We start from the raw sequence: 68,992 nt of genomic DNA on the forward strand, positions 1-68,992 counted from the left end.
AATCCTGGCAACAATAACAACACACATTGTTTGGGGCTTCCTTTTATCCTGTCCTCGTCCTCACACACACACACACACACACACACAGCAGCAGCCCCATATGAACTGGCGAGCATTTTCCTCCTTTCTGCCCTTCCCCCTGGCATCAACACCATATCACTTTGATTACTTTATTATTGGTGGGCATGCACACCTTGCCAACCAGCCCCCTCCCTCCTCCCCCTTCATCATTTTATTTATTTTCCCCGATTTTTCCTTACTGATTATGGTGCTTCCCCTTCGACGCCGCCTTCAGCAATGCCCGGCATTATCCCACTTTACTTATTAGAAGCAATCATACAACGGGTCCAACCCCGTCGCAAAAAATATATATATATACGAGCATATTGTGGAGTTGGGGGTATTTTTGGTGGAGTGTAGGAAGACGCAGCAGCTGAAGAAGCAGCCAAGAAAAATAAATCATTTTTTCTGTTTTTGTTGTTGATTTATGCGTTTATTCGATGGCCCTCCCCCCGAAATCGCCTTTCTCCTTTTGTCTATAAATGTATCTCTGGTTTTTCGTACACTTAAATATATTGTTTTAAATGTGTAATAGCAATATTTGTTATACATCCTCTATTAGCTATTGGTTTTTAGTAAATAATAATATTTTTAATGTTTGTTTTGGTTCTTAAAGTAATGTACTTCTTTATAGTTAGTTTCGAATTGGCAGATATATTTTTTTCGGTGTACTAGCTGCACTTTAGCTCCTGTTGATAATGAGCCAAATCATTTTTCGTGAGATAAATTTCGCCTCGACTATGGCGGCATATAAGTAGCTGGCAAACTTATGTTCTGACCTGGCCCCAAACTCCGGTTCCTAAGCTAGTTACTATGCCTTTGTCTGGCAAGTCATTCAGTGGCCCGCCCCCCCCATCCCTTTGGCCGCCACTCGCTCACCTTGGGGGAAAATGGTTGGGGGGAAAATGGTGGGGGAAAATCGGGTGGAAGTTGGCGTCGACAAGTTCGAGTTTTGGTGCGCTCCTTGAAAGCGTTATAAATCATTGACATGATTAAGCGACGCGGCACGACACGACATCCTTTTGTTGTAGTTGTAGTGGTAGTGGTGGAATATATACACACATACATACATCCATATTAAATGTGAGTGTATATGTGTGTGTGTGGAAGGAGTTAGTGGTAAGGAGAAAGTTTTTCCACCATCCAGCGAGATGATGGGGAAAATGATAATTTAATATCGAAAATTGTTTTTATTGAGTTAATTTGTAAGTCGTTTTGGAATTCGGCGTGAGTTTCCAAAAGTACCTCCAAATCCGTGGGTATTTTGGCATTTAAAAAGTTGAATCTATAGGATATAGTAATAAAGTGTTTATAAATAATTGCATTTTTTTAGCAGCATTGACAACTTTAAAGCTTAAATAATGCGTATTTTTTGCAGTGCACATCAATTCAATTTCGCGTGTCATTTAAAGTTATTTTCAATATCCCAAGCTGCCTGGTAAAATCGCATGAAAATTGTGGAAAATCGTATGAGAATTGTGGAAAATCCGCGCTTTTCAATGCAACTGCACTCATCGTTGTCGTCGTTTTATTTTTTATATATTTTTCCAACCAGCGGCAGAGGCACTTGGAAATGCGATACTCATCCGCCACTTTGGCCCCTGCATCTTACATCATATTCCGTTTGCCTTTGCACTTGTGTCTCCCGCCACTTTCCATACTCACACCCAGGATTGTGAGGATTTTTCCGTAGGTTTTCCCATACCAATTTTCCCCCGTTTCCTTGGCGCTCGCGCGCACATCAAACATATTTATGTGTACTTTAAGAAACTTTGCTAATATGTTAAAACTGTTCATTGACACCAAAAAATGAGCAAAAAGCGTGCCAGCGTGAAAAAGGCCAAGGAAGAAAATGAGGGAATGAGGTGGTTCAAGTGCTTTACAGAACCCCTAGAACACCCACCACCCCCCACCATTTTCCTAACCCCTCTATTTGAGTTTCGCTTGCATGGCAGAGATTTTGCTCATATGTATGTGTTTGCAGTGTTGGAAAACACAAACACAAACTGTGAGCTTATTAAACGCCAGACGCCCCCACCCCATTTTTCAAAGGGGGCGTGGTGCGAAGGGAGTTCTAGTCAAATAGCAGAAATAGAAACAACCGGAACAAACTTTGTTTGCCGCTTCTGCAATATTAACTGTTAATTATGGCAGCCATTTTTACCCATAGCCACGCCCCCGCCCCCAATTTTCATTCATTTTTCGTCTGTCAATATTTGTTGAAACACTTTCTGATAGGCGAAAATGGTTTTTGAATATGCCCCACAAAGTTGTGCAATTGCAGAAATTCACAATTGCAATTGCTACACCACCGCGCTCACTATTTTATTAGAAAAGTTTCCATCAACGATCCCCCCCATAAAATGTTTGACTTTATGCGCTATTTTTTAATATTTATTATGGCTGATTGCGATTCCTCGGAAAAGCCAGTGGCAGTCAGACAAAAAGGGTGCCCCCCCCCCCACCCCCCTTTGCTGTTTGCTTTGCGGCGGGCAAAAATGCTCGAAGAAGTGGAAAGAAGTGGAGAATGGATGGAAAAAAGGAAAAAAAACGAAAATATTGTAAAAGTTTAGACAGAGGGATGACTGCATTCACGCATTATAATTTAAGTGAAACATAAATATTGATGTAATAAATTAATTTCTGTTAAATGGAAAAATGGCAACCGTAGACGGGCGAGGAAAATGCCAGTTACAGTCCATGTGCAGATGCCCTTCTAAAATAAAGATTATTAAATGCTATTGTTAGATAAATGTTATAGTTTTGCCTTACTATATGTTGTAATATGTTGTCCTGCAAATAAGCAGTAATTTGCCACAATTAATAGCATTTCTCTGTAATATTTCCATTAAATTCCCCTTCATTTACTCTAGCATTCACTCAGATCTTTTATTCCACAGCTAAATCAATATGCTGGCAAGGATTTCTTTTTGAAATATCCGCGGGATGTCTGTGTTGTTTAAAGTTCTCGCAATGAACTTGAGCTGCTTGTCCACTGGGAATAATAATTCTATTTTTCGACAAAACAACAAATGACGACCATGGCATTTTGCCTGCAAAATTTGCCAGCCCATTGTCTTTAAATGGAAAACTCAATTTGGCAATTCGCGAGGCGAAGTACAGAGAGTGAGTAGCTGCGTTGTAGACGACATTTGATGCCGTTGCATTTGGATAAGTAATACAAAATACAACCCCCATTGTAATGTCGCAAATCTTAGGCTGGTCCTTCTTCTCCAGGAGTCGAGTGGTGACCCCGATCTCCTGCCGCTATTTCTCGTTAATTTGAAATTCAAATTGATTCTGTCGCTGCCCATTTTCCAATTTTTGTTTGTTTTTCATTGGCTTCTTGGCGTGTTTTTTCTTTATTTTTTCTTTGCTTTTCAGGACGGGAGCTGAATGAAATTAATTGGTGTGAAATGCAATTATCTTCTTACAAGTGATTTCCTTCATACTTCAACCCCATATTATCATATTCTCAAGCGCTCCCCTTTGGTTTCAGCATAGTTTATAAACTATTTATGGACCGTACAACAAAAAACCAAAAAAAAGGTCAACTCAACTATGCAACCTCTTTTTCTGGGCACATAACTTCGATGATGTCTTCGACGTTCTACGTTCAACGTGCACCGTTCAGTTTCCGAGACAACAAAGAGTGCAGGAGAAAGGTAGGAGAAAGGCAGGAGAAAGCATCTTGGCTGGCCTGTGCAAAGTTTGCAATTCTTGTGGGAACACTTGATCATAAGTTGCACATTTTTCACTGATTTATTCTGGCCTTCCCTTGGTTTTTCTTATATTTTTTTGTATATTTTTTGTTTCTCTGTTTTCTGCGTGGCATCATCATCTTTTGCATACTCTCTACTCCACTGCCAGGTAGATGGCAAAAATTTATAGAGTCCGCCGGAAGCGGAAACCTTGTTTCAGCTCCTTGTTTCAGCAGCTCCTTGTGCTCCTTGTGATTCCTGTCCTTCCTGCGCCGTGCATTTCTTCATTCCCTTCACTTGCCCTTCATGTTGCTGATGCCCATGTCCTCCTGGCACTTGACTCTGGCCAACGAGAAGCTCTTTTGGGCCATGAGCGATACGCCTGTTAAGCGAGTGGCCAAAGTTGCCAACTTTCGCCGGCTAGATAAAGCCAGCCGTGGAATGCCAGGCATGGCATGGCATGGCCTGGCATGGCCTGGCATGGGGTTAACTCGTATGTCACATCCTCTGCGGTCTCAGAGGGTTAATCCATCGATTGCTCGCTCGGAGGGATGTGGGGTTAGCCAGTGGAATGTCCGTTGACGACACGAAAGGTCAGCGGCAGGGAAAAAGAGTGCCGGGAAAAATGCATGTTGCCGGGTGCACAGAGTGGATTAGATGAAAGGTTAAGCAGCTGAAATGTGGCTGATGAACCCAGCAAAGTTCCTTTGGGTTATCAAATTCACCTGGTTAAGCTATCTATCTATTTGCTGAAAGGCCAAACATTGTAGAGTAGCTGCGAAATATTCCTACATAAATTTCGGCTAAGCTTGCGCTGCAAACTTATGGCAGACACTGTCAACTTATTATGCAATCTTTAGCCAAGTCCTGGGCAAATCAATTCCCTTTAGTGGCATTTTCCACATACACTTAACTATGCACTTGCACCGCCGTCTTAACCCACTAGTGCCCCAACCACTTGCTGTACGGACACAACAACCCACACGACACACCGCTGATATGCCACAAATTTGTCGTTGTCTTTGTTGTTGTTGCCTTGCTGTTTGCTGCCAAGACAAACACACCTTCGGGTGTTCTTCCCAGTGGGTGGTGGCAGGTGATTTTGGGTGTCTTTTAGAGGGTTCTGGATTCTGGTTGCTGGTTTCTGGATGCTGAAGCGATACAAAGTTGAGACGAGCGGTAGATAAAAGTTAGTTTTTTGTTGACTTCAAATGCACAGCAATTCTCTGCAGCCACGCTCCGCCCCCTCTTTTTCTGAGGCTGTCATGTGTCTTCTACACACACACACACACATACGCACACACACTTGAATCGTGTGAATTATTAAAATCTAATAAACCACAAGATTTTATGTTACACGAAACTCGTTCATCGTCGTCGTCGTCGCCTTTGCAGCCAAAGTTCGTGTGGTTTTCTTTGGTTACGCTATTGAACCTTAAATTAAGTTTGAACATAACTTCCGCCTCAGCCGCACACACACCCGCACACACACACTCACACACACTCACACGCACTCTCATACTCACAGGATACCTTTTCTTGGGCTTGTTTACATAGGTAAGTTTAATTTTCCTGTAGCACACTTTTCGGCGCCCAACATGAAACATGTGCGTCCCAGCGATGCCACAATTTGACCGCCAAAAATCCAAACCAAATTCTTCCACTATCTTTTGTAACTAGTTTTACTAGTTAGTGAATTAATTGTAGAATTTTCGGTTAGCATATATGTTTTTTTTTAGTTTTAATAGCATATGCATAGACCCATTTACATCGCAGCGTTATAGAAGTTTTTACTCGTATCGCTAAACATTTCCACCGAGAATGTGTGGAAAAGTGGCCAAATCGAACATCACTGGCGTGTGTATGTGTGTTCATAAATTTCCTTAATGTCTAAGTGTGAAAATCTTTGCGTTCGATGGTGCTTTTCACACTTTCCGGACCTTAGCCTTAGCCCCATTGGCCCAGTGAAATCAAGCAGCAATGTGTAAACTTTCAATAGGTTCGTTAAAATTTTATGATTTTCCTGCCTGCTGGCTGTTGGCTGGTGGGGAAAACGTGTTGAAAATTGTTGAGCCACTTCCGACCCAAGTTGTTGCTTTTACACTCTGCTGTCGATGAGATTTTTAAGTATTTTCCTGCTCCTTATTTTTTTTTTGGTTTTGCGGCTAACGAAAGTTTTTGTTTTATTCTTGTTCTCATGGTTTTTTTTCTCAACTTTTGCCAGCACTTTTATTGGTATTTATAGAATATTTATACGTTATGGAAACGAAGCGGAAAGTTTGAAAAGTTCCTTTGGACGCCCAGCGCAGGATTAAGTCCTCTTGATTGGATCTCAAGTTGCTGGTCATTTTTTGAGTGCTCGTTGATTGCCCTAACATCAACTGAGTTGCAGATCGAAACAGATTTTAAGATAGCAATAAGGAAAATAAATAAAATAAATAAAATAAACATTATGAGCTTTATAATTTCGCTGCATTTAGTTTTACATCTTGAGCAAGTGGCATTTTGCACCCATTCCATTTGCAGTACTTCTGCCAGTTCTTTCGAAAGTTGTGAAACTTGGTGGCTGGGCTTTGACAGCTGCATGCACATATGTACATATGTATGTACGAGTATGTATGTCCTGTGGTGGTGTTCTTCCTTCTTTTTCTGTGTGGGAAACAGCTGATTTGGCAGTGCTTCGTCCTGCAGATCCTGCAGCTTGTCTGGCGCAAAAAGGTTAAGCGTAGAAAAAAATAAAGTTGAGAACAAGAACTTGCACTGCTTGCAGGTTACAGGTTACAGGTCACAGTTTCCAGTTACCAGTTTCCAGTTTCCAGTTTACAGCTAAAAAGTAACATCGCAAGCTGAAGCAGCTGTCAAAATGACAGTTGAAAAAACATGGGAATGGGTGTACTGCTATATGTGCATAAGTTTTGCCGAGAAACTCAGGTGAGACTTTTGCTGCGCCTCCTTGAATGCAACATATTTCTGGACTTGGCAAAGCGCTGTGGCACGGGTAAGGGTTAAGGGTTGGGGGTGAAAACAGCAGGGAAAACACAAGGCAGCCAGCCGTCAGTTGGTTTCAACTTTTGACTAAACTAATTATATGCGAAAAGAAATCAAAGCCCGTGTGCACTTGAGCACTTCTGCCCGTACACGCCCACAAGTGGACTCAATGTCTTTGTGCTCGCCACCATTTCCCCCACCCCATTTCCCTCACCCAACTGCCACCCAACTGCCACCCAACTGCCACCCACTGCACAACCTTTGTGCAACACCCAGTTTCGTTTGATGTGCGGCCCACAAAAGGCGATCGGCAGTTAGAGAACAACAATCGAACAAAACAAAAAAAAAACTCCTCTCCCCCACTTGACTTTTCCACAACAACAATAATAGGCGAAAAGGGGAAAAAAACGCTAAGCAAAATACAAAATGTAAAGGAGAGAAATCCAAAATACAAAAAGTAAAGGAGAGAAATCCATAATACAAAATCTAAAGGAGAGAAATCTAAAGTACAAAATATAATGGAGAGAAATACAAAATATAAAGAAGAGAAATACAAATTGTAAAGGAGAAAAATCCAAAATATAAAGGAAAAAAAATCCAAAATGTAAAGGAGAAAAATCCAAAACTCAAGTGCAAAAGCCACGCATTTTCAATAAATTTCTCAAGTGTTTGACTGTTGTTGTTTCTGATTTGTTCGGATTTTCGGCACTTTGCTTGTTATTTCTTTGGTTCTGAAATTATTTACTTAAGCGCAAACTTTCAAGAGTGGTTTAGGTTCGACTTCTGGTATTTCCATTGTTCGCAGTTAGCTTTAATTGCGTGCAATATTCATAAATCGATTTAAGCCATAATAATAATAATAATATCGCGCGTTTTATATACATTTTAATACTCAGCAATAATTAGGTGTTAATGTGCTTTAGCAATTGTTCTTATTCATTCATTCGTCGTTTTTGATACACACCCCTTTTGCTTGTAACTAGTAACCTGTTGCCCAGCCAGCGATTTTTGACCCGCGGCTTCTGGGGAGGCGCCTCCCCATTCCGTTGCCCCGGAAAATCCGCTTCAGCTCCATTTTCTCGAGTTGAACAGCAAATCAACCATGCAAATTTCTTAAGCTCACCGCAAGACGGCGCCGCCCCCTCGGAAAAGCGGGAAAACAACCCACTAGCCACCCACTAGACAAAAAAGTCCGCGAGGCATGAAACAGGAAAAGCGGGAAAGTGGGAAAAGCTGAGCCAGCGAGGCGGCAAATGCGTCAACTTAATTAGCAGCGTCACGTTTTGCGGTGCAGGGGGAGGGGTTGGGGGAAGCTAAAGATTGGGCAAGCATATTGTTGAATATTGTATTTTCTTTTTTTTTTTGGCATTTGGGTGATGCTCCCCATTTCCCGAAAAGAACACCCAAAACACCTAAACCACCACCCCAAAGATTCGGTTTCGTGCTAATTGTTGCGCCTCGCACAAAATTAATGAACTCAAGTTGTTTGCCGTTGTTTTTGGGAGGGTTTCCCTTGTTTTCCTTCTTTTTTTTCGCTCTCTCCTTGTTATTTTCGGGGAAAATTCCTTAACGGAAATTGATACGTTTAATGTGGCCAGCGATGGTGGTGGTGGCTGGCACTTGAATGACATAATCTAATTGAAAAGCCATTTAAGCGTGCTGCATGATAATTTTTTTTCCCTCACTTCGCCTAACGTGCTTTGAATTGATAATTTGAAAACAATTAGCTGCAAGTTTGATACCAAAGCCAGCAAGTCCAACACGTTGTAAAACCTTGTAAAAAAAACGAGAAATTGGCTAATGAAATTGGATTCATTTATGATTTGCCACAAGTGCTCATTCAGACAATCAAACATGCTCCTAATTTTGATATCATTAATGCATTCTGAACTAAAACTATTTATGAAGTTATAAGTTTAGCTAGACTTTTAGTTATGAAATAACCACTTTTAAATCAATAAAAATGAATAAAAATAATGCAAATTCCGTAGAAAGTGCGAGTTGTAATGCATTTTTTGGTTGCACCCTTTTTCCTGCAGCTGCCACCCCCATAGGAAAATCCCCGGCAATTTTGCAACTTGGGCGCATTTTTTTCGTTGTGTCATCGGTTTAATTGAAAAGCGTTGTCCCTGCTGCGTGTCAACATTTTGATTTCCAATATGTCGTCGTCCTTGCTGACCATTTGCTGTTTTGCCTGTCGCTTTCGGTTGCCCTTTTAATGAATGGCCAGCATGTATGCTATATGGTATGGGATATGGTATGCTATATGGTATGGGATATGGTATGCTATATGGTATGGGATATGGTATGCTATATGGCATATGGTATGTGGTGGAGTGTGAATATTTTTGGCTAAAAATTTCACACGTCGCCCGCGACATATGTTGCCGCCTCCATTTTTGGTCACTGCGCCGCCCCTTTGGTTTTAACCACTTCCGCACAGCCGTCAAGTGCAGAGGTTGTCCTGTGTGGAAAAACCCCACCCCCACCCCCCTGAAAACTCACCACCCCCACCACCCAAGCGGCAATTTTATGGGCCGCATTTACCGTTAGCATATCAATAACACACACAGCGGCGTTGAACTTGCGCCGGCAGGGGCATGGAAAGGGGGAGGGGAAGGGGATTTAAATTCGGATTCAGATTCAGATTCGGATTCGGATTTGGATGCGGATACGAATCCAGACGGGGGACCCATAAAATATGGCAACGGGCGTCCGTCAACCTGCACGTGAATGGGAACGTGACACCAGCGACGCCTGCTAGTGAGCCCCCTCCTTGGCCACGCCCCCTTACGCTGGCACTGAGAAAAAAATGGGTATTTAATCAATACATCATCTGCCTTGATAAGCAGCCATACTATTGCAAGTTTGTTAGTTTGTTTGGTAAAATGTCTAATAATTGACTTATATTTCCAGTAGCTATTCGCATCATTTTCTCGCCGTGTAGTCTTTGCTAGTTTGTTAGTTTGGTAAAATGCTATAATTAACTAATATTTCCTATTCGCATTATTTTCTCGCCGTGTAGCCTCTGTTACTGTTTCATTTTGTTTGCAGCGAGTCCGCGAGCCGTTTGATTTCACATTTCATGCAAATTTTTGTTGGGCAGACGACAGGCCAGGTTCAGGGGGCGGGGGGCGGGGCAGAGGCGAGCGGCAAGGACGCAGGACACAGGACACAGGACACAGGACGCAGGTCGCTGTCGCATCATCGGAAATGAATCATTTGCTTCGTTTGTTGGCATCCGCTTGGCGCTTATTTCCGTTGCGTCTTTCCCCAACCTCGACGTTTTGCCAATTTTCCACCATTTTCCCCAGCGAATTTTCCGGGCCTAAAACCTGGCCTGTTCCCCGGTTTTGCCGGCGTTTTTTGGAGGACATGTGTGCACGGCACGCTTCCGTGGCAAAACACGAACCAAAATCCAGGATCAGGTGTGAAGGTTTTAGGTTTTGTGTATTATTTTTTTGTTTTTATTTTTTTGGGAAAATCTTTGCGAATTTCTGGCAGCCAACACCTGTCCGTGAATGTGGGTAATATATATCCACAGTGGGCGATCGGAAGTGTTGGATAGGATAGTGGCAATCCCCAAAAAAAAAAAAGAAAAGGGGGGCCCGCATGTGTTGCAACTGGAAGCAAATGGAAACCCATTACATTAACCCCCAGCTATGGCCGAGTTAACCCCCGCTTTTTGGCGCCCTTAACCCCTTTGGCCCCCTTAACCCCTTTGGCACCCTTATCCCCTTTGGCCCTCTGCGTACACTTTTATGTGTCTGTCCCATCCATCCATTCATCCATCCATCCATCCATCCATCTATCCATTTGTGTCCGCACTCATTTGAGTCCCGCATAAATCAATTGCACTTGTCATCAACTCAATTAATTTTTGGCAAACAAAGTGCAGTAAATCAATTGCTTTGGCAGCTGGGCCAACGGGTCATGGCATGGCCAACAGAGCTGCCCTTTCACGCCGCTCCAACAGGGCTTAACCCATTAGGACCTAGCAGGGAAATAATGTTAACTGTATACTATATTCCATATTGAATTGAATAATCTTAGTTAGTTTCATATGCTTTCAATATCATTCGATTAGTTTAGTGGTGTTCTGCACATAGAACCTCTAAACTTTAAACTGTAATGGGTTAGAAAAAAGTAGTTTTAAATAATTTCAAAACTTTTTAATAGCATTACGAAAATTTGTAATGGGTTAGGAAAAAGTAGTTTCAAAAATTTTAAAAGGCTATTAAAAAGCCTTACAAAAATTTATAATGGGTTAGAAAAAAGTAGTTTTAAATAATTTCAAAACTTTTTAATAGCATTTAAATAATTTGTAATGGGTTAGGAAAAAGTAGTTTCAAAATATTTCAAAACATTTTAAAAGCATTACAAAATATTTACATATTATTTAATATTTAATATTTCTGAAATTAAATACACACATTCATTTAACACAACTTTATAAATATTTCTGAGAATTTGATCATTTTTTGACCCCCGTTTATTAATGGGTTAATGCGCTTTGACTGGACACACGTCTTTTTTTTTTGTTTTTTTTTTGACCCATTGCTGTTTGCTTTAGTAGGTTTTGCTTTCTTTCTGCGTTTGTCATTGGCATTTTTTCGCCATTCTGGCTGCTATATATCCCCACGCCGCGCAAATCGCAAGGATACTTCTGTTTGACTTCTTTTTTTTTCTTTTTTTTTGGCGATGAGGGGGAGAGTGGAGAGGGGGGGCTGTGTCCATTTTATGAGCCGCCGCGCCGTGCATGTTGACACTGTATCAAATGGGGTTAAAAAGTGATTAAAGTAGGTTTGGCAAATGTCAACAATGTTTATACCATTGGCAGGGTCCTCGGACCTCGGACCTTGGTCCTTGCGCTCTTCGTCCTGTCGAGGGCTTAGGCGTGTAACTGTCGTCGGAGTGCTCTTGACGTTTCGGTATGTAGTTCCCATTCCCAGTTCCCATTTCCCTTTCCCTTTCTTTTTTTTTGATGGCACCCTGCTCGTTTGGCCAGCAATTCGATTTGCAATTTTTTACACAATACGCCCATTCCACTGACCGCCATCGAAATGCACACACAGATATGCGGCAGTGTCCTTTGGGGAATTCCAGGGAGTGTCAGCGGTAAATTATGCAATTTTTTGTTGGCCTTCGCCAAATTGAATTTATGCATTTGCTCTGCAGGTTTGCCAGGGTGCGGTGCCAGAGTATTAAAACGACCAAAAAGAGTATCGATTCAATGGTATTACTCCACCTTCGATGGCTTTAATTGATAACCAATCTGGTTGGTTGGTCCTTGAAAGCTTGAAAGCAAAGGATAACGCTGGCGAAAGGATAACGCCCAGAGATGCCATGCGAAAGTATTTACTTAGGACATCTCACAGGACATCCCCGCACTTTTCTCACAGCTCCTCAGCATGCAACTTGCAACTCGAAAGCCTTTCGGTCATATGTCATGCTTGGGCAGGCGATTTATTCTCAACGAAATACTCTTAAAAATGTTGCGTACATAAAATGCAAAATGCAGAATGCAAAATGCAATGCAAAATGGGTCCAAAGTGATGGGAGTTTGTGAGTATGTGTGAGTGCAACCCGAAAGCCAAACAGACAGCAGGGCAAACAGCTTGGATTTTGGATTTCGTTGCCTTTGCCGGCTAGTTGCATATATAAATTACACACCCACATATATAAATTACCTTTTGATAAATCTCAGTCGTCGGGGGGGTGGATGAAAAACTAGAAAACCCCCAGAAAACATATAGAAAAAGCAAGGGGGTAAGTGGCGCCCAAGTTGAGTTTTGCACAGTTGAGAAATCTTTTCGAACGTAAATCAATCCGTGCAGCTACATCATCGTCCGACTGACGACGCATTTCCGGCTCTGTTCAGGTCCGCTCTTAACCCTTGGCCCCCTATAACCCCCTAACCCTTAACCCCCTTAACCCCCTTGGCCCCGTTGCTAACCCCTAACGAAAACGGAGTGCACCAATTGCTTTTCTTGATTGTTTTGTGGGCTGAAGCATGGCTGTGCATAGCTAGTGCCACTGCCACTTCTGGCTGGACCAGTGCCACATATCGAAATGCAAATTCAACTTGCAGTTAGAATATCCTAGGGGCTGTGGGGGGTTAAGGCGGCGACTGCTGCTGCGTGGGTGGGTGGGTGTTTGGGTTAAGGGTCGACACAAAACAAAACTCCGCAAAACGATAACGACACTCATCATCAACCAAAGTCGGATTTCGGTATGCCTGCAACTCCGCCACCTTAACCCACTCTTGACCCACACTTGCACCACCATCTTTTCACATGCATTTCAGAAACGCAACAGTAAACGCAATTTTTGGCCATGGCCACAATTCGTTTACTTTCCACTGCTGCCTGCACTGGATGCCTTCTTCTCTTTGGCTTTTGCAGCACCCGAAAACACCGAACTCCCCACATACAACTGGTAGGGCTACTTTTCCTCCTGGTTTTTCCTCCTGCTGGCATCCCTTCTGGGGGCTTTTCCTCGGCACAATCATCCTCCTCAGACGCTGCTGGGTTGCATTTTCCGTTTTCGTTTACGCATCGTTTGAAATTTCTATGAATTGTAGATGCAATCGTCGCAGGCCATGGGTGCTGCCTAAGACTCATGTGTTACATGTGTGCCTGAAGCCCCTTGGTCCATGCCCCCCTTTCCCCCTTTGGAAAACTCACACCCTCCGCCCCCTCCGGCCACTGATGGGTTATGGTTCACGAACCCAACCGACCCCAAAAGTCAGTCGAGTGCATTTCACTTGCAGTGCATTTGGTAAGCTCACGACGAAGGCAAAGTTGACGATTCTCCTCCAGCTCTGGTTGTGTCGCCAGGCTTGGCTCCTCCGTCCTCCCTCCTCCGTCCTCCATCCTCCGCCAGGCAATGCAAATTGAAAACACCATTTCCCACACCCATTTGCCACCCATTTTGGGTGCAAACGTGGAAATGCCACCCCACCACACACCAGCCAACTGAAGAAGATGAAAGCCGGGGAAAGAAATGTACAGTTGGCCCCGTTGGTTGGCCAAAAGGATTAGAGTGAGAGGAAATGGAAACTGGTACTGGTAGTGGGTACTGGGTACTGGTACCGGTGGCGGGGCCAATCTTTCATGACGGAACAAATATCCTCATAATTCAACAGGAAAATTGCCCCGCAGTTGGCAGACCCTGAAGGCTGCACTCAGCGAAAAACCATTGCTACTCAACTAAAATGTAAAAATACATTTAAGCCAAGTTGTATATAAAACAAGTGCATTGTAATTGGTGTAATTGATTAGTGCCATGTGTGAATTGACTAAAATTGCGGCACATTTTCGCGCAGTGCCTGCACAGGAGTGCTAGAAGTTTTAGGCGCCTGAAACTGAGCCCGGGCCTATGAGGTTTTTCTGCGGCATCGTTTGTTACGCCTCCGGTTTTGTGGGCCAAGAGAGGTGAGGGGCTGAGAGGTGAGAGGCTGAGAGGCTGAGTGGTCAGAGATTGGGGCACCACACAGAGCAAAGGAGGTGGACCCGTGGCCCTTTGTTGGTTTCTGGTGATTTGCTTTGTCAGTGACAAAAATAATAACAGCCAGCCGCAGGCGAAGCCAAAGAGCTCCGCTTCTGCCCCTGCCACATCACCGGCTTGCTAGTCCTACTTGGTTTTCTGCTACTGCTACTGCTGCTGCTACTGATTCGGATGAGGATTCTGATTCTGTTTCTGTTTCAGGCTTTGGCTTTGGCTTTGGCTATGGCTATGGCTACCCATATGTCAAGTGCTAGGGCCAGCATGTGTGGTGACCATTTTTAATTACCACAATTTGAATTTCTTGAATAACTATTTGGATAAGAATCACAGGCAGCTGAAGAAGAGGCCTAATGGATGGGGGTGCACACATCACAGTCACAATCACATTCACAGTCACAAACACAATCACAGTCACAAACACAGTCGCAAACACAGTCACAATCACAATCACAATCACAGTCACAGTCACAATCACAGTCACAATCACAGTCACAGTCACACTCACAGTCACAATCACAGTCACAATCACAATCACAGTCACAATCACTCCAGCAAATCCTGTTGCGTTTTGTACCTCTGCGCAGAGACAAACGCTTTCAAACTTGCCTTCTGTCCGTCCGTTTGTCCGTCTGTCCGTCCGTCTGTCTGGCCAAAGTTGTCGCTCATAAATAATCAAGCAATTATTTTCCTGTCAATTTCAACACGGCCGCCGAAAACGCAATGCCAACGCCTAAAATGGCCAAAAAGGACGATGAACGACGAGCGACGAACGACGAGCTCTCTGTTCGCAGGACATGCAACCCGCTGAGTCCTTCGGACACGCAACACGGCCTCAAGGAGCAATAAATTCTTTCTGGCTGCGTCGGCCAAGAAATCCAGGCACTGCTCCAAAAACTCCACCGAAAACAAAGCGCTTCAAACTGAACAATAAAAGTAAAGTTTACAAGTGAAATATAAACATATTTGTATGGCCCAAGCATAAAGTGCAGTTTCAGTTTTTTGTTCACGGTGCATTGAATGCACAAAGGCATCAAGACGATGCCAAATTGCGAAGCCTTCGAGTCTGGCGGTCCGTGGCCATAGTCTGTTGATTTTGTCGAGCGGCCCGAGGAGTCCTCGAAGTCCTGGCAGTCCTGGGAGTCCTGCAAGTCCTGGCTGTGAAACTTAAAGCCTTTTGTGCAGTGGTCCCCTCATCCGGTTGCGATTCGATTTCACGGCCGTATATCATTGCGATTTCAGTTGCCAGTTGCTTCGCATAATATATATGTGCGAGTATCTAGATTTCTTTGCCGTTTCTTTGCTTTTCCACGCACCGGTCGGAAGTCCTTTAGCAGATTATCTGGGCAGGCGAGTCCTGCGAATATCCCGTGAATATCCCGTGATTTGTAATTGAAGGGCGTGTTCGCTGTTCCCCGGCAAAAAAGGAAAAGCACTCGCCGCCGAATGGGGAGTTTTAGAGTGGAAATGGAAATGGAACTGGGGAGCCTGTCTAGCTGATTGCATTGCTCGAGAGGAAGTCGGAAGGGGCCATTAAGTGATGCCAATGATTAACAACGGAAGTATAGATTTGGCCCATGAAAATGCTTATAACGATGAAGGCACAACGAATCGATGGCCTTGGCTGGGCACTTAATGGCATTTCGCCATAAATCAAATCGCCGACTAATTGTGCAGCAGTAAAGAAACGTTTGCTTAGGCAAAATCTGTTAAGGAACTGAACAATTTTTGTTTCGTAGACTTTAGGATAAAGGATATTTTTTGTAATTAGTTGAAAAAAGGTTACCCAATCGATAAGAACTTTAATTAATTGCGTGCACATTTCCGGACTGACAAACAAAACGGCTGAAATAAAACAATAAACGTAAATAACTTTCAATTGAATAGTTTTGTGGCGGCAAATTCACGTTGTCCTCGTGGAACGGGTGCGAAATTCTGTGGCCATTAAAACCCAGGATTAAGAGGAGTGAGAGGAGTGAGGGGAGTGAGAGGACAACTGGCATTTCCGCTCGACAATGGTCCGCCATTAGCAGCATTATTCTTGCAGGGCGCCCAGTGCCATTTGAAGGCCCCTTTTGGATCGCTGGTGGTCCATAAAGTCCTCTATAAAACCCCTTCTCTGTGGAACACTTTTGCAAGTGTCCCTCTCATATGGGTTACGCTTTTCCGTCCCTCCATGTTTGATTGTAATTTTGTAATTTTCTCAGTTTATTATCTGTCAACATTATCGCACACACACCACACACTCACACACACACAGTCGACCGAAACGGGCATTAAATTCTTGGCCGTCGCCATCGCTCTTATCTTGTGTCGCATAAAACGCCGAGCGACTTTCGCATTTCCACATTTCCACATTTTCACATTTCCAGCACGCACAACAAATAAACTCATCGAATTTCTCTTGTTAATTGAAATAAAACTATTTCAACTCCATCTCTATCTCCATCTCCATGTCCTTTGACCCCCTAAATCAACTTGGGCTTTCAGGCCGAAACTTTTCATTTGTTTCACTTGGGGTTGCAAAACTTTGTGCCAAACACCCCAAAGATACAAAGATACGAAGATACTGAAAACCATAGACTAGAAATTTCTATTAGTTTTGAATTTTCGATTTGAAAATCAAACTTCGCCTGATTTGCGATTCTTGCATCGTAGTGCCAAGTTTGCGCCCAAAGTAAATGCGAATTTGTGGCGCTACTAAGTAAAAAGCCACTTAAAATATAAAAGTGCAGTCGTGAGTGCCAAAGAAAGAGACAGCGTTACAGCAATGTGAAAGAGAGGGAACTACTCACACACACTCACACGAAACTCATAAAAATGCTTTGTGGTTGGGAATTTCTTTTCGCTTTTATTTTTTGCTGTTTTTTTTATTGTTTGATGGCAAGGTTTTTGTGTCCCATTCCCAAAACTCTCGCTCGCTCGGAATTCTTCAGCTTTGGCTTCTGCTTTTGAGTTAACTTTTTTTTTGCCTTTTTTTTTTGCTTTTTTCCCACAAACTTTACAAAGCATTAACACCTCATAGATGGCAGACACAAAAGCGGGGGTTAAGAGCGCAAAAAATCAAGTTAAAAGCCACAAAACTCCAAACTCAAATATCGTATGTCACGTCACACATTGGCAGGACCACAAAAAAAAAGAACAGGAGGAAAAAGGGAGAAAAAAGGACATCGCTGCAAAGGAGTGCACGAAGATGGTAAAAATTTGATTAAGTTTATTAGGGCCACGACACTCACTTGACATTTGGCAAAGATTTTGTTTCCCAACTTGTTCATGGCTTATTGGCCACTTTGTGTCGCTGCGAAAATAACAAATAGCGCAAACAATTAAGCCATTATTTATATGCAGTCTTTGGTAAAACAAAAATTTTATTACACCTAAACAATTTGAGGGGATAATTAGCAGGAAGGCTTAAAAAGAAAAAGATGCTCGCCGAGTTAAATAAAAAGTAGTTTCAAGTTATAGAAGGTTTTTGGGGCCAACTTTTCCGAACAGCTGCTACCAACAACTCTACACTGTCAGTAAAATCTGCCAGAAAGTGGCCGTTCTTAATTCAAGGGGTATACGTATAAAGCCTCGATGATCTGCCGCTGATCTTCCTGCACCTTCGTGTCCCCCTTTCGATTCTCCGGGTGGCAATGCTAGACGACAGTGGCCAGTAGGACCGTAATGTCATCCGGTTTTCCACCCGACGCATCGATGTTGAGTTTCCGGGCATTCTGACTGAACGGCGAATCGTGCTTCGGATTGAGGCTCAGAGTGCGGGCCATCAGGGCCACCGCATTGGCGGCCATTTGCAGGCGCACGGGATTGGCGATGCCCGACACTTCCGCAAGGACCTCCAGGAGGAAGCTCTCGGGCACATTGTCGTAGACGCCATCGGTGGCCAGCAGTATGACGTCGCCCAGTTGCACGGGAAACTGTATGGTGTCCGCCGCTTCGGGTCCATCCGATAGCGCCTTGATGTCCTGTCCCGGCGGCGGCGATGCCAACTGATAGGGCGTGTTGAAGTGGTGCTGCTGCTCCTTGGAACGGCACACCACCTGACCGCAGCGCACCACCAAGAAGCCACTGTCCCCGATATTGGCCGTATATAGCGTGCTGTTGGCCCTATTCAGTGTGAGAATACACGCCGTGCAGCTGCCCACAATGGGGCACTTTTGCTCGAGGAGATCGCAGTAGGCGCGTTTCAGCAGCACTTCCGGTCTTTTGGGCGCAAAATCCGCGCCATGCGACATGCGTTCGCAGGATCGCATTAGGAACATGCTGAATTCGCCGGGATCAACGCCGTAGTTACGCCAACCGCCCACGCCGTCGGCCACGCCCATTATGTAGGCCTGCGGATTGGAGGACATGAACCAGGCATCCTCGCCAAACTTGCCGCGATTGTACTGCGAATGCATTATCTGATCCTTGGCAAAGCCGCAAGCCACGCCCACCAGACGCGGCAACTGAGTTTCGATTTTATGCTCCTGCCGCAAGTAGTCGCCCTCGCCCACCAAGTTGCCACCGCCTCCGGTTGCCTTGGTTCGTGCCCTTTTACGGGGATTCTGGCACTGATGCTGCGCTCTACCATCGCCGATATCCTCCTGGCATTTCTGGGCAAGCTCCTGGCCCGATCCGCGCCACAAGCGGCGCAAGAACTGGCCACCTTCGTGGGTCAGAAGCAGCGCTATCTCCAGCAGTTGTTCGCAGCAACTGATGAATGCCTGCTGAATCGTGCGACGAGTTCCGCCGATATCCACACTTATTTCCACATCCATCGTCGGCGCTTATCCTTCCTTGTGAACAAAACACTGTGTGTGTGTGAGCCGAAATCAAGGCGATTGTGTGCTAGTTAAACGAATGCCAAACAACAAATAACATTTTTACGTTTTTTAAACATATTCGGACTAAATCAACGCCAGCTATCTGCATATATCTAATAGTTATAGAAACTTATTTTCTGCCATGTATTTGTTCATCTTATCGAATTATTCTGCCATGTATTTGTTCATATTATCGAATTAATGTGCTTATTCAAACTAATCGCTGCTATTGAAATATTTAAGTCCTTGTAATCATTTTGCCTGTAATCATTTTGGGAAAACCAATACAGAGTACTTTACCCATAAGCCTTTATTCATTCATCCCGTTTGCCCGTTCCACAAGGAAACCTCTGGAAATGGAGGGCTCAACTCAATTATGCACAATTACGGACACAAACAGATACCAAGTGGTGCCACATGGGGCAAGGGGCATGGGGCATGGGAGCTGGAGGAATGCCCCTCGATCTGCAAATCCCCATCACCGAACCAACCGACATTTTTGGGGCTTCCCCGTGGACTGTGCACTTTTTTGGTTGTTGTCTGGGCATCGGAAGGCAGTCGCTGCAATTGCAGTTGCATTTCCAGTTGCACTTGCAGATGTGGCACTTGAATTGCATGCATAGCTCATTGCTTGCCCCTCGACTGGGATGAAGTGGTGCAGCTGCGATGTGGGTGCTGCAGGTGGCGCTGCACTCAAAAAAAACAAAAAAAAAAAACCCTTTTTAATGAGTTTATAAGAAACTGTTTTCTATATGAAGTATTATTATTATTTGAGTGCAATATTCATATAATAATGTTAATAAGTTCATCTACTGCTCAGTTAATTTTGAAATCAAAGTGGCATTGCAAATTATGATTCTCTTACATTTTTTTGCACTGTGTGCTGTTTTTGAAATACCATTGAATTGCTTAAATACATTCATCGTCGTCATCGCTTAATGGCTTGCCTTTTTTGGTTGCCATGTCTACTTGGGTTCGTGTTTTTGGTTTTCGGTTTGAGTTTCAGTTTGGGTTTGAGTTTGAGTTTGGGTTTGGGATTGCTGCAAACCAAAAAACGGCGATGCAACATATGCGAGTGGCATGAATAAACGGCCTGCTTGAACGAGTGAATGAATGAATGAACGAATCACTGGCTGAATTGGATGCCTGATATGAAGTGCAATCAATGCAAAAACGTTTTCAAGTGCCCAGCAGCATGCAGCTAGTCAGTTAGTCAGCCATCCAGCCATCCAGCCATCCATCCAGCCATCCATCCATCCATCCAGCCATTTATCCAACCATCCAGACTAGACAATCCCAGCACCAGATGCATTTTACACCCCCCACCCAGTCACCAAAAATGTGGCTTTTCCACTGGAAGGGGAATGGGAATATTAGATGCACACCAGAGCCATGTGTGTCGATGTGTCGGTGTGAAAGGATTATTCACACACTATTGATTTCAAATTGAGTTGACTTCAAATCCATCTGAATTGACAGCAGACGGCAGCTGGCAGCTGGCAACACACACATACGTACTATGCTCACACTCATTATTTCCAAATTTCCGAGATCCCAGCCAGGAAGTTGACTAATGAATTTAATTTGCAGTGGGTGTTGAGGCAAACAGAGTAGAGTAGAGTAGCGCACAGGAGCCCCAGGACACGCAGGATTCACAGGAATCATGGGAATCACAGGAATCACAGGCACACAGATCAGCGAACCGGGAACCAACTGATTGACTGCTCCAGCCGATGTCCTGATATCCTGATGTCTGCTATCCTGATGCCTGCTATCCTGATGCCTGTAAGTAGGCAACTGGTTTTGTTTACCCACTCGAGGAATTGATTGTCATTGCCGGGCTGCCACAAATATCTGACACCAAAAAGGATTGTTGCACCTGCATTTCTGCATTTTCCTGTGCAACGACACATTTCGTGTGTTAATGTAAATATAATTGGGAGCTAACTTACCGGTAAGTAAAAAGTAATCTCTACCCTGCGCAACGAACAAAAGGAGTAAATGTTGCTGTTTTTCTGTCAGTTCTTTGCAAATGCCAGACAATCGTGTGCTGGTCAAGAGGACAAAGCTGAGCTGGAGCCGCAATTGTTGACTGACCAATGATCAATTTAATAGGAAAACAATATTGATGGCCGGGCCGAGTGGCACTTGGCTGGCATTTCCTGGCCCAAGGAGTGGAGGATGCTCGAAAGGCGGAAGTGTTGCGGTTTTTGGTTAAATTCAATGGGGTACGAGTAGCAAAGTCCGGAGTTTTGTTTGTTTGCCTCGAAAACTTGGCAAACTTTTGGTGTTGTGTGTGTGTTGTAACTAAATTTTCGAGAGGACAAAGGGCAACACTTTCACTTCGTCTCGGGGAGAACTCTCTGTGTTTGGTTTCTTGTGGTTTATTATTCACGCCTGAATTGATTGTAAATTAAAGTTTGTGTCGTTGTGCATTTTGAGGTCAGCCTATGGCAAAGTTTTCTTTTGTGTGTGCCAGTGTGTGTGTGTGTGTGTGGGGATCTTGGGTCCTTGGGTCCAGCCTTTGTCCTCTGCTGTCCTGCCATCCAGTGAGTGAGTTTGTCTATGTGTGTGTGAGTGTGTGTTGAAGTGCTGTAGTCCTGGGCCCTTGATGATGCCCAGCCATATTAGAAGCCAAAAGGCATTCGAGTGCACATAAGACGATTACACATCATTTAACCGAGGCACATTGCAAAACTATGGGCCCCCGTCCACCTCGAAGTTCCCATCTCCTTGCGAGGTCCTGTGTAATTGTTGCTCCTTCTTATTGACTGCTGCATATTGATTATAGCACCCCGTCGCCTTGGAGCTTCCCTGCCAAGTTCATTTTCCTCATTTTCCTCCTCGACTTGGCTTGACTTGACTTGACTTGACTTTTACTTGAATTGCCTTGAATTGACTTGACTTGATTGCCGGCATTTCTCGTTCTTGTTTAAAATTCAATCGCTGCACTCAACTGTGCACGAAATGTATTCATGTGTGTAACTCCAGTTTGGGTGTTTTTGAATTCTACATATACATACATATAAACTATGCGTGTGTGTGTGCATATACTTTGGTGTTTGTTGCGAGACAAAATTAATTTGGTGTTAATAAAGTGAAAGTGCGGCCAGGCTTCGGTCTTTTGTCTGTGCCATGGAGACTTAAAGTTTAAGAAGGCCTAAATTGATTGCCACTCGAAAGTTTAAAGAGCCACGTTTGATTGGTGCACTTGGAAAGGGATATGTTTAAATTTAAGTTTGACTTGAATAGCTTGAATAGCTTTGTGAGTTTCACTAGCTTTTGTGTAATGCATCAATGAACCATCAGGTTTTAACGTAAGTGAAATATTCTTGAAATCATAAAAATACTGGGCACTAGTCTCAATGCCCCATGGCTGCGAAAGCGATCGTGCAGCAGGATGTTGCAACAAAGAAATAGGGTTAGATAGAAGGTAAAAGACTCAAATGTAAGTGCCACAAAGTGTGTGCAGTTCAAGCAAATGAAATGTAAAGTATTCCCTTCCCTTGCTGATGGCAGGATATTAAATTATTTAGCAAGCAGCATTATTTGCACCATCGTATGTTAAATGTGTAAACATATCTAAGTATGTGGCATGGTGTGCATGTGAAACTCTGCTGCTAATGTCCTGTTTCGCAGGATACGCCGCCTGATACTTTTCTGATCCTTTTTGCCTGCCCCACGTACGCCGCAAAGTACCTGTTCGTTCGCTTGGGAAACGTTGTGTACTTGGGTCAACTGAACTGCTTGCTGCTGCTCCTTAAGCTGCCAAACTTTTGCCACTTGCCACTTGCCACATTGCTGCGTCGAGTGGGCGAGCGGCTGCCTTCACAGGCTTAACCCCATTCAAATGGCTACGAATCTGATGCAAATACCTATTTTATTTCATTTATAGGGTATTTATAGCGAATAAACCAACTTAAGTTGTAGATGAAAGCTTATTTTTTATATTCTTCAGGCATATAGACAACGATGAGTGAGCACTGTTGACACTTCCGACATTCGGCTCTTAATGGGTTAATGCGAACGGGGCAGCTGGCCAGTGTCCAGGCATGCACTTGACGGCTGCTTGCCCCGCCCCTGGAAAATGCATCTCCTTTTCCAGTCCGCCGTCTTGGTACATCAAAGTTGGTTGGCAACTTTCGAGTTGAGGAATTTTCGACAAGGCGAGCTCGGACTTGGCGGAACTTTTGTTACTTTACCTTTGCCTGCCTGGGAAAAGCAGAAGGAAAAGGAGCAAAGGACTCAACTCGGCAACCGAAAAAGGAGGTGGAATTAGAGGCGGCAAGTTTAATTGTTGTGTGTTGTCCTGCCTTTTGGCCGGGGCACGAGTATAAATTCAAGCGGCGCTCAGGTGTCCTTAGTGGTGTTCTAATTACTAACAAACTTAATTTGCTACAAGTTATTTTCTTGCGGACACCGCTTACTCGTACTTCCACTACCACTGCCACTTGCACTGTCTTTTTATGAGCATGGCCACTTGACTCGCCACTCCTTTTGGGGCAGCACACTTAAGCCCACGCGAATCCTGTCCTCTTATTTTCGAGAGTTTTCGCTGTGCCGAAACACGAGGGTCGCAGGATCCAGGATCCCCCGAAAAAAGAATAAACTCAGGAACTAAGTCCGTAGATAGCTCTTGGCAAGTAGTCCTGTGACAGGGGAACTGGCAAATTCACTGGCATGCAAATGAGTGCGATTCCCAGCTAGTTTTCCAAATGTTTACAACTAAGTTGGTAATTTAAATATTATAAATAGCATATTTAATATCATACAACGCATATTTAAGTTTATTAAACAAAGCTTGCACGATCGGAAATCAAATAATAAGCAAAGTAGCATTAAAACCAAATCAGATATTGCCCCGAGATAAGCTAGGAAAATATTTGTGTTATGCTGGGTATTATTAATCACAGCTCTTTTGGGCAACCTAAGCACTGTTTTTCTTGAGGGCAACCACAATCGGTGTTAGTTGCCTCCTTGGGTCAAAACTTCGACTAGTTCTCCTCGGCTCACCCAAGATGAACTGGCCGCAACCGGCACTTCATTGGCCAAGACGGCACTTGGATACGGTTTTTACGGTTTGAGTATGGCTATGAGTATGGCTATGAGTATGAGTAAGGGTATGAGTATGTGTCTCAAGACCTAGAAGACGGGAGAAGACTCCCCCTGTTGTAAATTATGCGCTTTGGCTTACAAATTGCATGTGCCTGGCAGCATGAAACATGTGGCCAGTCAACTGGCTGACTCCTGCCGAGAATGCTGCTCTTCTGTCCCTGACTCGGCATCGTCACCTTCGTCCAGCTCCTTTTGCGTACTCATAACGCTTTTCCAGGGGGCACTACCGCTTCTGGGTTGCATTTTGCATCTTAAAATGAATAGCACTTCACGAACTTATTAATATTTCATATTTATCAATCTGAAAGATATATAGATAAAAGTTCGAGACACGATTCAGCTAACTAAACACTGGGCAGTTAATAGAACTTATTAATTGCAAGTTATACATTTGTAACGATTGTATAGACCGCAGTTCATTTTCCAGGGTATTAATAGGTTCGGTGTTTCACACATTTTGCTTACCACTTGCAGCCTCCAACAGCTTCCAACAAATGCGTGGTCAAAGTTGTTTGCATGTCCGAGTTCGTAGCCGGGTATTCAAATGAGCGGCTTGCAACTTGTTTTTGCGGCAACGGGGCAACTGGGCAACTGGCAACTGGCAACTTCTTGGACATACTTTTGCCCCCGACTCAAAGGCAAATATTTTATGCTTTACGTGGTTAGGTTACTTGAGAAATTACGTGGCTTTCAGCGCACTTTCCAACCCGTTTTCATTGTCCTTTTTGATGGCGATGGTGCATGGTGTGTAGTGTAGTGTGGCAGGAAGGCCATTTCCTGCATTAGTATTTAACATGAGCTGCTGCTGCTGCCTAAAAGTATGCAAAGTTATTTCTTGTGTGCGTCTTGCGGGTTAACTAAATGCTACATCCTAACTCTAAACGCATTCAACTTGACTTTTTATCTTCCACCACCCCATACACACATCCCCTCTCATATCCCCCCCCCCTCTATCCACCCCCAACACACAGCCCCTTTGTAGACAGAATGCTTTTGTGTACTTAGCGGAACCGCAAAAAAAGTTGTAAAAATCGTGTAAAAAATTCTCGCACACAAAACGTGCAAAATGCGTTTTAGTTTGTGGCCACACTGGACTCTAATAATTTATTTTAATGATAATGCATGCTAGTCATTCCGAGTGCTGGTCAGCCGAAAGTTGCTTTCTGGGGTTAAGTAACCGCGCTGTTTAACTGACTGACTGACTAACTGACTACTTGACTAACTGACTGACTGACTGAGTGTCACATTTTAACCCAAGAGAATGGGAAAAAGAAGTGAGTTTATAGAGCACCCAGCCCGAAATCAGTTTTCGTGGATATATTGTGTTCGTTGGCCTAATGATATGCCAGAAATATTAAGTGCTCGCCACGCCCACTTGGACAGTTTGGGGGGCGGGGCGTGTCGCATATAGCGCATCATTGTAAAACCCTTTCGGCAAGACAAGTGCAAAGTTTTCTCCACAAAAACTTTTATGCTACCATAAAACTTGTGCATTTTTCTACAAAACAAAGACGAAACAACCAGCAAAAGACAAAAAAAAAGTGGATAAAAACAGCCGAAAAACAGAAACAGAGTTGGTCTCACTTTTTTTTTTTTGCTGTCTCCTTCCATTGCTTAAAACAAAATGCAAATAAAAAAGTTTTCCCTAGTAGGGCCGCTTTTTCCACGGTTTTTCTTTTTCTTTTTTTTTATTACTTTTCTAAGAACTACTTGGGCTGAAGGTTGCTTTGGTTGGGTGGGGAAAACCACAACGGTGGGTGGTTTATTGGTGGCAAGTCGCTTTAGCCCGCGGGCCAGAAGCAAAAAGGTTTGACCCAAAAATCCGGCAAGGGAATTGCTCTTTTACCACATTTATGGTGTCTTGTAATATTTCCACAGCAGTTAGAAATATATAAAAATATATAATCTACATGTAACATATTTTGTTCTTTAAATATTGATCTGGATTAATTTACTTAATTACTTTACAGTTAAGATACAATATTATGATGTACGGATTATTAAAAAAAAAACTTTATTACTTTACAATCACACTCTTACTACGATTTAAATATACAATATTGTTAGTTGACATGTTTTATATTATTAAAAGGATTTATTTTTGGGGTGCGGGGTCTGCGGTTCTAGAACAAACTGGCATTTAATGTTTTTAAAAGCTTTTATTTTAAAATTATCATCATAAATAGTTTAATAAAAAAAAATGATTAAAATAAGTATTGTTTTTGAATATTATCCACATTGGTATTGGTTGGTAATGTAATGTATTTCAATTGGTAATGGAGATGACTTTGGGTATACTCGTAAGTTATGAGTATGAGTAAGAACTCCTATCTCCGCTTGATATCAACGCCTTTTTGCAGAGGAACTCGTTCCCAGAGCTGTCGAAATCCGCCATCCGCTTTGCGGGGATTGAAATGCGCGATCGTGTCTCTGGTGTAACCAGTCAAAACTCGAGGCACTTCGGCGGAGAACTCTTCGTCCAAGTGGTGATCGTCCTCGTTTCCCAGGAAGTCTTCGTCCATAAACTCCAATGCCAAAGTCTTGAAAAAAAATTTAATTTTTAAAAACCTTCTTCAGAGTTTGTTCAAATTTTAGCGAACATTTCTTTACGTTCAACGCACCATTTGGATGGAAAGGGCGGCCACTGCCAAGAGGGTAAACAGTTTAAAAAGAAAAGCCATGACCGGAATGGAAAATAATAATAATAGAAATAAAGACCGTAGAAATAAAGCTCGTAGAAATAGAATCCCTAGAAAATATGCCCGTAGTTAAAACACCTCGCAGAACATTTTACGTGGAACGACGAATGCGAACTGAAATCGCGATTCAGTAGCGATTTGAGCCCAGCAAATCGACTGAAAGGCATTATAATCGCGGCCCCACGTGTGCCGCATACCAAAAAAAAAACCATAATAGTAAAAAAAGCTCCATTGACCCTGCCTCTAACACTATATACTCGTATACTCGTATACCCGTATACTCGTAGTACATGGGGCTTATTTTTAGCCCACGGCGTCATACCCACCGCCCACTTCTCACTTCTCACCTTTGCGATTCACCTGTCGGCTCCGTTGACTCATTCAATTGCCCGCTTTAATAATGGAAATTGCTGCTTTTTTTGTATGCCACTAATACGAGTAGCAAAACCGCTGTTGCCGCGTTTGATTTGTGTTTTAATTTCCATCAATGGCTTTGCGAGTTATTGACCAGAACGCAAATGAAAAAAAATACAAAATAAATAAAAAATAGCAATAATAACACGGTGTGCAATTTATTTGTGATGTATGAGCGCAAAAAGTGTCACTTGTTCTGTTTGGCGGTAAATTATGACCACTGCTGGGGAATTGGATTAATCGCGAAAATATAGCCGCCAGATATTCAATTATTACTACAAATTGTTTACAGTTAAGCTAAAATAGTAGAAATGGCAGCCAAATATTTAATTATTACTTCAAATTGTTTATAGTTAAAGATAAAATAGTAGAAATGAAATGAAATCTTTACTTCAAATTGTCTACAGTTCAAGTTGAAATAGTGAAAATTGCAGCCAAAACGTAAAATTGTGTACAGTTTAAGCTAAAATAGTAAATATTTAATATTTACTTTAAATTGTTTACAGCTTAGGCTAAAATAGAAAAAGATGCAACCAAGTTTAAGCTAAAATAGTAAAAGTATATTTAATATATACTTCAAATTGCCTACAGTATAAGTTAAAATAGTAAAAATGGCAGCCAAAACTTAAAATTGTCTACAGTTTAAGCTAAAATAGTAAATATATAATATTTTCTTCAAATTGTCTACAGTTTATGCTAAAATAGTAAAAATATTTAATATTTGCTTCAAATTGTCTACAGTTTAAGCTAAAATAGTAAATATATAATATTTACTTTAAATTTTCTACAGTTTAAGCTAAAATAGTAAAAAGTGCAGCCAAATATTAAATGTTTACTTCAAATTGTCTACAGTTTAAGCTAAAATAGTAAAAATATTTAATATTTACTTCAAATTCTCAACAGCTTAAGCTAAAATAATAAAAAGTGCAGCCAAATATTAATATTAAATTGTTTAGAGTTTAAGCTAAAATATATTTAATATTTACTTCAAATTTTGTACAGCTTAAGCTAAAATAGTTAATATAAAATGCCCACCCAAGCTCCTAGAAAAGTGTGACTTAAAAACGTGAGGCTGTTTTAAAATGTTAAGTCTCAACTTTTCAATAGCACGATTTATATTAGGTCCACCACCTAATTTGAACTTATCTTCGTGGTAAATTAAAATCTTACGGATACAGTATTTCGCCTATAAATACGTCTTTTTGGAGCTCTCTTAGCTCAGTTTGAAATAAGCCTTACTTCAAGATGAAAATTACCATTGCCATTCTAGGACTTTTTGCGGCTCTCATCTGCAGCCTGCAATCGCCAACCGCAGCGGTAAGATCCTTATACGAATATTAGTTTATATACTTTAGTAAAATTCCATTTTCGCCAGTGTGATGTTGAAGCAGTTTATAATCAAGCCGTGGAATTCTGCCAAAATTTTGGATTTGTGAACATATTCTTTTGCACCGGCCTGTCTTTCGTAAGAAAACTTGTTAATACATATGAAAATTACTTAAGAATTATACAACTATTACCATTTAGGGTGCGAGCAACGAAAAAGTATTTGAGCAGCTGAAAGCTCAACATAAGTTGGTGTGTGCAATACCATTTTTTGGTGAAATCTGCAAACTCTGCGATTTTTCGACTACCATTACCAATAATCAGAATGCCACGATTTCAAGCAATTCAACTGCAGGCGCCACCCGAACTTTGAAGCTTGAGCATCTGACAAACTGATGTGATCTTTAGACAAACTTCTGTACTGGAAAACGAGCGAGCCCAAGGATATTGAACTTATAAGATACTTAACCAACTTCTTTTTGGCATGTCTGCCGTTGAATAAATTACCCAAGCATTGCAAAATATTCGATGTGTTTTAATAAATAAACCAAGAAGAGATTTAAGCATAGTTGTAATAAAAACTGTTCTTAGTGGGCTAGAATAAAGGAACTAAATTAAAAACTCTAAAAAATATGTATTTGTGCTATTTATCTTCGATTTAAAATTCTGGGGCATAAATGAGTATTTCTAAAAAGATTTTAAGATTGCTTTAAATAAAATATTACTTAAGGGAACAAATAAACTTAAATCGCACTTATAGAAATCCCTAGAAAGTACAAAAACATTTTTGCTACTAAGTAAAAAGTTAAAGTAAAATGCAAACTTTGTGTTTAAGGAACTTCCTTAAAAAGATTTTAAGATTGCTTTAAATAAAATATTACTTAAAGGAACAAATAAACTTAAATCGCACTAAAAGAAATTACTAGAAATTACAAAAACATTTTTGATACTAAGTAAATAGTTAAAATAAAATGCAAAATCAACTGACACCACAAATTTTATCATATTTATTTATTTCTATGTATGACTGTATAATACATTATTATTTGTAATATTACTTAAGGTGAAGAAATTCCTAGAAACTACAAATACATTTAAAGTAATACATTCACAGTTAAAGTAAAATACAAACTTTGTGTTTAAGGAACTTCCTCCAGATATGTTATCATATTAATTTATTTATATGTATGGCTGATTAAAACATTATTATTTGTTAAATTACTTCGGGTGAAGCAAGAAGGAGGTACCTTTATGTTTATCTTTAACCATTTAAGGCGATTTAATTGCTTAGAAAATCGTTTCCATAAAGATAGTTAACTCACGACTATCACGATTGGTATTGAGACACGACTTGAGTTAACTTCTTATCGGCAGAAAATGTAATAGGAAAAGTATAAACCTCTTATCGCCAGAAAATGTAATGGGAAAGGTAAAGAAAGTCCTGTCCATAAAAGGCGACGTTTTGAACTTGGAGCATCAGTTTGAATTGTTTCGAGTCACAATGCAGATTTCCCCAGTCGTTTTTGGCCTCTTCTTGGCTTTCTTCTTCGGTGCACAACCGACAACATCAGCTGTAAAGTCACAAAGATCACTTGCACAATATTTATGTGATTGCATAATTTAATTGATATTGATATTGATATTTTTGCAGTTTCGGCCACCGCCACCGCCACCACCACCGCCACCGCCACCGCCACCGCCATTGGGTATTTTCTGCAGATATTTCCCCAATGCTCTTATATGCGAGGACTTAGGTAAAACAACTACACCTGCACCACCTGGAAATGCAACCGGCAATGGAACTTCTTCGGCAGGAGGTCAACTGCGTTCATTGTTGCCACCATATGATTTCCCGAGCTTGGGTTAACTGGTGATAATACCACCAGAATATATATATTGCAATAACCTTTAGTTTTTGTACACTGGCATGCCAATTAAAAACTTCCAAGCATAAATACTTTTGTTTATAAATTCCTGAAGTGAAGAATCGATATTTGCTCGCTTTATAAACAGCCAGCTAATTAATCAGTGATTTATTAGTTAAATTCTCCACTCCCCCAGCAAATGAAAAAAATTTCCATATACTTAATCACCCTGCTGGATTCCACACACCTCGCAAAAGTCCTTCGGTAAAAATTCAATTAATTGCGAGCTCTATCGGCGAATGCAATCGCTTATGAACTCATAAGCATAAGCACTCATCAGCGCCCTCCACTTTTTTGTTTTTTTTTTTGTTTTGTTTTCCAACATCTAACATCAACTTATTACACACTGTGCCCCGTATTTAGTGGACATAGTTAAAGATCGTTATCCAATTAGTCAAAAGCTCGTGTAATAAATTGCCCGAATTAAGGTGCGGAATTTTAATTACATAATTTACGCGTGCGTTGCGTGGCCATCGAAGATCCCTGGCCGGGGTATGGGGTATGGTTACCCCACCATTAGGCCACCGAATCGGGGATTTCTGCTCAAAGTCCAAAGTCAAAACTAAAAGGGACAAAAAACAAAAAAAAGAATAAAACAAACAAGTCAAGCGCAGTCGGAAAAGTGCGTTTGATAGCTCATCTTAATAGAAAAGTACACGCAATTTGGGTGCGCGGTCGGTTGGTTGGGTCATTAGAAAAATGACAGTAATAACAATAATTATGAATTTTATCCGATTAACGGGAAGAGCCAACTAACGGCTGTATATATTCAAATATTTAGTGCAATGCGTGCCATTGAACAATTAATTCTTATCTAGTTGGGCTGATGCAACAGTCCCTCCGACTTTTCACCCCTAGCCCCTAACCCCTGACTTCTGACTCCTGACCCCTCACTCGTGACCCCTGACCCCTAAGCCCAGACTTCTGACTCCTGACTTTCGAGTGCTGACTGCGGACCTCGGTGGCATTTCTCACATGTCATCGTGAGCCAAACTGTAAGAAAATTCAGGATCATATCATAAAATGAGTTTACTTGAATGTTATATGACTATATGTAGAAAACACATAAAAGGATCAGTTCATAAAATGAGTTTGAATGATCACAGGCAATGTAATGATTATGTATAGCAAACCATTTTGGAATTATATATTTCTCTCAGTGCATCACCAACTGTGGGGCAATTGCGTGTCAAATGCGCTCAATTTTGTTATGACAATGCGATGTAATTAGGGGCCACGCATAGGCCCGATGACGATGACGATGCCAAAGCCCATAATATATGAGTCCTGAGTCCCCGAGTTCCACTTCCCATTTTCAGTTCCACTCCATTTTCACCATTTCCACCTACCATTTCCACCTAGCAGTTCCAGTAGCTAATCGCCATCCCAGTTTTTGTTTTTGGGTGTGTTTCGCGCACTTGATAAATATTGTAAATGGCAGCACCCATTACATGCCTTTCCCACCGCTGATGACCGAAGTGTGAATGACAGTGGCTCGCTGGAAAAACCGGGGGGTAGCATTTTTATGGAGCCGCTTTTCCGAGGGTGGACATTTGCATATGTAGTGTCACTGCCTGCTGGGTGTGGTTTCAAATCTAATTGCTGCAGTAGGATGTAAGAAAATAGTTTGGTACGCTTACTATGGGAAGGCCTTTGCAAATAGAGTTCGATACCACAAGTATTTCTTTTATAAATATATATAATATATATATAATATTTATGTATAAATATGCATAGTATAGACCTTCCCCCGCATTAGTTTGAATCAGAGAACTGCAAGAGTGGCATTTTTTGCCACCCGAGAGTCTGGTAGGCACTCGAGTGTCTGTGTTAACATAATTACTGAAAAACGAAAAAGATTATGCCCAAAATCTATAGATAGCCTTCTTTTTTGCCTTAATTTTACAAAAATTGAAACAACAGACATTTCTTTTTTATATATTATATTATTGGCTTGGTTAAAATTTGTAATATTTGCTTTCCATACTTAACTTTATAAATGTATAATTTTACTTTTTAAAATGATAAAAAAACAATGGTACTCACCCCTTTCCTCAAGCTCTTTCCACGTCAGAGCTGACAGCTGGTTGTAGCTCCAAGAAAATAGCTATGTAGCTCAGGCACTTCCACTTCCTCCAGTAGGTCGAAATCACATTATTGATATCCTCCGCTGCCATATATCACATATCACATATCACTGCACCACTCACTCACAATTAGTATTTAAAAAAAAAACATCGAAAAAGTGGTTTGGTTACGTAGGACTTTTGAGAAGCGCAGAGGAGGGCACATATATTTTGGTATTATTTAGTATTAAGTATTTAGTATTATTTAGTATTAAGTATTTAGTATTATTTAGTATTAAGTATTTAGTATTATTTAGTATTTAGTTCTTAGTATTATTTAGTATTTAGTATTTTTCATTATTTCCTTTTCATGTAATGTTATACTTTCAGCTATCTTACTTATAATTTTATAATTTCGCTTTGAATGCCAGCTAGAACAATAGAAATATAATAGTGTTAATTAAGTATAAATATTATTTAGAGTGTCGGTGGCTCGCTGCAGTTCTCTGGTTGGAATTCGGCAGCAGGAAAAGAGGCTTAGGAAAAATCGGGTGCGGAAAAGTAGGGGCAACTAATTAAAACCACTTAACAAATGCTTTCTCAACTGTAAAGTTGGCTATAAACAACGAACACACTCACACACACACACGTGCAGAGAGACATATGCAACTTGAAACAAAATTAAAAAGCAAATAATTTTCATGGCATTTTCCGAGCAAAGGGGCGCAAAAAAAAAAAAGAAAAACACTCGCAAACGGCGAGCAAAGAAAACAAGAAATTCCAACATAATTCCAAATAATATTACAACACCTGCGAAACGGTTTTGAGTGGCCCCCGCCAAAAGTGGGGGACGGATATACACATATATGCACATATACATATATTTATATATATATATAAGTATATATATATACATGTGTGCGAAAAGGGCTTTTTCTTGAAAAATCGCTCCACTGGAATTAATTAATTTGCCGTTGACGCTGTAGCGCAAAAAAAAAATACACAAATAAACAAGAAATGCAGGGGAAAAATCAGCCAGCGAAATCAAAAAGAAAAAAACCAGGAAAGATATATACGACGACACCCACTCATGCAAATTACAGGGTAATTAATGCTCTGTAGTAATTAAAAACAATATTTTCTAATTCATACAGCACACAAAATCACAGTAAACGAACTTTTGCAGTATAAGAGTAAATAGGAATGCCAGTAGTATTTTTACCATAAGTCTATTATATTTTATTATATAAATAACCGATTTAGGAAGCAGTAATAAAGCCGACTTGGAAAAAGTAGCGCATTCAGAGTATCTGTGTATTCAGAGTATTCATTTGAAGAGTGGCGTGAATAAAAATTCACTGGGTACCCACTGCAACGCGTTTTCAAGGTGCAAAACGCATACAATTTTTGATTCTGATTCACCTGAGTGTTTCTGTGTAAGTGTGTGTGTTTCTGTGTGGGTGTGTTTGTGTTTCTGTGTAAGTGTGTGTGTTTCTGTGAGTGTGTGTGTGAGTCGGTGCATTTGTGTGAGTGTGTCTCCAGCTGTGTGTGTAGTGGCACTTGCTGCTCATTTTATGCTTCGATTACCACTAAAGTGCAGACGTTTTTTGCCACAGCTGAAGCTGAAAACTGAGGCGCAAGCCATCTGCATTTTGAATAAGATTTTTAGTTGTACAAAATATTACTTCATTACAAGCAATTATTTGAAACTAAATACCTTTAAATACCGTTTGTGTTGAAACAAAAAATGCGAGATATAAATCGGTTTTAGTGATGGGTCATTTGGCAAGTATTGAAGCACAACGATCCAAACATTTATGTGCCGTAATCGACCGTGATAATATTTTGATAAGAGCGGCTCTATAAAAGTGCCCAGTTCTACAAAATCCAGAGCACAGTTCCACAGTTACCAATCAAAGCAATGGCCTATAACCTTTGTCTTCTTCTGGCCCTGATTTGTGTCCTTTTTATGGGTCAGCATTGTTGGGCAGCTTCATCGGCCGATGATTTGGCCAAATTCGGGGAGATGGAACGATCCATCAAGGAGCTGACCAGTTCCATCCTGGCCATGAGTGGAGCTGCTCCCGGTGGGTTTACTTTCATAGAATGCCATATGAATTATTCAGTATTTTGATTTCATTTTCATTGCAGGCATTAGACCCGCGGCTAACAATGTTTGGCCCGAAGAACTTCAGGCCTAGGTTTTGGCCAAAAACCAGTCAGCTCGGTCTACTAAATCGCGTTTAGCAGCTCTGCAGTTTATTATTTTGCAATACTATAATTTTTTTTTTTTTTGGTTTGGTTTGGGTAATAAAGCATTAGGCACAACAGAAACGTACTTGCATACGTAGTTTGTTCTTCCAAAATCGTGTAATTTGCTGTGTATTCTTGGGTACAGAAGAAAAGCGACTTGATCATTCAAAATCACATTGACACCCGCAGTTTACATAAGCAAATCCGAGGGAACGCAATCCAAGTGCCGATCGCGTTTGTGGGCAAATGGAGTGAGACGGAGGAGGGGCGGTCACAAATTGCCGACTAAATCTAATCAAGTTAATTTACACAGTCGCACCCCATTCCATCTGCACTGGGAAATATGCGAAGTAAGTCTTATTGGGAAGTTAAAAATACTTGGGAACTACTGGGAATACTAGGGAGTAACTAGGAGAGTGTGGATAGTTTAGAGTGCTGATAGCTTAGAGTTTTGATAGCTTAGAGTGTTGATCGCTTAGAGTGCTGATAGCTTAGTGTTTTAGTTGTAATTTGTGTATATTTTCATAAAGAATAATGCTAGTTTTTTTTAAGTGCAACCAATTTGCCTTCCAAGTCCCTCGATCTGTGCACTCGCCAAGGCAAAGACAACGCGTCGGCTTAAGTGCCCCGCTGGCGACTCAATTTGCTATACTGCAACCACTGACTCAATTAGCCCAGTGGGTGGTTGGGTGGCTGGGTTGGTGGCTCTGCAGGCCATTGAGGTGGGTGGTGGTGGTTTGGTGGATAAATCAGCTGGCCAGTCAGCTGTTGTGATCCAGATCCAGGCAAAGTTTCAGTCGCCATCGCAGCTGCCACGCGAAAAGTGACGACGATCTCGCCGGTCTGTATAGTGTGTGTGTATGTCATAATATCATTAATAAAAATATAAAACAATAATAGTCGTTGTGTTTGTGTGCTTGCTGTGTGGCAACAGCTCAATTGCACTGCCATCTGCCATCTGCCACTGTGATCTGGATTCTGGGATCTGGATTCTGAAATCTGGAATCTGGGCTCTGGGCTCTGAAATCCGAACCATAACCCACCAGTCACCTCTGATGCGTGCCTCCGAGCGGTGCGATCGCTGTGTTTTTCTCCATTTTTTTCCCCATTTTTTCTCACTTTTTTTTTGTTTGTTGTTTTGAGTGAGAGTGAAGTGAAGTGAAGTGAAGTGCCGGGAAAATGCACGTGGAGGAGCTGAGAGCCAGCCTGCAGAGCTTCGGATGGCCGGATTATGTGGTCTTCTGCCTGATGCTGGCCATTTGTGCCGTAATTGGCATTTACTTCTGCCTGCAACTGCGTGGCGAGTCCAGGAAGAAGAAGTCCTTCGGCGAGGAGGAGGCGGCCACTAGTGCTGCCTCGTATTTGGTGGGCGGCAGGCAGATGAAGATCTTCCCCATCACCATGTCGCTGATATCCAGGTGAGGCATGGCTTCAAAATCTATGAAAATAACTCCTTTTCGAATGAACAGCATAGCACACTTTTGGGCACATTTTTCAATGTTTAGCTACTATATTTAAGTAGCTTATATATTAAATCCCAAAATAAACTGCTAAGAACGCTTGAGGAAACTATAAAAATCTTGACACAAACCAACTTAATTAGGAGGAATTTCCCCTACTATAGCCACTTGCTGAGTATATTATAAAGTCGAGCATTCCCCTCGCACTGCCATGTGCTTAATGTGCCAGAGATAAGATCGGATTAATCAAAGTTCCTCGAAAAACCCCTTTTGCTTCGCAACTAACTCATACAGTCATAGATAGAGTGACATAGTGTAGGTAGGTCGGTAGTTTGCTCCAGTTTTCGAGCCGTTTTAGTACGCTGCCTTTATTTTTAGCATACTTGCACAGAGCTCGCTCCTATCAACGCACCAAATCAAAATGTTTCATAATTAATAATTGGCTTCCACGTTCGCGGGCCATTCGAGCTACCCGCATATGCAGGGCATTCAAATTGGCGACGCTCAATTGGCGTCCACTTTCCCACTTCCCCACCTCACCTTCCCCTTTTCCGAAGCCCCAAACCCCAAGCCCCAAATACCCACCATACATCACCAAGTAAGAGCTAAGAATATATGGCAACTTGCCTGGGACACCAGAGAGAATTGCGACGACATTGGTGCTAATTGAATTGCATAAAACGCACTTTGATCTCCTCCCACACTTGATGGCTGATCGTTTTAAGGTCAAGGCGACTTTTTCAAGCCAGAAATATATATTATATATGTTTTATTTATATTTATATATTTTTTTCAGTTTTATATCTGGCATCACGCTTCTGGGCACGCCCACAGAGGTGTATCTCTATGGAGCTCAGTACATGTACATCATGGGATCGCTGGTGCTGATGGGCTTTTGCATGTACTACTTCTTCCTGCCCGTCTTCCACGAACTCAACTTGATTTCCACCTATAAGGTGAGCTATTTACCTCACTTAAATTGCACATTAATTTGAAATGGAGCATTTTGTGGCAGTACTTGGAGCAGCGTTACAACAGAAGCTTGCGGCTTTTCGGCTCCGTCATGTTCATTGTGGCTTCGGTGGGTAAACATTGATTATAGCTAGACTTGCTTTTATAATTTGTTTCTTCTTTTATTTGTTGTATCAATTACCCAGTTGCTTTGGCTGCCAATTGTGATTTACGTGCCGGCCATAGCCTTCAATCAGGCCACCGGCGTGAACATACACATAGTGACGCCCATCGTGTGTGTGGTGTGTATTTTCTACACCTGCATCGGCGGACTGAAGGCGGTGGTGTGGACGGATGTCATCCAAACGCTGATCATGTTCGGCGCCATGGCCCTGGTGCTGATCAAGGGCACGCTGGACATCGGTGGACCGGCGGTGGTGTGGCGCCGGGCCCAGGAAACGGCTCGCCTGGAGCTGCCCAACTTCAGCGGGGATCTGAGTGAGCGGTACACGTTCTACTCCCTGGTTTTGGGCGGTGTAGCCCACTGGCTCAAGTCGAATGCCATCAGTCAGAATATGATACAGCGCTATCTATCGCTGCCCACGCTACGAGATGCACGCATTGCCATTTGGACATTTATCGCCGGTGTGCTGGCCTTCCTGATGATCTGCGGCTACACGGGTCTCCTGATCTATGCCACCTACTCGCAGTGCGATCCCTTGGAAACGAAGCTGGCCCAGCGGAATGATCAACTCCTGCCGCTGCTGGTCATGGAAACTCTGGGCTCGTATCCGGGTCTGCCCGGCGTATTCGTAGCCGGTGTGTTCAGTGCCGCCCTGTCATCGCTGTCCACCGGTTTGAACTCCCTATCCGCCGTCGTGCTGGAGGACTTCGTAAAGACGTTTAGGAAGAGTCCACTGAGCGAAGGACAAACGGCGTTTGTGATGCGCAGTGTGGTCGTTGTGTTTGGCATTGTATTCGTGGCGCTCGTGTTTGCCGTCGAGAAATTGGGCGCCGTCCTGCAGCTGACCATCACGCTGTCGTCGGTGGCCAATGGGCCGCTTTTGGGCATCTTCACCGCCGGCGTCATGTTGCCATGGGTTAATTCCAAGGGCGCCCTGCTCGGCGGCTTCAGTTCGCTCATCGTCATGGCCTGGATGTGTGTGAGTGCGCAGCGGGATCTGGTCACCGGCGATCTGGTCTACAAGAGGAAGCCATACTCGACGATGGGCTGCAATTACACGTTCGCCGGCGAGCCACGCGAGTTCGCCAGCCTGCCACTAGATGGCGCCAGCAGGTGAGCAAAAATCTATCAAATATTTCCTGAGGAAATGGTACTCAACTTCAATTTTGTTTAGTTCCAGTGCCAGTGCGCCCTTCCAGCTGTACCGCATATCGTATCTGTATTTCACGCTCTTTGGCGCTCTGGTGACGATTGTGGTGGCCCTGGCCACGAGTCTCCTGCTCCGGGAATCCGACTTGGATGCAGTGGACACACGTCTGCTCAGCCCGTTCGTGCGGCGCTGGCTGGAGCGACGTCGTCATCGCCGATCGCAGATACCAGCTCCGGGTCGCAAGTCCAGCAGCAAACAGGAGACGAAGACGTGAGGGGGATTTGTTCAATGGAGATTGGAGGATGGCGAATGGAGATTGGAGGATGGAGGTTGGAGGTTGGAGGTTGGAGGTTAGAGGTTGGAGGTTGGAGCATGAAGGTTGGTGCTGACCGGCAACATTGTGGCAAAGTTCCTTTCGGTAGCTTAGCAAATATTTAAAATAAAACACAATTCATAATTATTTCGGCTCCCGTGTCCGTGCTGTGCGAAATGGGTTCAAAGCAGTTTCCTCTGCTGCTGCCCTGTGCTCCGTGCTCTGTAATTAGAAAAATGCCCGCAGTTATGGGACCAGGACTCGAAAAATGCCCAAAATGGCCAAAATGGGTGAAATGGGCAAGTGGAGAAGGCAGCGGATGTGGGTGCATATAACCCGACCCGACAAATCAAAACGCCGGCTGCCCAAATAGACGGAAAATCACAAGCAGCACAAAAAAAAGTGCGGGCCACGAATTGCTGATTACAAAGTCGAAGATTAACATACTCTCATTGATGCAAAGTATGCAATCGACAGTGCACAGATCACAGAGATCACAGCGATCAGAGGTCAGAAATATATGCATATACTTTATAGGGTCAGAAGGGCCTGCTTCATATTTGCCAACGAATCCAGCATACCCTTTGGCTCGACGAGTGGCGGGTATCAAAAGGGCCGGAACCAGAGAGCCCCCGTTGCAAGTGAGGGTTCCGCTTTCAAGTGCCAGGCACAAGTGATTGGGCAGTGAACTCTGTCTGGCCAAGGTCAAGTGGGTTGTGGGTGACCCCCCCACTCCAGCACCACCCACCACCCAACAGGGGGCGGGTGTGGCTAACCCAAAGGGTTCCGTTTTCACATTAGTTTTACCCTGTGCCGTTAATTGAATATTTACTGCTTTTCATGTGTGGTCGGTTGGTTGGTCGGTTGGTCGGTTGGTCAGTCTGCATCCGAGTGTGGGGGGAGGGGAAGGGGGGTTTCCCAACTATTTTCCGTTTTGGGTCACATGGCCCCCCATCTTTATTTGTATGCTTAGGTCGTTTATGCAGCAAATTGAATTGTTAATGAGCTGACAAATGTTTGCGAAATTAGTTTTTGCCTCAGTCAGTCTGCCGCCGTGCAACTCCTTCATCTACGTACTTACTCACCTACTTGCTCCCCCAAAAACTTTTATCGATGATGAAGACGACATATGCCACATATGGGGGCACATACTTCTGCGAGTGCAGGTAGAACACACGCTTGCCTCGAATTTTTGTCTCTTAATTAGCCGTCTGCAAAAATAATTTGGTACAAAGCGCAGAGACGGCGGCGAAAATATCATCAGAATGCATAATGACAGTTTCCGGACTCTGTGGGTTTTTCTTTTATTTTTTTTTGGAAAATCTGGACAAAAGCGTGGCTGACACAGGTGCGCCACCTCGCGGCATATTCAAAAACTATGCTGCATGCTGCATGGCCAGTGACAGGGGTTAAGGGTTAAGGGTTAAGGGTTACAGGGCGGGGGGCTAAAGGGTTAAGGGGGAAAGGGGGAAGGGGGGCACAGCGACAGTTGTCATATGGGCGGATTGTTTTTTGGCCACGACAGGAAACGGAAGCTGGCAGCGCTAACGTGCCAAACTGCCAACTGCCAACTACAAAAGCCAACAACTCCTCGCTCTGTTAACTTGTTTATGTCGCCGTGTTGCTTTTGTGTTACTTTTTATGCTCAAACATAATTTGCTCACTCCCCAGTTCCAGCCCAATCCCCCATTCATTATCCTTTTGGTTTAAACAAAGTCATGCCAGTTGAATTCAAAACCTAAGTTATTAATCAAACATGATCATAAATATGATCCAAAATAATAATCAATAAAATTTGTGAGTTTAATTGCTTGGTAAAACCTGTTACCCCTTTTTGCTAATATATATTATATAATATATATAATTTGTTAAATTTTTAACTATATTCCGAAATTATAGGGTATTTTAGTTCTGCGATTTTCACCCATGCAATTTTGCAGCAAAACAAAGCCTTCGCGTGTGTAGTTCCGTTTCCTAATTTTCAGATGCCTGCTGGCCATATAAATGCTAGTGACAATTTGCAACGGGCCCACCTCAAGCTCCTTAACCCCCTTTTTAACCCCCCTTTTAACCCCCTTTTTAACTCCCTTTGTAACCCCTCTTAACCCCTTTGAACCCCTTGGAAACCCCGCTCTTAACCCCTCAAGCAACAAAACGGCACAAAAGTCATTTTTGATTGTTTTCATGAAAATGAGCATAGAAAAATTATAATTAAAATTCATATGGAAATTGTCGAAAAAAGCAGCCACTACACTACAACATGGAACATGGCGAGAACAATGGCCCACTGATGTTGTTGTTGACCAAAAGATTTCATCTAAAAGAGACCCAAGAAATGCAGTGGTCGAAAAAGAGGGACGCCGACCTGCGGGTTTATTGTTTGCGGGGAACATGTGTTCCTCCAACAATCCCCCCCCCCCCAATCCTCCAGTTCCCAGTTCCCTCACTCAATCTTTTGGCTGCCAAAAACAATGTCAGCTTACAGAATTAGAAGAGCTCCAAAAGCAGTTACGGGGGAGCAGAAGAATGAGGGGGGTGCTCTCCACCTGTGCACCGCACACATGGCCAAAAGCACGGAAAAAAGTGTTTCCTCAAAATAATTAGGAAATATTCTAGTCTAGTTTCGAAATCAACTTGTTGCTTTAGTGGGTTTAAAGGAGATTATTATTCCAATTATTAAAGGGACATTATTCCATTTAAGTTTATTTGAATAATCTGTTTTGAGATTGTAATATTCCGTTTTTTGCAGTGCACACAAGGCACAATGGTCAGAGAAGCCGGATGGAAAAACGCATGCCGGCTGCTTATTTGCTTGTTGTCGTTTCATTTTTGGCACTTTTATGCGATAAAATATTTAATTATATTCGGCAGCTCCGCTTGTGCATTGTGCGGTGGCCTTTCACAGCCTTTTCAGCCTTTAGCCCATTTTACATCACCTTGGGGAGTGGGCGTGGCCGAGATTGCATTTCGTGTGTCTGCCGCAAAGTATGCAATGATTTCGGATGCCGCTTCCATTCGAAAAGCGGACGGAAGTTAAAGGTTGAAGTTGTAAACTAAAGATTATCCTTTGCAAAAAGTATGGTATATCACAAGTTAATTGGATTTTAAGTAATTCGATTTAATAGCGATGCTTTAATGTGGTTACAACCCGATAAAAAAAAGAATATATTGATTTGATCACTGCAGTTATCCCGAATAATCCTTTGCGGAATAATCCTTTCTTAGCCAGTGGCCGCTGTTGTTGCCCTGGTTGTTGTGGTCGTGGTGGTCGTAGTCGTCGTGGTTGTCGTCGTGGTGGTGGCCAAAGGTCGCTTGATGACCGTGATCCGTATGCAACCGGCGTGATCCGGATGCTCACCGATGGGCGCCGTGTCGCCCAGGGTCAACAGCTCCAGGGCAATCAAGAGTGCGAAAATGAACTTCATGGATTGCCTCATTTTGATCCTCGGTGTGAGAAGTGGCACAAACAACTGATCGTGTTCCACGGCGGTGGCATTCATTTTTATAGTTTCATAGTTCGCTTTTCTTGCAGCTGCTACCCATTCAATTGACAATTCAACAATGACGACGGACAATTGAAAAGGTTGTATCAACAAATGCGATCGCAAATTGCAGTCTCACCTCTGACCATGGGCCATTTGATCTGGCCCAGCCTACAAATGTATACTGTATTTAACTCTCCCACATCAGATAGCTTTCATTTCAGTTTTTGTCGCTGAACTTTTGTCAAATTAATGCCGATTTCAATCGCCTCGCGGCGGGAAGTCCGGTTAATATTGCTATAGATATCAATAATGAAAGTCGCACAAAAGCCAAGCGATTTCTAATAAAAAATGATTCAAAGTTATTTTATATATATACATATATTGCCATTTATTACCATTTATTACATGTTAATAAAGTGCTCTGAACTACTGATAATTTATGAATTAAAATACATTTCGGTTTCTTTGCTGGAATGGATTTTTCTTTATTTTGCAGCTGAAGGATTATTAAAAACTAGGGTTCATTTCGATGGTCCGTCAATGGGCTTTGGCCAGTTTTCTCTTGTGTTTCCCATCCATTTATCCCGAGGAGCTGGCGGTGGTGGTGCGAGGTGGTGGTGGAGGAGCACCACGTGGTGGTGCTGCGCCCGTGGAGTTGCGATGATGACCAGCCTCCAGTCCGCGCACCAAATTCACTCCAGCCACGGAGCAGTGCTGCAGATACAAATCGCATGGATATTTGTTCAGATATTTGTTCAAATATTTGTTCAAACTGCAATGTTATCTATCGATTGCTAAACTTACCAGCAGGCAGCAGCTCAGGGCCAAAAAGAAGAGCAGATAGAAACGCATCTTGATGTGGATGTGGAATGGTTGGCATTGGCCTCGAAAACGTCGCTTTTATGGAGACTCCAATTGTTTATGTAATTGCTTACGTAATTGGTTGGTATGCCACATTAAATATCTAATTGAGGTGTTGATTTTGTAATAACATTATTTCAACTCGTCTGCAATTATCATGTGCACTGGAGCTCCCTCTCTCTCTTTTTCAATCAGAAAACTGTGGAACTGTGGATCGGTTGCAGTTCAAATGTTCAATTATTCCCAAGTCAATTAAAATGCCATTTTATTGCACTATTGTACTGAATGACTACTGCAAACGCTTCAAAAGTAGTTTTTCTTCATTAACTATATATTTTTAATATTTAAACACTCCTTTTTGTGTCTGCTGCTGTACCAAATGTACTAAAATCTTATTTATTTTGAAAAAGCGCCTGTGATGTCTGATGTCTGACTAATGAAATGTGCGAGTATCTTCCTTATAAGCAGTATCTTCCTGATGTATACCAACCACCCCCGACTAATAACTAATGCCATAAGCCACTTCAGATTGCGGCACTCGTGACTTGTCGTCGAGCATTTGATGAACTGCCACAGAATGTGGATATGTGGATATATATTTGGATTGGCATTGAGATTTCAGATCCACAGCCCAGATAGGCATAAACGTGTCGGGAAAGTTTTATGGCCAGTTCCTTTTACCTTGCCCAAAAATCCCCCATCGAAGGCGGCCACTGAACTTTGACATATTCGCAGCACTGCAAAAAAAAAGGAACCTTGTTCCGCAGCAAGCTAAAACCAACATTCTTTCTTTAAATTACTAAGGAAATACATGACAGTTAATGTGATTAAGATGTGTACTATTAATATATGGAAAAAAAAGTTACAAAAGTTACTGACTTACTTGGTTTTGTGCTCACTGTATCGAAAGCAAATCCAGTCATAAACTACCAAATGTCAGCAGGAGCAGGGGAGCAAAAATCATAAAAGTCCCCAAACCGAATGCTGTGGCCCACTTTTATTGGATTTTTACGATAAGCCTGGCTGCGTGTGTTACTTTTTAGGATTCCTATTTTTGTCAATGATAATTCGAAGAGCACTTTCGCCGCAAATTGCTGCTGTTATCGCTAATCAAATGGCACACAGGACGCAGGACCTAATATATCTACATATATATATATATGTATATGCGAGTATAGAGGAATATATGTAGGCAGAAATCTCCGTCTCCGGTGAGAATGCAAATCAAACAAACAATAAATTGAATCAGGACATTGTTGAATGTAACAGATAGCCCCCCCGAAAAACAATGAGCAAGCCTAGCTGAACACATGCATATCCTGGAGACATTAAGGATATCCTTGAGTAGATGCAATTTTCTAACCAATATAATTCATAAATTTATTTTCAATCCTTTCCGCACATAAATTTTCATATTATGCACACTCACTCACAGACAGTAGTCCTTACCCGTTGTTGTCCTCGTTGACCACCTCGACCCTATTTTTCTCCCCGGCCTGCCTATTGTCCTGCGGCATGTCCTGTGTGTGTGTCCTGCGTTTGGTTATTATTTGTCGTCGTGCTTGTCATTATTTATATGGGCAGGCGAGAGATAAGTTGCTGCAATTGTGGCACACCTCCCCTGCCCCAAAACCCCAAGCCTCCGCACCAAAACAGGATGCAGTCCAGGTCCTGGCAATTACACAAGCACAGATACAAGGATACACGGCTGCAGAATGTCCTTCGGTGTGCGTGTGTGCGTGTGCGTGTGCGCTTGCAGGTTGTTGGCCCAAAATTTTGATTTATAAATGCCAACACCGAGCAGGTTATATCACCAGCAACAGCAACCCCCCCTCATCCCCTCACCACCCTCATCCCCTCATCCGCATTTTCGAAATTTCCCCCAGGAAGCTGCAGTTACTTTTGGCTGACAAACGTCCCCAGGATCTGCATCTGGAGCTGAAGAGAGAGTGCAACTCAAGTGGCCATTAATATATCAGTTCAATTCATATTTGAAATTTTGCATTTCCTAACAGGACGAGGACGAGCAACGAGGACGAGGCCACAGATCCTTGCCCAGCTGGCACCTAGATATGGCCACTCCTTCGCCCGGAACTCCCCCGCTCCCACCACGCATACGATTATGATTTGTGTCTTACTTAATGCACAGAGTCCTACGAATTCGGAACACTGGGCGAAATGAAAAATATAAATATTTAAATGTGGGGAATGCTACATCAAAATACCAATTACTATGCGCAATATAACTTTGCATATATTAATATTATAAATGATATATAAATAATTTGACTTTGGCAAGTTGCCCCTATTTTGTGGCAGTGCAACAACAGTGCCCAACGGCACAGAACTGAACTGGTTAGCTGTTAGCTGAGTGGAGACGGCGGCGTCGTCTCAATCTGATTGATTTAGAATTCCAATTGAGACTGCATGAAATATGTTTGCTTCGTGTCTGGCTTCTGGCTGCTGTCGTTGCCGGAGGTCCTCAGAGTCCTTCCGTGGCTCCCCTTAGCCCCCCCCCCTAGCTCCCCCTCCCCCGCCCCGGCAGTCCCAGCATTTATGCATGGGCATATCCTTTTGCGAAATTTGCATTTTCGAACAATTGCAAACGGCAGCAGCAACAGCAGCAGCAACTGAGGAGCAAAACAGCAGGATGAGCAGCAGGACAACGACAACGACAACGACGACGACTTATTGGTATTTCATTGATTTATGACACTTGTGAAACAATTTGGAAAATCACAGATTAGCAGCCGAGAGCAGGACTAATTATACCCTACGCCCGATTGGCAAGGCACCTGCGACACACGCATCTCTCCCCTCTCTCCCCTCTCATCCTCAGCCAAAACCAAGTAAATGCCGCACTTCTTTGCACTTTGTCATGTAAATCGCTACTAATTGCAGGCAAGGGACTAAGTAGAGGGCATTGGTGCATGGGTTTTAGTTGCGTTCACAACTAATGTGAATAAAATCCAGTTTATTTCACAACTGTGTAACAAAATGTCCACCTATAAATTGAGCAATTTGCATTGGCAACCTGGGGAATACCTAGGTTTTGGTACCTCCTTTTTCTGTAGTAGGTGTGTAGGGTGTATCTTTGAGATATCAGCTAACCGACTGGCATTAAGCCAAGCGAAGCTCCTTCATCATCATCTTCGGCGAAGCTCGAAGTTCCCAACCTGCAGCCTCAAACAATTGAACTTTGAACCACCCGCTGTCCGCTTAACCCCCTGCAGCCAGCCAGCCAGCAGTTTGGCTTAACCCACCACTGCAGTGCACTGGCACATGTCCTTCCGCACTTTCTCTGCCATTTCTCCGACCATCGTCTTTGCCAACTGCGACTCCAACTGAGATTTATATGTCAGCCCCAAAGGGTGGGCGCCAAAAGTCCCCCCCCCGCCCCCTCTGAATGGACGTGCAGTGATTAGGCTACCAGGCTACAAGCGATTTGTTGCATGTTGTTGCAATTGATTGTTGCAATTTCAATTTTGAATTATGAGGCCTGCCTTGCCTTTCGGATCCTGGCATCCGTTTCCGTTTAACCCCCCCTCCTCCCTTATCCCCTCAATGCTGTTGTGCATTTGGTGTTGGTGTTGCTGCTTCTGCCAGTGTGCAATGTGTTGCAAGTTGCATTGGCAGCGTCATTCAAGTGTTTAGTGATTTATTGAATGCCGTTAGAGTTGTCGTTGTTGCTTCTCCACTGCTGCTCCATTGCCATGGCCATTACCATTGCAATTGCAATTGCAATTGCAATTGCATTGTTGCAATTGCTTTTGGCCATGTCCTCACTGTCTGACCAGAGCCCAAAACTCTGAGATTAGCACAATGGCTTTGAGCACTTTTGACAGCTAAGATTTGTTTATGCCCAAACCAGTCAGCCCTCCTCCTGCTCCTCCTCCTCCTCCTGCTCCTCCTCTTTCTACTCTCCACTCTTAACCCATTAGGCTGCAGTGCGTCTGAGAGATGTGTCCTTATCTTGCCGCAAGTCTGGCGTACTCGTGGTGATTCATGTCTTTGCATATTGGTAACAAATTTGTGGTAATTGATTTGAAATTGATTAATTAAGTCTCCCCCTCCCCCTCTGCCTCTCTTGGCTGCCATTGGAGTCTCGCTTTTGAGGCAGAAAGAAGCATGCCACTTTAAATCCCTTATATTTGAGTGGAATTTAGTAAGGTAACCATTCAAAGTCAGAAGAACATGTCAAAGTTCAAAATGTATGAAATTAATAGCGTTGATGGCACTGCCTGAATATTTGGGGAACGGCGAATGGAAGCCTGCTAATTTTCACACACTCCGCGCCAGTGTCCTTGAATCGGAGCAAATGTCCTGGCTGCTGGCTTCCTCTTTTGGCTGGCGACAACCGCATTTTGCAGCCACAAATGGCGGCATCGTCAGCCTGCCACACATTCTGCCGCACTCTGCCTAACGTTAACGTTAACCCACATGCCCGTGCCCAATACCCTTATACCCTTTAACCCACGAACGCCGGCTAACTTTGGCGTGTTTGAACGTTATCGACACGATTTTGACATATTGAATAGCAGTGCAATGTGGCCTCCTGCGGCAGCCAGACAACATGACAGACGTCTGGCAGGATCCAGGATGCTGCGGCATCGAGTGGAGTCCTTATTTGGCACCACCCCCACCCCACCCGCAACCCCCTTCAAATTTTGCGGCTCCACTGGCGCGCATGTTTGTGGCTGGCATTTTGGCATTCAGCTGCCAAATGGTGCACATGCAAAAATATGCCAAAATTCATCCAACCAACCAACCAACCAGCCATCCATCCATCCATCCATCCATCCATCCATCCATGTTGACACATGGCCCCTGCCTGGCGAGTCCTGCTCCTTGTTTTCCTGCTCCTGGGTGTTAACATACATCAAATATTGACAGTTTGCTTAGCTCACACACGCAATCGATCCCGTTCCCCGATTTTCCGCCGCACGAGTGTGTGTGGTTTCTAGTTTTCCCTCGCTTGTTTCGGGAAAATCACGAAAACTCTGCTGCGATCGAGATATACAAAATTTGCGCTCTGTTTTCGTGGTACATTTTGTTTCGTGGTATATAGTATTTGCTAGTAGGTGGGTAGTAGTGGCAAAGGGATTATTTAAAGCTCTTGTCCGGTTACCACAACGCATTCTCACTTGTCGAGCGAGCACTTTGCATAATACTCGCTCGTCTTCTAAGTCCCTTGAATGAGATATTTGCAAGACACACTGCAGAAAAATTCCTCAGAAAATGTACTTAAAATTGTAGGTGTTTATGCTATCATTCAAGGTGGTTTTAAAGTTAAAAACCAAAAACAGTTCAGTTCAGTTGCGTGAATTAGCTTGAAGTCGCTTGGAAAATAAATCTGCTCCTCAGCGTTTTGTGGTTATGATTTATCAATGCTTTTAACTGCAGCCCAGTGGAGAGAGGGGGAGGGGAGGTGAGGGGTTGGAGGTCGACATAATTTGCATAAGACGTTTCCTCAGCCGGCAAATGGAAAATGTCAATTGGGGCTGCAGTTTTGCAGGAGGATGTCATGATTAATGGCTGTGATTTTTTCACATTATCTGCGGCAGTTTCGGAATTGTAATTTAATTTAGAGCCAGCAAACTGACGACTCCACCCACAGGAGCGCTATGCAAATGAGCGGCTTTGTGTTTTAAGCCGGAGACTAAGTACAGGAAAAGCCGGGCAGTTGGGAAATGCGAGTGGGAAAACCCGGGGTGGGGGGGCAGAACGAGAAGGGCAGAGAGGCAGAGGCAATTGTCAATTGCATATCCTTTTCGCATTAATATTTCATTAACAACATTTGTGCGGAAGTTTGATCTTCTGCATCAATGGTTTGTAAAATTGACTTGGCCCAACAACAACCCAAAAAAAAAAAAGAAGGCCCAACAAAAAGCCAAGGCAACAAAGTTGCCTTATTAGATTAATTTCATTTGAGTTTTATATTTTGTTGTTGTTGTTGTTGCTGTTGTTGTTGTATGCCAGCCAGCTCGTTCATCCTGTTGATTCAAAACAACTCGAAAATCCCCTCTCCATTCCATTTTTGGTTATGCAAATTTTCGGTTTTTGTGCCCCTGCCAGCGTTAACTTAACGTTCAACGTTCTGTTCTACTCACAATTTTGGCAACCCTCTGAGCTCTACTTTCAATTTGGCTGCTCGCTGGCTCGTCGCCGGCGTAATTTTCATTATTTATATTTTTTCCATTTTACTGATTATGATTTAGGGCCGCGGTGCCACTCCCCCCCCCCACCAATGCCATTGTCCCCGCCCACTTAACGCGCACTGATTGCCGCGTATCAATTTCGCCAGCGGTTTGCCAATTTTTCAAAAAAAGCAGCGCCCAGCGCCGCAATTTTAAATAAGCCATTAACCGCAGTCGGGCCAAGGGGGCGAAAGTCGCCCATCGCCCTCCGCCCGTCGCTTGTCCTTTTGGGTCCTTGTTGCTCGGTCGCCGATGTTCAATATATCACAAGCAGCTTCAAATGGCGCCGAGGGGTGCCTTCAAACTACTAAAGAGCATGATTTAGCTATTGTAGTAATATAATTTTTAATATATTTAAAATAAAACAAACAACAATTGATTGGCACATTGCTATAAACTTAACTTCTTATAATATATATACAAATATATATATAAATAAGAAATATATATATTTATAAAATCCCTGCTGAACTGCAACCTTGTTACTTACTATATAAAGTATGTTTTAACTATTTCAGTAATATATTTCTTAATATCTTTAATATAACACAAGCAGTAAATTGCAGTAATATATTTCTAAATATCTTTAATTTAACACAAGCATTAATTGATTGGCACATTGCTTTAAACTTAACTTAACTTCTTATAAAATATATATATAAATAAGAAATATATATATATATATAAGTTCCCTGCTGAAGAGCAACCTTGGTGGCAACCCTCGCCAGTTGTTGGCATCATGACTGATATTTGCATGATGCCCGCTAACTACGCCTGTCAAGTGGGATTTTGTGCGATTTTTCTTGTAAGCGAGCGCGACCCCCGGATCGAACGGTGCCCAATCCACCACCCCCTGACCCCGCGACCCCGCGACCCCTCGACCTTGTCTTGCCACTGCGTTGGGCGGTGTGCGGTGGGTGGTGGGTGGTTGCTTGGGTGGTGCTGCTGCTGCTGTGGCGGCATGCATGCCGAAAATTGCGTTGTTTTGCGTGTAACCGCGCGTGGTAATCAAACACGCAGCGCGTCCCGCGATCCGCCTGTTCGTGGATGAAGGCGGGGGGGAATGGCGGTCGAGGGGGGGTGTGGCAAGTGGGTGGTCGGTGGTGCTGCGGGTGGCAAGGTGGCTGCTGCTGTAGCCTTGGCTTTGGCTTTGGCGTGCCGTCGTCAATGTCGCGGCTTTCGTTCGCCTTATTTTCCTTCCTTCTTTTTTTTTATTTTTTGCCAGACTAGCAAAGATGTACCCTGTAAGGATGCTTGCGGGTATGCTTGGTATATGCAAACTTGGCATCATCATTCTGATAATGAAACTACTGCTCTTCAGTTGACCCAAGTTTGAAGTGATTCAAGTGTCATGCAGAAAAGTGATAAGATGCTGTGTGAATATACTTGCACAGGGTATCCCCACTTCGTTTGCTTTTTCCAAATCAGAACACGCTGCTTAGCGCGCTGAGCGCTCTGTATTTTTTTCGCATATGCCACAGGCTTTTGAGAAGCTACCAAAAAAAAAAGGAAAGTAAGGAAAGGGAAGGGAACAGGAGGGGTAACTGATTATGAGAGGGGGGCGTTTCGCGGCTGTTCGCAAATATGTTGCCAATTCGGCGGCGCATTGACGTTTGCCTTTTGTTTGACGACTCACCGCCCCGCCCCCCTGCGAATTTCCCCCTCTCAAATTGCTCGGCATACACACATACATACATATAGCTTTAGATTCAGCTCCATATCGGCGTCGTCAAACAGCTCGACTTAAGTTGCTAACGAGCTGTGCGCGGCTTTTTGCCATCGGCGGCTGGCGCAACATTAATAAAAATAAAAGGCAGCGGGAATACGAAAATTTTGCAATTTTTTTATTTTCTGTTTTGCACTTCATGGCCCTGGCATTTTGCCACCCCCCCAACCCCATCGATTTACTGCCATTTCCTTTTTTTTCGTGTAATTTTTCAAATATTGTTCAATTTGCAAGCGCGCGCTTAACGATGTGTGCGTAATTTAAGTGCCGCTGCAGGGTATCAAAAGGGGCGTATGGGTGGGGGGCGTGGTCGGCGGTGGGAGGCGCCTTTTGAGGTTTCACTTTGATGCTGCTCAAATGGGCATTCTTCATTCAACATTCGACATTCGCCAGTCGACATATTGTGCAATCTGCAATCAATTAAATATATGATTTAATTAATGTGTTTTACGAGAGTCTTTTTTTAATGATTTTATTGAGCGAAATCGTAGGTAAAAGAAATGTTTTAAAAATTATGCAATAAGTTATGTTGTTAATGATGGTGTTGATTAATGGATAGTAACTTCTTCAACCCCCGCCAAGAAAAAAAAGGGTGATATACTTGAATATTTATGTTTACGCCTTGACATTATTTGGGCCTTTTTATTTCCTGCGAATTCCGCTGGCCAACCAACCACTTAAATAGTTCTTATCTTGTAATTACCGCCATCGTCATCAAGCAGACGCTTTCTCGTCCTCCTTCCCCTCCCCCCCACCCCATTTTCCTCGTAGTTTTTCCACCTCAAACCCCAAGATTTTTCCACAGTAGTTTTCGCTGCGTCGTTTTCCAGCTTCCTGCCACGATTTGCTGCAACTGCGAGTGTGGCCCTGATTTGTTCTGCGAACCATTCCGTTCACATGACAGGCGGCTTTTTTTTTCTTCTTCCTTTTTTTGTGGGCGCCGGGGCAGTGGGCGTGGCCAGACCAAAGTGTCCACCGACTGCTGGGCATTGCGTGTGTATTACAATAATTTTTAATTACCGGCGTAAACGTAATTATGAATTTTTATTTCGCATTTGCTTTCCATCTCTTTTTTTTCTCCCCCCTCCCAGCCTCACAAAATTTTCCTTATTTTTTCCTTTTTTCCGCACATTTTGTTTTGGTTTTTCTATGTTTTTTTTTTAAATATTTTTTTTTTGTTTTCACTTTGTTTTACGTATATTTTTTTGTTCTCTGTGTGACGTTGGCTTTTTCTACTGCCTGATCCGGTTGCCTGATATGCACAAAGGGGCTTCAAATGTGTGGGCCAAAAGGCGGCGGCGGCAGGGGGCGTGGCCAGATTTTTTGAGTTTCTTAGAACCGCAAGTGGGCGGGGGTGGGGCGGAAAATAGGTGGGCGAGTAGGCGATGTCACAATCACAAGGCGCGACCGGTTGCACGCAATTATCACAAGTGACGTGGAGCGGATATGCTGGGCCAGCAGTCTCCAGAACCCCAGTGCCCCACACCCCCACACCCCCGCACCACTGCACCCCTAAAGCGCCTAAAACCCCGCGACCCTTAACCCCACCCCACCCCACCCCGTAGCGACCACCTAGCAGCGAATAAAACAATAAGTGCTGCATGCTTTCAGGCGCCACTGCGCCAAATGCTTCACGGCAGCCAAATGGCCACCAAAAGTGGGGTTTTCTGGAGAAGAAAAAACCTGGAAGGAGGTTGACTGGTTGGTTGGGTGGTTTAGTGGGTGGCTGGGTGGTTGGTTTGGGGTCCTGAGATTTTTATGGTTGCCCGCAGCGCTGGTCGCCTCATTACTGGCTACTGGAGAAATGTGGGCGGCATGGTGGGAGCGCAAGTCGGGCTCATCAGCCTTAACCCTTTTCCGCCAACCCTCCTCCTGCTGGCCAAAACGGGTGGCTGTTAATGCACCGCAGAAATATCTACGCTAAATTGCCTTTTTCGATCCGAAATACTCGTAGAAATAAGTCGATTAACTTATGTACAAATGAGCAGTAACATTATATCTATTAACTTATTTATATGAGCATTAACCTTATATCTATTACCTTATGTATGTACATATGAGCATTAACATTATATCTATTAACTTTCATATGTACATATAAGCATTAACATTATATCTATTAACATATGTATATGAGCATTAACATACGCTGCTTTCTGTTACGCTTTTCATATTGCAGCTCCTTGTTATTTATGTACATATTTTCATATTATTACCTCCCATACATATTTTTCTTCAGTGCATTGCATCTCTTAGCCACACGCCCCACTCCCGCCCCCTCATTTCCTTTCTCATATATATTTTTTTTGTAGTTTAAGCTGACGCTGCCGCGTTGCATTTTTAGCTTCTTCATTGCGCTTAAGGACTTTTGACTTTTGTTTTATTAGTTGTGACCTGCTAGGCTCCCCCTCTCATCCTGCTACCCCCCTCTCATCCTGCCCCCCTTTCGACGGACTTCTTACTTAACCAACTCATTTTTTTTTGTCAAGCCCAACTCTCAGTGTGTTGTCCTCCCACTCACTCCATTAGCAGCCGCTGTTGCCGTCCCTGTCTGCCGTGGTATTTCTCATATTTTTAATTTCTGCACTTTGTCCCTATTTATCCGGGCGTTGGCAGTTTTTAATTTCTCTGCTTTTCCGGTGCAAAGTTAATGAATAATTGTGCGCACTTTTGCGGCAAACGGAGACGGCAAACGGCGACAACTCTGCATCTCTCTGTGTGTGTGTTTGTGTGTGTGTGTGAAAGAGAGGGGTGTAACCTGTGCGCCAGGAGGTGAAAGAGAGCGGCATATAGCGGGTGAAAGAGAGGGAGAGATGGGGGGGTCATAGTGGAGATAGAGTGGCGCGCTGAATGGCGCAAAGTGTGATTGCATCCGGCGCCTTAATGAGTTCTTGATTTAATTCTTTTTCAGCTGCCTTTCGTTTGCTTTCTCCTCTCCCTCTCTCTCTCTCTCTGCAATTCTTCTCCCAACTCTCTACCAGATTCTCCTACCACTGCCCCCACTCCCCCCACTTCTCACTCCCCACTGACGTTGATTTCGCGCCATTTGCAGAAGTCCACTGCCGATGTCGCCTTTCAGTGTCATTGTGACTGGAAATTGGTTGACACGGCCAAAATGAGGAAAGGGCTTTATCCGCAGAAGGAGTAAAAGTCAAGTGACACCGAGGCGGAGAAAAAAGCCAACCAGCGATGAAGGAGTAAACAGAATTCCTAGGAAAAAACCGATGAGGAGTCGAAACAAATATTACTCAATTCATTTAAATACATTAATACCAAACTCAGGCTTAAAAAAAGGGCAGTTTGCCATCTTCATCGACACTAATTTGTCTTCAATGAAGTACAAAATGAGCCGCTCAAGTGGCCTCTTGCCATTGCATTTTCCCAGTTCCCTGGTTGACCATTTTCCGCCTCCACTTGACTTTCGCAAAAGTGCGTGACCAAAAGCAGGACAACAAAGGGCAGGACAATGACCAGGAGCAGGCGACAAAACAGCCGGCGACACAAAAAGGCAAACCTTAAATCCCAAAACTCAAACTCCAACTCCTCGCACCGAAAACAAAAAACCAAAAAAAAAAGCAAGAGAGAAATACGGAACGCAATGAAATCAAACTGAAGTGCCAAAATGACAACGGAATAGGAACGGAATGCGATGGGAAAGGCGGAAAAGGCGGAAAATCCAAAAGGAAAGAGTCTCCGGGAAAGTCTGAGCCGGGACAAAGCCAATGCGTAATCAAAGTGCTCGAATGGCGGCAGGGAGGAGCAAGAATCACCTACTCACTGCCACCCAAAGTCCTTGCAAAACACACTGAGGAAAATAAATGAAAGCAACAGCAAAAAGCAGGGAAACATATTTAGAAGGATATTTGTAGTCTTGAATGCTTTAAAGATCCTGTGTTCAGATAGATAGTATTGGTACTCATGTTAGTAAGTATTTTAGTAAGGTTAGTAAGGTATTTTTTGCAGTGCTGGGCCGAGGCAGGAGCCACAAACCAGACGACGCCACATCGTCGTTGTCGTCTTCTTAGGTGGATCAGCATCAGCATCAGCTACATGGCAGTGGCCATAGTGGAGAGTGGGGAGGGGAGAGCGGAGTGGGGGCTCCTGCATGGGGTCCGTTCGTCTGCCTGTCAGACACAATGAGCATCATTGTGTTTTAAGTGCGTTTGTTGTCCTGCTGCCTCGGAGTCCTTTTGCTTACTACTCCCCCCCACCACCCGCTTCATTTTGGCTCCAAACGCCCGGTTCAGTTTGGTTTGCTTTGGTTCGGTTTGTTGTTTATTTATTCTTTTTCTGGCCCATCCACATTTTTGGCATCGTATTTTGGCCATGTACTTCCGTCCTTTTTTGCAGAAGAAAGTGGCCAGCCACCAGGCCAGACACTTTACTTTAGCCATTGTCTCTCGAAATCAACCTTCCCCCCCCCCCCCCCTCTCCCCCTATATATTCCTCCCCCGATTGGCAAATGAAAAGCGTTTTCAAATTAATTGATTAAAGTCCATTACAAGTTGCTGCGAAATGACAGTGGCAATTGTATGAGAAATGACTGCCAAGGACACTTGGACATCGGCGATGGCACAAATGAGATTGCCAGAGGGGAAAGCTGAGGGCGAACTGAGGGGAAAAAGGACATTGGTGATCCATTGAAAGTGGCGTTTAAGGATGGGGCAAGGTTTGGCAAGGATTTGGCTAGGATGTCACATATGGCAAGGCTCATTGACTCAGACGACTTCAAGGATGCGAGCTTTGCATTATTGTAGATTCAGTATCCAGTATATAGTGAATAGTTACCTTTTTACTTTTGCGATAATTATATTTATTAAAACATTTTACATTAAACAAGTAAAATCATTTACATTTAAATACACAACATGCAAGTATTTATGGCCCTGCCAGACTTTCGACTTTCCCCCAAAGTAAAAGCCAACTAAAAGCCAAAACTAACATGCGTCTAAATCACTCAATCACAGGCGGAATCCATTTGGAATTTCCTCATTTGCCCGATGCCGACAAGTCGAACAGAAGGAAAGAAAAACACACCTAAGTCGGATTTTCCGGAAAACCTTTTGCTTTGCAGCATCTTCGGTATCTTTGGTACGATGGACGATGGATTTTATTTATGTACGGCTGGCCAGAAGAATGCCCGGGCCATTTCTCAAAGCCCAAATATCCGGCAAACGGTGAGCGAATGTCAAGGAGGCGAGGAGGCGAGGTCCTGCGGAAAAGGAAGTGGAAGTGGAAGTGGCTGTTCGTGCACGCCGAACAAATCAAACTTGTAAATTAGCAATACTCATTGACAAATATTTCATTCAGACAGTGAGGACCTGCCATCTGCCAGTTCCTTCTAAATTCGGTATTCGGTATTCCTTCGTCTCCTTCTGGTTATCATCGGCAAAGTCCTTTTGTTTTTGGCTGAGAGAGAGAGAGAGACTGTGCAATATTTCAAACACGAACTTTGCGCGCCAAAGATTAATTAACTTATGTCAAAGTAATTTTCAACGTTCGTTAGGGCGACACGAGCCATCGTCCTTGCTTCAGCCACCGTCGAGTATTCTGCAGCCAAGCGAAATTGATTGTCAGTCATTCAAAGACATTTTTTCTTATTTGGCCAAGGCTGATGGCATGGCTAGTGGCCACTGGCACAGGGCTCAAAGATATTGGCTTTTAATGGGGGTTGGCCGGCAGTGCGCTGTGTTCCTTGTGCCTTGTGGCTTACCGAAGGTCAGTGGGTTGGGGGAGACCATTTCCCTGGAATATTGTTAGTTATGCGGCGGGGGAGGCCAGTCCAGCAATGGAGCCGCAGACACAGTCAATAAGTAAATAAATGAATGTAATTACAAGCTAAATAAACACCAATGCGATTAATGGGGATTTCCCCCCCCCCTCCCTCCCTCCACAAGAACCAAAAAAAATTACAACAAAAATACAAGCAAAAATAGGGAGTACGCAACTTTGTCGTGTGGCTTTAACTTGCAGCTTAGCTCAAGATTTAACCTGTTTTTTATATGATTATTATATATTATCACTGCCTTATTTGTAAATTTGTAAAGTTTTGTGTATTCATTTAATACGTTTAACTTACGTTTCTCAATGTATTCGTTTCATAAATGCATCCTTAATGGATTTTTTCTTTCTCTAAATATAACAGATATTCAAATAAAAGGTTTAATAATTGTTTTAACAAATAAACAGCGTTAGAAATGTCTTTAACTTGTTGTTTAGCATTAAGCACTTCAAAGGCATATTCCTAGCACTTTTTTGGACATTTTTTTAGACAAATATGCTAAGAAGTCGCGGCCGCTGCTTCTGCATAAAGTAGAAATTTACACATTCTTAGCGAAATAAATACGCAGCGCAAAGCACAAAAAAAAAAATGAAAATGAAACAAGTATTAAAAAAAAGGCAAAGGGAAACATGCAGATCTTGTGGCGAATGTGGAAAAAATCTGCCACACAAATGGGAGAGATGAAGTAACCAACTTGAGTAAAAATTCTTATAATTTTTCCAACGCCCACACACATTTACACAAAGTAACTCAGGTCAGGCGACGGTTTTTTATGATTTTTTCTCTTTTTCGGGAGTAAAGGCTTAACAAAAAATGCTTTTTAACATTTTTAGTTGGAGATGGGGAAGCAGGTTAAAGAAATGCTTTGGTTGGGCGAAAAAAAAGCTACACACACACACACACACAGACTCAACAACATAAAGAAGATTTCAGCTCGTCATTTATGCGTTTATCTGCGGCCGCCAACAAACGCGCAACGTGGCAAGCGCCCTCTGCCACTTCACCGCTCGCTTTTCCTCGGGAAAATGGGGGGAGTAGCAAAGGGGGAAAAGCGGACGAGAGTGTGTGCATGATGCACACCAGTGGTGTCCCTACAATTGCCAAAGGCTTCTATGCTAAATCACATTTTGCAGATACTTTCAAATGCAATCGTTGAACTGTTAGGATTTTAATTTGAATATATTGAAATTAATTTGAATAATACCCTACGCTGTGAGTCGTTGCAGCCGAGCTTCAAAGTCGCCGAATTGCGGAGGCTAAGTGACAACTTCCGACAGATGCAGTGCGCCCAAAAATTATGCAACTGCAGGCTGCCAACCGGAGAGCAAAAAGGACGAAAAGGACGAAAAGGACTCGCATTCACATGTGCGACCGCTTCGCAAATCTTTTCTTTTGCGCCAGACCCAAAAAAGAAAATGCGAGAGGTTAAACAAACGGCACGTGGGCAAGGGAAAAATACGCGAAAATTATATTTAAGATGACATTTATATTTTTTGTATATTTTTCTTTAGGAACGTAGAGAGGGCGATTCAGCTGCGGTTCCCGCTGCGTGTGAGCCTTGTTAACCTGTTTCTTTGTCTGCCGTCTGCTGTCTGCCGTCTGGCAAAAAGAACAGCGGCCAATTAGCCCAAGACTTGGCCAGTTTACAGGCCATCTCTTAATTAGGAGTGTTTATGTTTATTTGCCAAAGGATTTGGCCAGCGGAACAAACAAACAAAAAACCGAGCAGCACAACCAGTTGAAATAAAAGCATGCACCACTTGCACCAAGCCGCGTGTCTTGGCCAAAATCTTCTAAGCCTTTTCTTCTTTTCCCCTCCTCTCACTTTTTTCCCCACTCGTTTCCCTTTTTTTTGTGTGTGCTGCTGGTGCTTTTTAATTAACATTTAACACGTTTGAGCCCCCAGACTCGAGGGCGAAAAAATGACATACATCAAAAGCGAGACCAGAGACAGACAGATTAGGACAGTAGTGGGCGGACCCCAAAAAAGTGCCTGATGGGTGCTCCCATCGCCATGTAAGGCTCACAGGATCGCAGGCTGCCAGGCTCACAGGCTGGCAGGCTGCCATTACACGCGTTAATTTCATTAAAATTAAACACATGCATGGCCAAAAACAAAGGGCCAGCTCACTTTGGTTGGGTTAAGTAGCCCTGCGCGGGTAATATAAAAATAACATTAGCCCCATGTCCTTGTGCAGGACACCTTTTTGCCACTCACAGCTATTCCGTTTCCATCCTATTTTATTTCATTCTATTTAACATTACTTCTCTTTTTGTTCTCCGGTCAGGAACGAGCTCAAACCTGGCCGACAATGAGCTGCGTTCTACGTGTGCATCCTTGCGGTGCCATTTCGTCCTGCGGAGCTGCGCTTTTTTGTCAAGCGCTGAATTCGTGTATCTGCATCTGTATCTGTAACTGTAGCTGTAACTGTAGCTGTAACTGTAACTGTAGCTGTAGCTGTATCTGCAGGGTGTATCTGTAGCTGTGTGTGCGAAACGTCTGTCTGTCAAACGTGGACTGCATACTTTTAGGCTCACTGTGCACCTGGCACCTCTTCCCTCCTCCCTCCACTCTCCTCTCTTCTCTCACCCTGCCACTTTTCGGGATTTTCCCCCACATGGCTCCAACCACAAATGTAATGCCAAATGGGATTACACGGCCTTAGAGCAGCTGCTAGAAATGGTGACTGTCTATAAGTGAGTGGCACTTGACAACGCCCAAGTGCATTCCGCCGCATGCCTGCTTTTTTCTGCCTACAGTAAACATCCTTTTAGCGAACAGAATTAACAAAAAAGGTGGGAATATAGTCGGTTTTGTGCAGTTAACAAATTAATCTAACGGGCAGCGTTCAATTACATTTAAGCTGGGACTGCAAATCAATGGAAAAACAAGCTGAAAATGTAGGAATTAGGAAAACAACAAGGTGTATTTTTACCAAAAAGGATATATTTTATTTGAGTAATTATTCTCCTTGTATTAGCTTCTTAGTTTAACCTCCGTAACATTTAGAAGCACATATAAAAAACTCATTTTATTTGCGCATTTCCGAAAATCGAAAAACTTTAAAGCAATCAATTCCATTCACATATCCCTTTGCAATGAAACCCCGTGAAATCCTCGAAACAAATAACCAAAGCCGAAGACGCGTTATTCTGCTGGCAAAAATTAAGAGCAGCTGTCAAATGCACTTGATAGTTTTTCACCCAAACCGGGCAGCTTCTGCCTCCCAAAATACACCTCCCCCTTAACCCTTTTTTTGGGTCTCTGCTCTGCCCGCAAAACAACAAATAGAAAATTATGCTTCAATAAATAAATTTGCCTATGAAGCCAAGTGTTCGCTGGGTTGTATGTGTGTGTGTGAATTTGGGGGATTTTTCGAGTAGTTCGGCGCCGTTTTGATTAGGAAATACCCCTTGTATTTCCCAGCGTCTGCATTCGGAAAAGGTACGATTAATTGAAGAGCCTGCTGATGGATGGGGTGAGTATGCCATTCAGAAGGAGCCATATGTGCCACACGGTATTCCATTTCTATAGACCCGCTTTATAGCCTGTAGCTCATAGGAGGTGGTGTACTTTCTATACTCTTCTTTTAGTGAATAATATATATGATTTAGTTGAATTCAAATAATTAGATTTTATTGCAAACCAAGGGCACAAGATAGGTTTTTCAATATAAATGTTACATACGCATTTTCCAAAAGCCTAAGCAAACTTTTAAAAAGAGTGTTTTGTAACATAAAAGTATTTTCCAAGTATGTGGATAATTTTGAAAAGCAATCTAATAGGAGGTGGTGTACTTTTTATACTTTTTCTTTAATACATAACATACTCGATTTAGTTCAATTAAAATTCTTAGATTACAGCGATACACATCTTGTTCCCTTGGTTTTCAATAAGTTTTTCATTATAAATGTTACATACGCATTTTCCAAAAATCTAAGCAAACTGCTAAAACCTAAGTAAACTTTTAAAAAGAGTGTTTGTATCCTAAAAGACTTTTCCAAATATATAGATAATTTTGAAAAGCAATAGTACACATGCAAAGTCATCATCAGCGAACTTCCACGACGGCTACTGCGAGTAGGTTTTGTTTATTTGAGTATCCCACACATGTGGCTGGCTCCCTCGCATTTCGTTGTGGCTCACGTGGCTGTGTGTTTTCATTGATAATAAAAGGATAATAATAAAGTGCGCGGCGCGGCAAATATTTGGCTGTCCCAAAAGATCCGCACTCGCCTCCTCATTCGCTTCAAAATCAGACTCAGACTCAGACTCAGACAGGCGACCCTTTCAACTGAGTGCGCCCAGAAGTATGCAGGGATTTCGTGTATATGTAGATATGTACGTTTAAATGCTCGTTGGTCTCCCAGTTCCTTTGCACTTTATTGTTTTCGACATATTTGTGGCTGTTGATTTGGCGCGTTCCCCTTTCCACTCCTTAAAAATCTCCAACTATCGCGAATTATATATGTACATAGTTGCTGTCTAGGCCTTTCGGTACTTGGCTCTTAGCGTTGGCATTGCTTAATTAACGTGAACATGATTGCATCTGGTTTCTTTTCAATTGGCGTGGGATTGTCTGGGCTGGAATTTCGATTCGGTCCTTCGCCTGCGGCATCTCTACAGAAGTTTCGCATTTGCGTTGAGTTGCCAGGACTCGATTGCATCGCTGTTTGTGGCTACAAGTAATTTGGGCACGCACCTTTTCTGTGCCACAAGTTTATTCTTAATTATTTTTGTAGCTTTTTGGTTTGCCTGCCGATAATTTCCACATAAGGCTGACTATTTGTGTATCTAGTATGATGCATCAATGCGAGATGCAAGATGCATTTCCTTCTGCTGCACTAACCTCTGAGTAACCCCGCAGGGTCTGCGATCCATATTAGGGATTGGAACGGGACAGGAAGTGAAACGGCGCGTTGACAGTGGACAACATAAATTAACCAAAGTTGTATTTAAATCAAATGCGATTGTCATCTACAAGCGATGATTACCTTTCGCTTTCCCCCCCTTCGAGTTTCCCACTACTTAGTTTCCTACCAAGATGACCCATTTTTGGGCTTTTCGCCAAGCTGCACTCCACTCTCGAGCTTTGTTTTTCTTTTGTTTATAAGCCATTCGACTCGGCTTTTCATTATGCCTATCGCAAATGTGCGATGCGGCATTTTTGGACTGCTGTCCGAGGACCTCTGATGCACAGCCAGAAATATTGCTATCAAATGTGATAGTCTTAAACAAGCAAACATTCAAAGAACATAAAAATGAACTTCCTTTCAAAGTGCTGCCTTCTTTTGCAAGTTTATTCATATTAAGAGAAATTGTATATAAGAAATATTATATTAAATTGAAATTAACTTCTTTTCAAAAAGCTGCCTTCTTTTGCAAGTTAATTAATATTAATATAAATTGTATTTGCAAAATATTATATTGATTTTATGCTTAATATATAGTTTAATGCCTTGGCAGCATTTCTTCTCATTGTTTATTGTATCCATTTGTAGTTTGGTACCAAATTGCAACTGTTTCCTCAACTTCTTAGTGCATTTTCAGTGGATTGTATAGGCAACAGCAACAGCAACATCTATCAGTGGCCACAAACGTAATTTGCCATTTATGACAAATTGATAATCGCTTACAACTTTTGTTTGGGGCACGCACCAAGTGCTGTTGCTCCTCTGGTTGCTCCTCTGGTTCCTCTTGCTCCACTATCTCTGGCTTTATCCTTTATTTTATCCCCCAGCTGCCGTCCTTGTCGCTTGGATCTGCAGCCAATTTGCATACAATGGCCAAGCCACGAGTCTTTGGTCTGGTTGTCGGGCTTATACGCACTTTTGGCCACATCGATAAGCGCCACTTGTCGCGGGTTAAAGTTCGCGGGGGATAGGAGGCCAAAACCGGAATGTGTTTGCCAAAAACAAACCAACAAGCAATTGATTGAATAACTCACTTAATGTTATTCTTAAGTTAACCAACAATCGCTCATAGTTGCAAAATTAGTTTCAATTGAGAAGCTTTAAATTGTTACCTTAATCATAAATACTCTTAAATATAATTCACATAATCTTAAGCATAAACTAGCATTGTTTTCTTTTTTACAAATCCACTCAATTTGTTGCTCACTTTGTGTTTGCATTATTCTCACGCTCGTTGGCTTTTCTCTCTGCCGATTTCCCCTCTTTTTTTGAGTGGAAATCGCACCAGCAGATGTGAGCATTTTCGAATTTCCCCTTGTTCGAAAACGCGTTTCACTCAGAAACGAGTGAAGCGGAGAAAGCGAGAGAGAATTGAGAAAGGGGAAATCCCCGAGTGAGATTCAGTGAGTTCACTCAGTGTTGACTCGCAATAACAGACAACAATTGCGAAGGAACCAACCAGACCAACTATTGAATAAAAAAATGGGAACTTTCAAATATTTATATTAACTAGAATTATGCAACATTATAAAATATTTTAGCTATAATATATTATACATTTTAAACGCGTTTTCTGTGCGTTAATAACCGCTTAATAATCGCAACATCTCCATTGTCGTTCGCCCAAAATTGCCCGACTCCGAGTTCATTAGAAACCCGTCAGCGGGAGATTGGCACACATATGGACACTGGACACTGGCCACTGGACAGTGGACACTGGAGAATGGCCAAATTGCACTCCTTTTGTGTTCGGCAATGGATGGACTAGGGATTCAAGTGCCGCCAAGGGAGGGGAGGGGAGGGGATGTGGCAAGTGGGATGGGGAAAGTGGTCGAAAAGGGCACCAAATGATGGCGACATCGTTTGTCAAAACAAACTTTTTGACATGGCCGCGCATCGCAGCGAAAGTGCGTGGCCTTCCGCCCACCGCCCCTCGTTTTCACACACACTCACCCATTCCCACCCACTTTCAGGCACTTTCACCCACTTGCAGCCACTTGTGTGCGTGTGGCAAGCCACAGCAATAGCCACTCGATTGTCCTCGACTGACCGGGGCGATGTTTATCATTATTATCGCCACTCGCGGACCAAAAACACAGGCTCATCCTCTCTTGACTCATCAACTCTTATATGGCAATGCGCATCCTTATGGTTTCTACTATTCTTCTATTTATTTTGAGCAGATATTAATCCAGTTTATCATAATTTTCTAGCTGTGTCTTTCTGTGGATCCTCAAGAAAACTCCTTTCCTAAAAAAATGAGAAACAGTTTAACTTGGGTATAGTTCAACTGAGCTTCTCTCATTTCGCAGTTGAAAAACCCAACAAATCTGTCCAAAAAGCGCGTTTATTAAAACTAAAATAAAGTAAAAAAAGGATGTGAGATGTTTGAGATGCTGAATACAAGCACATATGATTTTTAAGCAAACTTAAATCAGAGTTCTCTTTTTAAGGGGTTTAAAAACAAGTTTGAGTGCTACGCTGTCCACTTGTGCAAATTATTGTGAAATACACAAGAGGCGCTGGGGATGGAGAAATATAAGAGAAGCCATAGCATACTTTACCAAAAAATGAAGTCATCGAGCAGGAGATGTTTTTGCCACAACGACGGAGGCGAGGAGCAGAAGAGGATGTGGGTCCTGAATGTCCTGAATGTGTGTGTGTGTGTGAGTGTATGCTGCATGGAACCCTTAATTAAATAAATTCAATATGCGCAACGGGCAGTCAAAAGCCACCCAAAAAAGAGTCCCTGCTCGGGCGCCATTCCAACCCATACCATACCATCCCATACCATCCCATCCCACCCCCAAGTGCTCCATCCAACGGGCAAACTGAAAACCCAAATATCGTCCGGGGGGCCAACTACAAAATTATATGGCGAAAATGTTCGTTGGAAATCGTCATGGATTTTAATATTTAAAAGCGTTTTCAAAAATTGTCCCCTTTCGTGACGAAACGGGGCCAGAGTATGAGTTGCCAATGGGCAATGGGTGGCTGTTGGGAGGCTGATGGGAGGATGGCTGAGAAAAGGGTTGGATGTGTGCGAGTATAGGTGGCAACCGGTCTGGACATTTGCTGACCAACAGGGTCCCAGTTCAGAGGGCAAACGCATCGACTTCCTCTGCCCATATCCCCGTCCCGCTTGCTTGTGTCCCAAAAGTCGACCCAGACCTAAAAAGAAGGGAAACCCAAACCCGTTCGACAGGCAGCGGCAACATTTTGATAAGCGCCGCATGGACAGTCAGCAGCCTGGGCATCCCCAAGCCACCGCCCCCAGCCACCCGACAGCCGCCCACTGACCAACCAACCAACCAACCAACCAGGCAAGGAAATAAAAAAGTAACTGCCTCGCCCAGGACACTCACTCACTCACACTCACACTCACACTCACACTCCAGCACACAGCACACGCTCTTGTTCGTCGCCAAAAAGGATATTATTTAATGAGCTACACTTAAAGCATTGGACATGGGGGGCTTCAGAACTTATCGGGGGGCGGAGGACTTGAAAGGACGCTGGCCAAATCGAGTTGACCTGTTCGAGAATGAACTTGCACTGAAAACATATATTGATTTAATCAATAACTATGTACATAAGTAATGCAAATATCCTGAATTCCAATATCCAATTCAGTGCAAGTTGAAGGAGAGTTCATACTAGTACCAAAGTGGAACTTCTTTGTAATTAGACTATGTGCCTCGGGTTTCTTGCAGTGCAACTTTTTGGTCGAATATTTGGCAGTTTGGTGCATAGTTTCCGAGACTCAGCCGCTTGGCTTGCATATGGAATTGGAGGCTTTGGTCCTTGCGATTGTCCTGCCAGTGAGCTTTGGGGTCAGGCGTGTGCGTGATTAAAAATTCAATACCGAAACGAATGTGGAATTGAACGGTAAATTAAATGATACCAACGGCAGGGGGGGGGGGGGGGGGGTAAGTATGGCAGAGAGAGCACAAAAAGGAATGAAATCTAGTTAGAAAAAGGGAAAACTATGATTAAATCGGAATTACACAATATATTTCAGCACAGAGTTGCTTGCTAACTTAATTATTAACATATGATATACTATACTATACTAATAACAGAATTATTGAATTTTGAACACATTTTATATATTACATAATTTTTGAATTTTAAACAGATTTGATATACTACATAACTACAGAATTTTGGAATATTTTTTAATAAAATAATAATAATAAAATATAAGATATACTAAATAACTACATAATTTGGAATATTTTTTAATGAAATATTTTATATACTACATAACTACAGAATTTTGGAATATTTTTTAATAAAATAATAATAATAAAATAGAAGATACACTAAATAACTACATAATTTGGAATATTTTTTAATGAAATATTTTATATACTACATAACTACAGAATATTTTTGAATATTTTTTAATAAAATATTTGATATACTACATAATTACAGAATTTTTGAATATTTTTTAATAAAGTATTTAAATTAAAAATAAATAATAAAATATTGAAAATACTACATAATAACATAATTTTTGAATTTTTAACACATTTGATATACCACATAACTACAGAATTTTTGCATTTTAAACACATTTGATATACTACATAACTCCGAGAAGATTTTTTGAATTTTGAACAAATTTAATATACTACATAATTACAGAATTTGTGAATTTTTTATTAAAATATTCTCTTTTCATATTAGTTATGTAAACGACGCACTGAAATTCTACTTGCCTAAAGAGTTTGCACCTATTCCGAGTCTTAGAAGGGGCCATACTAATAGAATTCCGTGACTGGAGTCCTCGAGTATCTTGTATCTTGAGCTGGCTTAAAGCCCCAGCTCCATCTCCAGCTCCATCTTCAGTTCCAGCTCCAGATCCATATTAAGTTCCACCAAAAGGAGCTGTGAAACGTGGCCCAGAAGGGCTGAGAGACAGGTTCTTATCGTAATGCCCACCTTGGCTGCGCCGTCGTTCTGCGCCGGCGAGGAATGTTTACATAAATTCATAAAATTATTGCTATAATCAACATTATGCATTTGGAAACAAACAAAAAACCAGAAACCGCAAAAGAGTTTTTCCACCCATGGGGGGTGGAAAGTGTACCGTGTACGCTGTTCCGAGTTTCGATGTATATGTACATGTATATGTATATGCAGATGTATATGTATGCAGCCTCGTAATTATGCTCGCTTGATTTGGCAGCAACATTTTCTTTTTAATTATTTATATTTGGGGATTTTTAGGCAGCAGGCAGCAGGCAGTACGTAGTAGGCAGTCAGGCAAAGCGATTCAAAGGCCTTCCAAGTTTTCCCCGTCTCGCCTCGTGTGAGTATGTTAGGGATGGTATTTGCATACATCTGACTGCCTGACTGCCTAACTGACTGAATGACTGACTGACTGACTGACTGAATGACTGCCTGACTGACTGACAATATCTTTTTATGCTTTGGCAGGCAGCAACCCCCTGCACCATCCAATGGCTCGCTTTTTTGGGCATGTGTTTTATTAGGCATGTTAATTAAAAGACATGAAATGAAAATAATTAAAAATATGTATATAAACACACTCACACACACACACACACTCATTCATCCTCATCTGCATACGTGTGCTTTGTATAGATGCATAAACGCTTTTATAGAGATTATATAGTATCTATGGGCACACAAGATATGGCTGTCGAACAGGTTTCCTTTACTCTTCGGCCCAGAATTGAAAATGAACCATTGAAAATGTGGCTATCTGAACTCAAGGAGGGGTATATAGGGCTGTGTAGAAACGATAATAAGTTTCACAAGATAAATGCAAAATTATAGAATATTTTATAGTATTATTAGTACTAAAATCCATTTCTGGGAAACTTTATTAACTAAGTAATTTAACTAATAAAGTTGGGCACTTTTATAAAACAGGTTTTTATGTTTGATTTTGCAGGGTATGCGTTCAGTGTTGTACCTACCCCATAACTTGATTCATATGTGGCCATGTGTAAATTACCTTGAGGAAAATAATGAGGAAACATGGACCCCTAAATAAATTATCAAGTGAAAAAAGTGTTTGATTTGCCAAAGGGTTACAGGAAAAGGATTACAGGGAAAGGAAAGAGATCATCCTTGGAGGCCCATCAATTTTCTAGGCCACTTTTCCGGCAGAACGCCTTATTAACTCATTGCTGTGGTGTCAATTTACACGACAACAGCACAAAACGAACACCAAACAAAGGCTGAAATATGGCTACATTACTTTCCCCCAACCAACCAACCTACGAAGCAATCCCCAACCACTTTTCGCTCCTTTGTCTCAAATTTCGAGGCTGTGCAAAAAAAGGCCCCCAATCCAGCAATTCCCAATTGCCGGCGTCTTAAGTGTGGCTAATAACGCCTACAACTAAAAACAGAAAACAGCTGCAGGGTCAAAAGGGAGGTGGGTGCTCTCCAAAAAGTGCCCCGAAGTGGGTGTGGATGTGGGTGTGGGGGTGTGGATGTGGGTGGGGATGGGGGTGCCATGGTTGAGCGACACTTTTAAGAAATTGCAAAGTTTTCGTAACAAAGGCAACTTGAACAATACTTTGATGCGATTTTGCGGATATTAGGTGTTAATTTTTCAAAGAGCCAACGACATTGTACGCCATCAGAAGCTCACACCCTAATGCTGTTTCTAGAACCCCCCTTCTCATCCCCCATTCCCCTTCTCTCAGCACCATCCCCCCTCCCATTTTATTAGCCCCCACTTATTTTTCGGTGGCCTGGCTGGCATTGCCATGGCACTCTGCCTTTTGTAATTTTAACTGCTTTTGGTTAACACTTTTACGCATTGCCAACTGTGGTGGCACCACCACCTACCTCCTTGCCACATCGATATCACATGGCAGCAGCAGCAGCAGCAGCAGGATCTTAACCCCTTTGTCTTCCTGCCGCCAGCAAGTCATCGATGGGAAAACTTTGGGGCAACTTTTTCTCAGCTCTCTTTTTTGCGTGTGTATTTTAATTGCCCCCAATGGGGGGATTGAATTGTGAATGGAAAGGGGGATGGGGTTGGGGAGGGGGAGGTGCTCAAACAAGCGCTGAGTTACCGCTCTGCTGCCAATGGAAAGTGCTGACTTTGGCAACTGTT

General features: G+C 42.7%; 8 protein-coding genes and 1 long non-coding RNA gene across 9 annotated transcripts; 5 read left to right on the forward strand and 4 right to left on the reverse strand.

Moving 5' to 3' along the window:
* Positions 1–17,592: 17,592 nt before the first annotated feature.
* On the reverse strand, positions 17,593–19,140 carry LOC122624395 (protein phosphatase PTC7 homolog). Its single transcript, XM_043803916.1, has one exon. It carries the CDS (start codon positions 19,016–19,018, stop codon positions 17,897–17,899), a length of 1,122 nt encoding a protein of 373 aa, XP_043659851.1. The 5' UTR covers positions 19,019–19,140; the 3' UTR covers positions 17,593–17,896.
* Positions 19,141–20,541: 1,401 nt separating this feature from the next.
* LOC122624705 lies at positions 20,542–21,504 on the forward strand. Its single transcript, XR_006326501.1, has 3 exons — positions 20,542–20,577; positions 20,654–21,017; positions 21,086–21,504. It is a non-coding gene; the product is annotated as an uncharacterized LOC122624705 (long non-coding RNA).
* Positions 21,505–26,176: 4,672 nt separating this feature from the next.
* On the reverse strand, positions 26,177–26,977 carry LOC122624697. Its single transcript, XM_043804371.1, has 2 exons — positions 26,800–26,977; positions 26,177–26,718 (listed from the first exon to the last, which is right to left on the reverse strand). Exons 1-2 carry the CDS (start codon positions 26,857–26,859, stop codon positions 26,506–26,508), a joined length of 273 nt encoding a protein of 90 aa, XP_043660306.1. The 5' UTR covers positions 26,860–26,977; the 3' UTR covers positions 26,177–26,505.
* Positions 26,978–28,499: 1,522 nt separating this feature from the next.
* LOC122624703 lies at positions 28,500–29,141 on the forward strand. Its single transcript, XM_043804377.1, has 3 exons — positions 28,500–28,608; positions 28,667–28,756; positions 28,819–29,141. Exons 1-3 carry the CDS (start codon positions 28,537–28,539, stop codon positions 29,011–29,013), a joined length of 357 nt encoding a protein of 118 aa, XP_043660312.1. The 5' UTR covers positions 28,500–28,536; the 3' UTR covers positions 29,014–29,141.
* Positions 29,142–30,082: 941 nt separating this feature from the next.
* Positions 30,083–30,572, forward strand: LOC122624768 (WAS/WASL-interacting protein family member 3). Its single transcript, XM_043804460.1, has 2 exons — positions 30,083–30,190; positions 30,269–30,572. Exons 1-2 carry the CDS (start codon positions 30,119–30,121, stop codon positions 30,482–30,484), a joined length of 288 nt encoding a protein of 95 aa, XP_043660395.1. The 5' UTR covers positions 30,083–30,118; the 3' UTR covers positions 30,485–30,572.
* A 3,957-nt stretch (positions 30,573–34,529) lies between these two features.
* On the forward strand, positions 34,530–34,809 carry LOC122624876. The gene is made up of 2 exons (XM_043804619.1): positions 34,530–34,695; positions 34,760–34,809. The coding sequence occupies exons 1-2, from the start codon at positions 34,530–34,532 to the stop codon at positions 34,807–34,809; spliced, it is 216 nt and encodes a 71-aa protein (XP_043660554.1).
* A 1,108-nt stretch (positions 34,810–35,917) lies between these two features.
* On the forward strand, positions 35,918–39,003 carry LOC122624403 (sodium-coupled monocarboxylate transporter 1). Its single transcript, XM_043803925.1, has 5 exons — positions 35,918–36,279; positions 37,118–37,277; positions 37,337–37,402; positions 37,479–38,569; positions 38,631–39,003. The coding sequence occupies exons 1-5, from the start codon at positions 36,041–36,043 to the stop codon at positions 38,878–38,880; spliced, it is 1,806 nt and encodes a 601-aa protein (XP_043659860.1). The 5' UTR covers positions 35,918–36,040; the 3' UTR covers positions 38,881–39,003.
* Positions 39,004–42,140: 3,137 nt separating this feature from the next.
* LOC122624882 (fe-S cluster assembly protein DRE2) lies at positions 42,141–42,371 on the reverse strand. The gene has a single exon (XM_043804634.1). The coding sequence runs from the start codon at positions 42,354–42,356 to the stop codon at positions 42,141–42,143; it is 216 nt and encodes a 71-aa protein (XP_043660569.1). The 5' UTR covers positions 42,357–42,371.
* Positions 42,372–42,983: 612 nt separating this feature from the next.
* On the reverse strand, positions 42,984–43,256 carry LOC122624868. The gene is made up of 2 exons (XM_043804611.1): positions 43,209–43,256; positions 42,984–43,118 (listed from the first exon to the last, which is right to left on the reverse strand). The coding sequence occupies exons 1-2, from the start codon at positions 43,254–43,256 to the stop codon at positions 42,984–42,986; spliced, it is 183 nt and encodes a 60-aa protein (XP_043660546.1).
* Positions 43,257–68,992: the final 25,736 nt, after the last annotated feature.

This window comes from Drosophila teissieri, chromosome X (genome assembly GCF_016746235.2).
Source record: "Drosophila teissieri strain GT53w chromosome X, Prin_Dtei_1.1, whole genome shotgun sequence".
Classification (NCBI taxonomy): domain Eukaryota; kingdom Metazoa; phylum Arthropoda; class Insecta; order Diptera; family Drosophilidae; genus Drosophila; species Drosophila teissieri.

Coding starts and splice junctions, on each gene's coding strand:
- LOC122624395 (XM_043803916.1), bottom strand. CDS start 19,018: ATGGATGTGGAAATAAGTGTGGATATCGGCGGAACTCGTCGCACGATT.
- LOC122624697 (XM_043804371.1), bottom strand. CDS start 26,859: ATGGCTTTTCTTTTTAAACTGTTTACCCTCTTGGCAGTGGCCGCCCTT. Junction 26,719..26,799: donor CCGCCCTTTCCATCCAAATG/GTGCGTTGAACG, acceptor TTTTTTTTCAAG/ACTTTGGCATTGGAGTTTAT.
- LOC122624703 (XM_043804377.1), top strand. CDS start 28,537: ATGAAAATTACCATTGCCATTCTAGGACTTTTTGCGGCTCTCATCTGC. Junction 28,609..28,666: donor TGCAATCGCCAACCGCAGCG/GTAAGATCCTTA, acceptor CATTTTCGCCAG/TGTGATGTTGAAGCAGTTTA. Junction 28,757..28,818: donor TTTGCACCGGCCTGTCTTTC/GTAAGAAAACTT, acceptor ATTACCATTTAG/GGTGCGAGCAACGAAAAAGT.
- LOC122624768 (XM_043804460.1), top strand. CDS start 30,119: ATGCAGATTTCCCCAGTCGTTTTTGGCCTCTTCTTGGCTTTCTTCTTC. Junction 30,191..30,268: donor CACAACCGACAACATCAGCT/GTAAAGTCACAA, acceptor ATATTTTTGCAG/TTTCGGCCACCGCCACCGCC.
- LOC122624876 (XM_043804619.1), top strand. CDS start 34,530: ATGGCCTATAACCTTTGTCTTCTTCTGGCCCTGATTTGTGTCCTTTTT. Junction 34,696..34,759: donor CATGAGTGGAGCTGCTCCCG/GTGGGTTTACTT, acceptor TTTTCATTGCAG/GCATTAGACCCGCGGCTAAC.
- LOC122624403 (XM_043803925.1), top strand. CDS start 36,041: ATGCACGTGGAGGAGCTGAGAGCCAGCCTGCAGAGCTTCGGATGGCCG. Junction 36,280..37,117: donor ACCATGTCGCTGATATCCAG/GTGAGGCATGGC, acceptor TATTTTTTTCAG/TTTTATATCTGGCATCACGC. Junction 37,403..37,478: donor TCATGTTCATTGTGGCTTCG/GTGGGTAAACAT, acceptor TCAATTACCCAG/TTGCTTTGGCTGCCAATTGT.
- LOC122624882 (XM_043804634.1), bottom strand. CDS start 42,356: ATGAGGCAATCCATGAAGTTCATTTTCGCACTCTTGATTGCCCTGGAG.
- LOC122624868 (XM_043804611.1), bottom strand. CDS start 43,256: ATGCGTTTCTATCTGCTCTTCTTTTTGGCCCTGAGCTGCTGCCTGCTG. Junction 43,119..43,208: donor CCCTGAGCTGCTGCCTGCTG/GTAAGTTTAGCA, acceptor TTGTATCTGCAG/CACTGCTCCGTGGCTGGAGT.